Below are 71439 nucleotides of genomic sequence, written 5' to 3' on the forward strand. Positions count from 1 at the left end.
GGGCAGGAAGAGATAACGTGACCAGCCTCACCACAGTAAAGGCAAGATAGAGCATTAATGGGGTGATAGAATGCAAAACCGATTTTACCCTGTCATAGTTGAAAAACAACAGTTTTGAGGGTAAATAGGACATACATAGAAGCTCAAAATCCCACTGACACATCTTTCCTCTGCAAATCTCACAATTTGTAACTGCCTCTGAAAACGGGCAAATCTCAACGAGCCACCGAGTTGACGTCAACTCGGGCTCCTCCTTATTTGGCTCTAGTCTCTACCTTTGTCACGCCCCAACATTTACATCAGTGGCTACACCACTGACCTGAGGTCAGCTTAGTCTTCTGAATCTAGGTCACGCAGATCTCAGAAATGTTATACATTGTTCGTACGCTTTTTAAATAATAAATTCACTTCTGAGACTTTTTAATGCTTGAAATCAACTATGTAGAGGTCAAATATGGGCTGTTTTATGAAAATTGATGGCTAATTACAAATTTTGTCCGACTGTGTGTCACAGTTGAGCAGGAGCTCAGCAGGCTAACGTGCCTCACCGACCGGCGTGTCCTCCTTCACAGACCCCGGCTTGCTGTGAGTTAGATGGATCTCCGTCACGACCGGAAGCCCGTGGCGCTCCATACCCGCGCAAAGTCACCGTTTCTGGGTTACTGGACTACCAAATGCCGAGGCCCTGACGGAGCTCCAGGACCTGCAGCTAGCCACGATCTTTACCCATAGGATTGAATGGACAGTAGCAGCTAACGAAACCCCTCATATTCACAAAAATGCATTAAATTGAAATCAGACACAAGCGTTAGCTTTGTAAGACCTTATGGGTAGCTGTAATATAAGTGGCGTGACGAAATTCAAACTGTAAATATACTATAGTTATGCCGGCAGCCGGCCAGCTCTGCGGAGCCCCGAGCCCTGTTGTCCAGTAACCCAGTAACAGTGACTTTCTCCTGGGTATGGAGCGCAGCGGGACTGCCGCTGTCTTGTCAGACTGTGTGGACCTCCTGAAGTCCGACACGTCTTACCAAATTTGCAGTTAACCATCAATCTTCATAAACTACCCATAGTTGAGCTTTGTATAGTAGATTTCTTGCATAAAAAAGTCTCAGAAGTGAATTTAGTAATGAAACATTGCAGTGTCTGAAATATGAGACCTGCTGCCTCGTCTCCAATGTATGCGTATGTCAACCAATCAGCGCAGCATACCATATTTGGAAGAAAAGCTCTAGTTCCAAATAGAGCCAAAACACCGGGATGCATAAGGGCCCATAAAATAGCAACCAGGCAATTTTCAGCCCAATCAATGTTACATGCCCTATTAGGAGACCTTAAGGAACAGTGTGAAATACCTTATATAATCATTCTATCACCCCTTTAATGCAGCGTGCACGCTCCTCAGAGGACAATCGTGCGCGGCCCGCGGCCCACGTCCATGGCTTCGGGTTCGGCGCTCCTCGAAGGGACTCGGGGAGTCTCGGCCACTTCCGGAGCGAAACGGCGGGGAGGAGTTGATAGGTGACAGACAGGTAACCTGGGGCTGGCCGTCTTCTCACGGTGGTGCTCCCGAATAGGGTTATCCAACCTGATGGCTAGAGAAATCAGTTTATCCCGCGTAGCAGATTCATCATGTGACACCAGTTCATCCTTCAAAGTCTCAGACAAAGAGTTAATAAACACTCCTTGCAACGCCTCATCATTCCAGGCACTCACTGCTGCCAGAGTCTGGAACTCCACCGCCATCTCCGCAATGCTGCGTGATCCCTGCCAAAGAGACAACAAACGCTTAGCAGCCTCCTTACCCCGTACTGGGTGATCGAAAACCTTCCTCATCTCTGTGGTGAAGGCCAAATAGGAATCACACACAGCCAACTGACTCGCCCATATCGCAGATCCCCAGGAACGGGCAGAACCAATGGTAGAGTTAATCAGGTAAGTGATACGGGATCTATCAGTGGCATAGGAGAGTGGCTGTTGCTCAAAAACTAAAGAACACTGTGTAAGGAAATCGCCACAGGTTCCCATGTTACCACCGTAACACTCGGGAGTAGGAACAAAAGGCTCTCTAATTTGCACTGGTGGAGCAAGCAAAGCAGATGGACCGGAGGGAGGGGCGGCTTGCATGCCATGAACGGGGGGTGTAGCATTGACTTCGAGTGGTTAGGGCAGATACTTGATTCGTGAGGAGTTGGACCTGATTGAGCAACATCTGACTGTTATCGGAGATAGTCTTGAATAGTGTATCGTGTATTGTGATTTCAGGGCTGGGCGGTACGTCTGGGTCTGCTGCGTTCAATTTGAGGTTTGAATTTGGTAGGTTTGAATGAAACAGAACCCAAATGCAGACAGATGCAGAGCCAGGAGTGGGAATTTAACAGGTTTTATTCAAAGTACTCAAGTGTCAAGTCCAGGTTTCCGGAGGGGGGAAAGGCAAGTCCAGGTTTCCAGGGTGTAGAACAGGTCAGGTGAATTCCGGGAAAGAGCGGGTCCGTCAGAGAGAGACAGTGAGCTGGCTAGCGGGGGGTCCAGTGGTGGTGGTTCTGTTAGCAGGAGTCAGGTTCCAATAGTAGCTGAGGCACAAGAGAAGGGATCAGGACAGGCAAACATAGAAGTAGAATAAACAGATAGGCAAAGGTTTGTCAGGAGCGAGACTACCTGTCTTGACTATGATCTGACGCAGAGTGGAGGAATGACCCGGTATATGAAGTAGAGGTTGTTTGTGATAGATGAGAAGCAGCTGGAAGCCTGATTCCCACATACTAGACTCCACTCCTGTAATTAGGACGGACAGAGAGGGAGGGACAGAGGAGAGAACAGAGAAGCTACCTACGGGCAGCGGGCTTAACAGGACGGGACGGGTAAAATATTGCACATGATGTATGATTATTGCAATATTATTGCACTTGTGATAATAAAGGTAAGTTAATGGTTTGTATGTTTGTTGAGTGTTCTGATGGCTCATGAAAAGAAACTGCTTTTCAATCAGTTTGTTCTTCCAGAGGGAAGCAGACTGAGCCGGTGATGTCCAGGGTGGAGGTGGTCCTGAATAACCAAAAGCTTAATAACTATTCCTCGACATGAACTCCACTCCCCCTCTTAAAAGCCCTGTGTTTTACTTTTAACATGCCTATATTTCAAATCATTTGTTTTGTTTACAAAGAAAATGCAAGTTATTTATTTTCTACTTTTTAAGGAAACTTGCTTTTTACATTAAAACTAAAATGTGACTTTTTCTTAAGACTTTCTTTTCAAACAACGTGTGCTGTGATTTCAATTGTTGGAAATATTCAATAAATAACCAAAAACATGTTCATCTGTGTTTCCTCTAAGTATTTTAACATCACAAAGTTAAGATATGCACTCTTTCATTAGAAATAAAATCATTCCTCTAATAGTTGAGCATGTTTACAGTACAAATCTCGTCAGTGAAAAAAATAAAATAAAATAAATCTTTCATTAATCATCTTCAGGGTCAAATGTTCAATTAATCGTGACTTTATGTAACGTTTTCCAGCTCTATAGGCCTGTTCTACATTCTTTTACCAAAAGCAAGACTTCTACATGTGTTACGGATTTTGGACATTTTTAGTCCGTACATCACAGGATTGAAGAGCAGCTGGCATGTAAGCCAGTACAATGACAGAAAAATGCGTAACATGATGGGTAAACTGTTCATATTAAATCTGCCTTGCACTATTTCAAAGAAAGCCCCAAAAGAAAAGTTGAGCAGGGAAAAAAGGTGAGGTGTGCAGGTACTGACAGCTTTCTGTCTGGTCTGTTTAGAACCAGAAAAACAAACTTTAAGAATCCTCATGTAGGAGTAAAGAATGAGAATTATTAGACCAAATAATACTGTAAACATGTACACAAGTGCATATATGTTATTGACAGTTGTGTCGAAGCATGCCAGTTTAACGATTGAGTAGTTGTCACAGTACACTTTTTGAATGGTGTTCCCACACAGCTGTAAGGTGACACTCAGAGACATCATGACAACAATGCGAAGTACACTGTATAACCATACGGACGCAATAAGCACAGCAACCTTGTTATATGTCATACGAGTGTTATATTGCAGAGGATAACAGATAGCAAGGTATCTGTCATAAGACATGACTCCTAAGGTAAAAAATTCTACATGTCCATAGAAATGTACAGAAAAAATCTGCAGGAAACAAAGAGAAGCAGAAACAGTGTGAATGTCAGAGAGGATCTGAACCAGAAGGAATGGAAACAAACCTGTACTACCAAACAGTTCATTTACAAACAGACTGCACAGAAAAAGGTACATAGGTTCATGTAAGCTTCTGTTCATACAGGTAACCACAATCAGCAAAAGATTGGTACAAATTATTACAATATATAAAGACATAACAATCATGAAATATAAATACTTGAAAACCCCGGTGTCAAAGTAGCCACCAAGTTTGAAATATGAAACCTGTGTAGAGTTGATCATGATTATTCTTTTGGTTGGTAAAGCGATTGTTAACAGTATTTAGTGGCTAAATCTATAACAGAAATTATGCAACTTTTTCTGGCAGCTTTTTAAATGCTTTTTTTGTGAAAGAAAAAACATCAATAATATAAAAATATAGCTCAGTGTAACACAGGTTGAGACACTGCAATTGTCTCACAGTGACCCCCTCCCAACTGAGCAAAGACTCCTTCTTTTATTCTTTTCAAGTCAGAAGAGAGCAGAGAGAGCGGTCCGACATCATCATCCAATCGCACCCTGATTGTTTGTATTAATTGAAACTATTAAAAAACTATTACAGTTATTATTCTAGGGGCACCTGGGTAGCTCGCCTGGTTGAGTGTGTGCCCCATGTACAGAGGCTCAGTCCTTGCCACAGCAGCTGCGGGTTCAATTCTGACCTGCGGTCTTTTGCTGTATGCCATTTCCCCCTTTACTGTCTTTAGCTGTCCTATGCAATAAAGGCGTAAAATGGCTCCAAACTTCACACGTTCACAACGTTCTTACATTTTTTCTTGTAGGGGCGATCTCTAGCTGACCAAGTGGAGCGTGGGTCCTTTCCAGGGTCCCAGTGTTGAGTCCGACCTACCAACCTGATCTCACAGAATTCCGTGAAATGAACACGGCCCCTTAACTCAAAATCTGTGGCAGTTTCACGGAATCGCTAAACATTCCGTGATGGGCCCACGGAAGAATTCTGTGAAATGAACTCGGCCCCTTAAGTAACGGAAAAGGTCATGGGTGGACTTACGGTTCCGTGACACGCAGGAAAAACGTGACGGTTGGGTTCAGGAAAAGGTCGTGGGTGGGCTTACGGTTCCGTTACACACGAGAAGAACGGGACGCTTGGGTTTAGGAAAAGAAGAAAGCGACTTTAGGAAACGTGACATGCAGGACATGAAGCCCGGTCTCCTGGGTGAAAGTCCTGTGTTTGACCCATCCACCACCCCAGCCAACCTCCTTACGCGGATTTTCGGCCTTACATACTACTCGCTACCGTAGTTGCTGTTAATGCTACGTCATCTTTTCATTGACTTTACATTGGCATTGTTTTCCGTGGTGGCCACACACAATTTTCATACATTCCGTGCCACCACCACATAATGAGCTGTTAACAGTGCGTGATCATTTCACGGAATTCTGTGAGACCAGGCTGGACCTACTGCACATTTCTGCATGTCATCCCTTCTTTCTCTCTCTCTCTCTCTCTCTCCCCTTTCTGGTCCATATGAAATGAAATAAAAATTAATTCTTCTGTAACAATCATAAATAAATGTTTTGTGTCTTTAATGTTACAGTTTACTCCTTTTGGTGTGACTTGGATGTTACACGACAGTACAGCAACTTTTGACGTCAGAGTTTTGCTTTACGCTCTTGTCCGTGAAGTGTGCGCAAGCTCTGGCGCAAATCAGTCAGTTGAAAACAAATGTCTCGTGCGGTGCTAACAAGCTAAAGTTAGCTGAGTCGATGAGCTAACTTAGCTTGTTAGTGTCTCTCAGGTCTACTGACTTATTTATTTTGCAGATCTTTTGTCTCCGTTACGAATTGAATGACATTACGGAAGAAATCAAGGAAAAAGTTGGCCCCAAAAAGTTTCCTCCAGGGCGGAGGGTGAGGCACATTTGCATTCCCCGCATAAAGAAGAACTCTGATGCACAGAAGGTTAAGCTTAAGTCTTAAATAGAGTAAGACTTATATGGTACGAAAGGAACATTATGAACCAGACAGTTGGGTAAACAAACAGGAAATGTGTCTAAGAAAAGGAAGCTATGCAACACAGATGGCCTGAACCCTGGCATGTGTTGTGAAAGATGACAGCCTGCCTAGAGACAAGAAGACACCGCCCTGCAGGAAGACAATAAAAGATTAGGGTAAGGAGAAGACGGTGCTCACTTCGGACGAGATCTTGGTGGACCGATCCCTGACTTTATGTCTGTCGCTAGGGAAACTTAGTCTCTGTTCTGTGAACCCACAGCTGTGTTGTAACTCTTATGCTGGACTCAGTAAACTTGGTTGACTGAACTCATCGTCTCTGATTGATCCTTGTGTAGAGTGAACGTAAGTCCATAAAAGAAGACGCGGGAATTAATTAATAGGAGTCAGATTTGACCGGTCTCAGGGTCTTATTTTGGACATTCCCAACAGCTGGTGATTTTCTTTCTTCGTTTTTTTACCATTATCCCCATTTATCAGCATTTCCGTCCTTAGCCACCCATCCCATCTATCCGTGGGACAAAAAGAATATTGTAGAACACTTGGGAAGGACTTTTGGGAGGACTTCTACAGTTAAGATCAGGACACTTTGAGGATTAAGTACCCCATTAAAAACAGTGAATTTGCATCTATTCACGTCTTTGCATTGAAGCTCATTCCACAATCAACCTGCTCTGTGATAAACCCCGGCTCCACAACTAATCTGGTAAACTACGCTACGGCTCGATTCAGTGAGATAGCTCTTCCCAGCAACTTTTGATAGGTTGTCTAAGTTTTTTATGTCTTCTCCTCACTAGATTGCCGCCCTTGTGAGGACGCCGCCAGTCCGCCCGTGTGGCGTTCAGAGGTACTCGTCCACCTGTCTGACCGCTCTCCACCGCAGACCTGCAGCTCATCATTTTTGCATGGTTCCTTATGGTAAATAAACCTTCCTTAGTTGAGTTACCTCTTAGCTGTATCCACTTTTGAATCCTTGTGTAAAACATAACAGTTTGTGAAATTAACAGACAGGATATTGAGAAATAGTAGTGGTGGGGAGGGGTTGCAGTTCAGTGGGCTGGGGATCTCATTGCTGCTTTTTGCAGATGATGTGGTCCTGATAGCATCATTGGCCCGTGACCTTCAGCACTCACTGGATCGGTTCGCAGCGGTGTGCGAAGCAGCTGGGATGAGGATCAGCACCTCTAAAAATGAGGCCATAGTTCTCAGCAGGAAACTGATGGAGTACCTACTCCGAGTAGGGAATGAGTCCTTACCCTAAGTGAAGGAATTCAAGTACCAAGGGGTCTCGTTCAGAAGTGAGGGGACAATGGAGCAGGGGATTGGCTGGAGAATCGGAGCAGCGTGGGTGGTATTGCGTTCACTTTACCGCACCATTTCGACAAAAAGAGAGCTGGGTCTGAAGGTAAAGCTCTCGATCTACCAGTCAATTTTCATTTCTACCCTCACCTATGGTCATGAAGGCTGGGTCATAACCGAAAGAACGAGATCATGGGGATCCACCGGCTAAAATGTTTTTTCTAAATAGGGTGGCTGGCGTCTCCCTTAGAGCTAGGGTGAGAAGCTCAGTCTCGTGAGGAACTCGAGTAGAGCCACTGCTCCTTTGCATTGAAAGAAGCCAGTTGAGGTTCTGGAATGCCTCAGGATCCCCCAGTCAGAGCTGGTTAATGTGGCTCGGGAAAGAGAAGTTTGGGGTCACTTGCTGGAGCTGCTGCCCCTGCGACCTGACCCCGGATAAGAGGAGGAAGATGGATGGATGGATGGTTTGCGTCTTGCTTGTACGATTAACAGCATAAATTCTCTAAGAATCTCTTATACCCAAGCAAACCTAATTGATATTGTATCGGAAATATAATTGACCTTGTTAATCGGAATCGAAAAGGCAAATCATTGGCGATAGCCAGCCATACTGGGACTAACATTAAAGTATCATTTAGTGGCCGCTGCATCCATGCACACTGACATCTTAGTATTATTATTACCTGGCCCTATGTAGGTACTGTATGTAAATAACTATCAAAGTTCCTAGGAAAGTCTACTTCTTCACAATCAGAGTGTTCTGTAATAATGACGTAAGTCTGCTGCTGTGGGCGTTCGCTGTCTTTAAAAGGTTAAAAGAAGCAGGAGCAGAGTTTCAGCTCAGTTCAGACGGACTCAGTCTGACTGAGCAGAGCAGCAGATGAAGTCACTGAATGTTGTCAACTCTGTTCTGTCATTTCTAACCTAAACATTATATTGACTTTAAATAAGAAAGATGGTAAGTTTGGAGAATCTGTTTGCTTTCGTAAGAATTGATGTCTTTACTGTTTGCAGGTGGAATACTGCTTGTGTGTTAATGCAGTGAGTCCAGGATAAGCGTACATTTGACATTTAAACTATGATTTCTGCATATCTCCTACAAAATGTAACATTGTCAACTGTTCGTCCTGTGCAAACTTATAAAAGGTTGTGTTGTGAACAAAACGGATGATCATGATAAACTCTACACAGGTTTCATATTTCACTTTTGGTGCATACTTTGATATTGGGCTCTTTAAATACTTACTTTTCACGATTATTATGTGTTTTTATACTGTGATTGTTTGTGCCAATCTCTTGCTGATTGTGGTTACCTGTATGAACCGAAACTTACATGAACCTATGTACCTTTTTCTGTGCAGCCTGTTTGTAAATGAACTGTTTGGTAGTACAGGGTTGTTTCCATTCCTTCTGGTTCAGATCCTCTCTGACATTCACACTGTTTCTGCTTCTCTTTGTTTCCTGCAGATTTTCTGTTTGTATACATATGTAAATGTACAGTTTTATGTTCTAGCTGCCATGTCTTATGACAGATATCTTGCTATCTGTTATCCTCTGCAGTATAACACACATATGACATCCACCAAGGTTACCATGCTTATTGCCCTAACATGGTTATTCCCTCTTCTTGCAGTTGTTGTTTTGATATCATTGAGTTCCTCTTTACAGCTGTGTGGTAACCGTATTGACAGATTGTTCTGTGACAACTACTCTATTGTGAAACTGGCCTGCTCTGACACCACAGTCAATAACATATATGGACTCATTTACACTTTCATTGTTGTGCTTGGTCTTGCAATACCAATCATTTACACCTATATAAGGATTCTTAAAGTTTGTTTTTCTGGTTCTAAACAGACCAGGCAGAAAGCTGTCAGTACCTGCACACCTCACCTCGCTTCCCTGATCAACTTTTCTTTTGGTTGTTTTTTTGAAGTAATACAGAGCAGGTTTAATATGAGCAGTGCACCCATTATGTTGCGCATTTTTTTATCTTCATACTTCCTCACCTGCCAACCGCTCTTCAATCCTTTAATATATGGACTAAATTTGACAAAAATCAGCATCATGTGTAAAAGTTTCATCTTTGGTAAAGAGTAAGATACAAATTTTGAAAGCCATGTACTTTATTTCCTCAGTTTCAATATGTATTTATTGTTTGTTTATTTCATATTAATGTTTAATATGTTTATGTATGCACTAACAACCACCTTTTTACACATGGCTGCAAATTAAAAAAGTATAAATTACATAAGAAAAGTAAAGTGAAGTGAGCATCATTAAGGGTCAGTTTGCCTGGTGATTCACATTATACTAAAGTCAAATGAAGTCATGTAAAGTTTAGCAAATTAAATTGGCCATCTTTAGGAGACAGAGTTTAGCTGGGGTCCAAAGTAAAGTGAAGTGGGCATCTTGAAGGGTCAGTTTACCTGGTGATTCACAATATAGTTAAAGCAGCCATATTATGCTCATTTTCAGGTTCATAATTGTATTTTAAGGTTGTACCAGAATAGGTTTACATGGTTTAATTTTCAAAAAACACCATATTTTTGTTGTATTGCAGCGCTCTCTCTCACTGCTGCAGCTCCTCTTTTCAGCTGGTCTCTGTTTTAGCTACAGAGTGAGACCTCTTTTCTTCTTCTTCTGCACTATCTTTGATTGCACTGCACATGCCCAGTAGCTCAGATGTAGATCATGTCAGCTAGCTAGCTCCATAGACAGTAAAAGAAAGGCTGTTTCTACAACTTTGGTCAGTTACAAGGCAGGATTAGCTGGGAGACTTCTAAATGAGGGCGCACATGGAAGTAGTTCTTTTGGAGATTATGGTGAACTTGTGTGTGTTGTAGCAGTGCTTTGCTATTGAGAACGAGGTAACATGCTAGCGTTAGCATGCTAGCGTTAGCATGCTAGCGTTAGCATGCTAGCGTTAGCCATAGTGTTAGCATGCTAACGCTACGAGCTAATGGTTGCGGTTAGCCTGCTCGTTTCGACTTTTTTCAAAGTTTGTATGTGTGTGGAAGCACCAGAGACACAAAAGAACACCCCAAATCCCAGAAAAAGTGATTTTTTCATAATATGGGCACTTTAAGTAAAAGTCAAAGTGTACCTGGAGGTCCAAAGTAAAGTACAGTGAAGTGAGCATCTTTAGGAGTCAGAGTTTACCTGGGGGTCCAAAGTAGAGTGATGTGAAGGGAAGTGAAGTGAAGAAAAGTGAAACAGCAGACAGGTACCAGAAGGTCAGATAGGATTGAGCCTTGGTAGTTGCCGCAGCCATAACCCAGGTATTGGAGGAGTTTGGGGAGGTAATGGAAAGGGCCTCTTGGCTGACCTCAAGAAAATTCTGGCAAACCATCAGATGATGCTTGGGTCAGGCTGTGTCAAGTGGAATTGCTGACCCTGATTGGTGATATTGTCAGGCAGTGAGAAGAGCACTTTGAGGATGTCCTAAACCCGACCAACACCTGCCCCAAGTGAAGGAGTTAAAATATCTTGATGATACATCTGGACTACCTTCTTCAGCCTGCCCCCACCACAACCCCACCTACTGTGGTTTTAACAACAACTCATCCAAAACATGCAACCACATATGTTGTTTGCTCCTACTCTTTAATACAACCGACAGGAGTATTTTCCATCATTTAAACTTGTCGTTATCGGTTGCAGTTTACTTACTTACTTACTTACTTACTTACTAGGAACAAAAACTACCTAGTTAAGTTTATAACAACATTGTAGAATTTCATTCCGGGTTTGGCTACTGGCACCCCTGGGCTTAGTCAGCTAACTTAATAGGAGAGCTGCATAGCTAACCGACCTAATTAGCTAACGGCAGCTAATGGCAGTTAGCAGTTATTTTAGCAACAAGTAACCTAAAGCTAACTTTATCCGTCCAAAACTTAATAAATCACTTTGGTACTGTAAGATACACATTTTGTGTTGTTTTGAAAGCCATGTACTGTAGTTAATTTCCTCAGCTTTAATATCATGAACAAATCTGGAAAAACTGAGGCTTTGACAAATGCATGTAATGTGGGTAGTAAATTATATAAACTTAGCACAAAAAGTAAAGAAATTTGTGTTTGGTAGATAATTTCACTGTGGTAACAATGCTTTTTGGCAATAAATCTTATACCGTTGGAAAGTCTGTTTAGTTCCCTTACAAATGATACCTCATTGGTAAGGAACATGCATTTGTGGGATGAGCAGCAGGGCTGAGTATGTGGGTTGCGCCCATGAAAAATTTGCCAAATCTTCTCTGCCAATGCCAAACAGCTTATTCTGCTAATGACTCGTTTGGTGTTTGGTGGATTGGATTATTTATGTTTGAAGAAACAATACATATTGGCAATTTAACAATTTATTCATTTCACAAAAAGGAGCCTGAGTAGCGTGTGGAAGAACCATACACAGCCACAACAGCCTGGCACCTCCTCCTCATGCTGGTCACCAGCCTGGTCACACACTGCTGTGGGATGGCATCCCATTCTTCAACCAGCATTTGTCGCAAGTCAGCTAACGTGGTTGTGTTGGTCACTCTGGCACAAACAGAATGCCCAAGCTGATCCCACAAGTGTTCAATGGGGTTGAGGTCAGGATTGCTGGCAAGCCATTCCATCCTCTCCACTCCCACATTCTGGAGGTAGTCTCTGATAAACCCCGCACTGTGGGGGCGAGCGTTGTCATCTTGGAGGATAGAGTTCGTCCCAGACTGTGGAGATATGGGATTGCCACTGGTTGCAGAATTTCATCTCTAAATCAGGCACCTGATTGACAGCACCTGGGGGTAACAGAAGCTCAAAACAAGCGTCAATAGCAAAAGCAAAATAAGCTGTTTGGCAATGGCAGAGAAGATTTGGCAAATTTTTCATGGGCGTAACTGCTCATCCTACAAATGCATGTTCCTTACAAATGGGGCACCAGGGAACTAAACAGGCTTTCCAACGGTATAAGATTTATTGCCAAAAAGCATTGTTACCACAGAGAAATTATCTACCAAACACAAATTTCCTTACTTTTTGTGCTAAGTTTATTATACGTTTTAGGAATAAATATCTAAACAAATACATTTAAAGGTTTAATTCTACGGTAACAATTGTCAAGTTCGTATGAAAAATGCAAGCGCATTATATTTATTTACAAAATGAACTTTTTAAACTAGAAAACAGGGGCAGCAAACACATTGTATTATATTATATTTTGAATTGTCACCTGCCACCCGAATTTAGTTTTTCTTCACATAGATAAAGACGTTTACAACATTTATTTTGTGCATAAAAATGAATCAGAATGAAGGAAATGATGTGTTTGACACTTCCTTGGCTAGGACCACCAGACCCCTGCTATATCTCCCCAAATGCCCATTCTGAGCCAGGAAAAATCCTGAAGATAACAAATACACATAAAAAGACAGAAGAAATAGCCCCGTTAAAACCCAGACTGTCCTCCCAAAACCTAACCCATAGATCGCTTGTACAAGCAGTAGTTATGACCCACATTTACATTTTGCAGCAGCAATCCACAGTTGCAGAATTTATCGCTATCACTTTCTTCAAAACTTATTAAAATATCATGAAATCATAGTGACACAACTGCTGAGCTGAGCTAGAGGGAAAACTGTAGTTGGCACGCACATTATATGACAGCCATCAGGAGTGTATACATCCTTGTTAGGACAGGGATAGACAAATAGATTTTAATCTATTTTAAAATTAAGATCAAAATAGATCTTAATTTGAATGACACGATAATCATCATCATCATCATCATCATCATCATCATCATCATCATCATCATCATCTTCGTCCGCTTATCCGGTATCGGGTCGCGGGGGTAGCAGCTCCAGCAGGGGACCCCAAACTTCCCTTTCCCGAGCCACATTAACCAGCTCCGACTGGGGGATCCCGAGGCGTTCCCATCCCAGGTTGGAGATATAATCCCTCCACCTAGTCCTGGGTCTTCCCCGAGGCCTCCTCCCAGCTGGACGTGCCTGGAACACCTCCCTAGGGAGGCGCCCAGGGGGCATCCTTACCAGATGCCCAAACCACCTCAACTGGCTCCTTTCGACGCGAAGGAGCAGCGGCTCTACTCCGAGCTCCTCACGGATGACTGAGCTTCTCACCCTATCTCTAAGGGAGACGCCAGCCACCCTCCTGAGGAAACTCATTTCGGCCGCTTGTACCCTGGATCTTGTTCTTTCGGTCATGACCCAGCCTTCATGACCATAGGTGAGGGTAGGAACGAAAACTGACCGGTAGATTGAGAGCTGCGCCGATTCTCCGACCAATCTCCCGCTCCATTGTCCCAATGACACGATAATGATTCATAAAATTCCAAGATCGATCTTTCAAGAGGCTCTGTTTTAAAGCTAGAGTGGAGATATTGGTATCATATCAAGCTAGACAATCTAAGGAATCCATGTTTACTCTTTATTGTTTTGACTGCTGTTGTGTGTTCATGTTGAATAAAAAGTACATTAATGTAACTGCTTTGGGGTCATTTCTTAACATAAACATTATTTTTAATAATGCACCAGGTTAGAGTAGCCTGGTTGACCCCAGACCCTTCACAGTTGTAAGTGAGAAGGGTCTGGGGAAGGTTCATTCACAGCCAAATTTCCAAAGGGGCGTCACCAACGGACGCCGCTCAAATGCCTCTGGGCACAATTGGATAGTCAATCAACCAATCAGACCAACGATCCGGGTGACGTAGCAGCGACAGCGGCATCAATGGGTTGCTGCGCTTCGGTGGCCGTCATGTTGAATGTAAACAAAAAGTTGCTCGCCTTCACTGCGCTATTGTCATTGTGTAAAGCCTGCCTCAACTGATTGGTGCCTTGGTTTGGAAAAATTGAAAATGGGCTTGAATGGGCTCTTGGCCAGACTGACTTGCAGAGCAAATCTCAGGGTTTTCCCAGGCTAGGTTAGAGGGTTCCTTGTAGAACTTACAGCATTATTTTTTCTGAGAAAAAAAATATTTTTTTTTTTACAGTTTTTCAAACTTCAAATTATGTGCCCAAAGAAAAAACCTTTGTCGACATCTGTTTTATCTAAAAAGATAAAATTCTCTGTCTGTTCATCTCATTTCACTTTTATTGGTGCAAAATGGGATTGTTAAGCAGACAAACTGACAAAAAATAAATGTCAAATGTTGTAAAAAAGATACAGGTGCAATTGATAGAATAATAGATCAATACTTGCCGTCCGTGTATGGCTACAGTATTGCCACAGAAAATATCGTCATACTATGGTGTATGAATATTTTCCCCCATCCCTAGTGTTAACAGTAATAATACATTTTATTTATATAGCGCTTTTCAAGTTACTCAAAGACAATTTACAACAAAGCACATTAAACATTTCTCCACCGGTTCTTACAACATAACTCAGTTTCTCACAGATGGCCGTTATTTCTAGTTCCTACATCATTTTCCTATAAAAATGTATTCACTCTTTAACATGAGTTTACATTTAACCAAAGATAAGACTTTTACATAAGCTACATATTTTAGACATTTGCAGTCCATACATTAAAGGGTTAAAGATTGGTTGGCAGGTCAGAAAGTATAATGACAAAGAAATGCGCAACATCATGGGTACACTGCTCATATCAAACCTGCTCTGTACTATTTCAAAGAAAGAACCAAAGAAAAAGTTGATCAGAGAAGCGAGGTGAGGTGTGCAGGTACTGACAGCTTTCTGCCTGGTCTGTTTAGAACCAGAAAAACAAACTTTAAGGATCTTCGTGTACGTGTAAAGGATTACACTGAGAGGACCACAGACTACAAGACATAGGTTAATGAGTCCATAAATGTTGTGCATTCTGGTGTCAGAGCAGGCCAGTTTGACAACACAGTAGTTGTTACAGTAAACTGTGTTAATGATGTTCCCACACAGCTGTAAAGAGGAACTTAAAAATATTGGGACAGCAATGGCAAAAAATGGAAATAACCACGTTAGAGCAATAAGCATGGCAACCTTGTTAGATGTCATATGAGTGTGATATTGTAGAGGATAACAGATAGCAAGATATCTGTCATAAGACATGACGGCTAAGTTATAAAACTCTACACTGCCATATGTATACAGACAGAAAATCTGCAGGAAACAGAAGGGAGCATAAATAGTGTGAATGTCAGAGAGGATCTGAACCAGAAGGAATGGAAACAACCCTGTACTACCATACAGTTCATTTACAAACAGGCTGCACAGAAAAAGGTACATAGGTTCATGTAAGCTTCTGTTCTTACAGATAACCACAATCAGCAAAAGATTGGTACAAACTATTAAAGCATAAAAACACATAATAAACAGGAAAATTAAGTATTTAAAGAGCCCAATATTAAAATACGCACCAAAAGTGAAATATGAAACCTGTGTAGAGTTTATCATGATCATTCGTTTGGTTCACAACACAACCTTTCAAGTTTGCACAGGATGAACAGTTTGAGATTTGTAGAAATCAAACTAGTTTAAATGTCAAATGTACGCTTTTCCTGGACTCACTGCATTAACACACAAGCAGTATTCAGTCTGCAAGCAATAAAGACAAATTCTTTCAAAAACACAGATTCTCCAAATTTACCATTTCACCTATTTAAAGGCAATAATATGTTAAGGTTAGAAATGACAGAACACAGGTAATCACATTGCATGTATCCTTACTTTCATCACCCGTCTTGCTGCAGTCATGCTGTGACTGCTTTGCAGCTGAACTGCACCGAAACTCTGTGTCCGCTTCTTTTAAACTCTTCAAGTCAGATGATGTGCACATCAGCAGTCTGACCTCATTACCACATGACACATCTAACTGACATCTGAACATCTACTCTGACCATATTAAAAAACAACAACAAAAATTGATTGGAAACTATTTTTGATAACCAAGTTATTATTTGTCAATATTAATAAATCATTAATAAATTTGGCCTAATTTATATGTAGAAACTTTTATACAAAAGGCTGAAATATAGTGTGATTCACAAACAATGACAAATACACGTAAAAGGACAGATGAAGAAATAGGACCCTTAAAACCGAGACTGTCCTTCACAAGCAGTATTTATGACCCATATTTATGTTTATTGGTAGGCAGCGCCACCTTCTAGTGTCATGGTAGTTATGGTGAGAGCAAAGCAAGAACTCATGTAACTCGGTATTAAAGGCCCTGTCACAACAAGGCGCCCGTCTTGCACTGTTGCCACACGTCGCGAACAGCCAATTCATCCGATTGTCTGTTCAGCTTGAAAACGGTATTGAGGAAAGCAAACAAACGATTGAGAGCTCACACAGAAGGCTCTTCTCATTTTTTCAACTTGTCTGATCAATCCAATACGCATAAGAGCTGTCAAAACTGGCCAAACATGACGTTCAAATGTTCATTCTAAAATAACATATAGGTTTGAACGATTGAAATAACAATTTTTCCACATTATGTCCATAATATTGCAAACGTACGAGATATACATAACTACTTGTGTTGGTATATTTATTTCAACAATAAAATGTCTTTTAAAATATCTACATATCTAAACATTACAAAATAAACTAACGTTAATAAACTAATATCCTATACCGTGAAATGAAATATAAAGACCGTAATAGACCTCCCTTTCTCTGCACCGTCTGCACCGTTAATTACCATTGTAGTATGAAGGCATGTGTGGTGGGTGGAATTAGCAAACTAACGTTAGCTAACTAGCCTGCAGCCGGCCGTTAGGGTTTGGTCCTTCCACTCCGCTCCCCCCGTAGGGAGAATTCTTTGCCGAGAGAACAGATGACAGCCTGGGAGATCTTGCACCCGGCGCAGCGCAAAGCCCGATGCAAGTGTCTTTGCTAGTTTAAGCCGACCAACGCAGTTGTCAATTGCCCGTCCAGCGCCCACGTCGTTTAAATAGATGCGCCTGCGCCCATCTGTGCGCCCATGGCCGTGCTGGTCTTACAGGGAGGTGTGTTCAGGTGCATTCTGGGAGTATTGCTATCTTGAGGCAGCGGGAAGTGATCGCGCCATTGACCAACAAAAACCTTGTCTAAAGTCAATAACGCAGAATTTCATTGTTATTTTAACAGAGCATTAGTAAAATGCTCCTGGTCTTGTGCACAGCGCGCGTACACTATGCTTTTTACACACACAGAGACGCACAGCAGCAGCACACACACATGCAGAAGATTACAAATAAATATATTACTGTGCAAATCATCCATCATAATAGCAATGTGCCAAGGTCCAAATGGGCCTGGCTTTTAAGGGAATGGGAGATGACACTCTGATTGATTTATTGCATGTTACACCCAAAACACACCACACATGAATTAATGAAGACACTAAGTACAACCCTTTTGAACCATGTGTCCCTATTTTCCGCCATCAAACTAGCAAAAGTGGATTTGGACATGCCCTAAACACACCTGTGCCATGCGCTTTACGGCGTGTGCTTAGATAATTAAAATAGGGCCCACAAAGTCTGTTTAGCCATCTCCTGGTGTCCGCTGTCTTCCCGGCGGGGAGTGAAGCAGTAGGTTCTGTTCGGTTCTGCCCTTGCTGAATAGTTTGTTGTGGATATCGTAGCAGCGTTTGTAGCCGGTTTCCATTTTTGAATGATGAATAGATTACCGCCGCCTGCTGGTATGGAGAGTTATTTTCTTGCATGCATGCGCAGATCGCTGGCTGTAGTCCCTGTGGTATGTTCCAGTGCTAATTTTTGGACAAGGCAAAGGCCACGTTGACCGTCGGGAGGCGATGCCACAGTCGGCCTTCATCGCCACGATTTCCTGGCCGTCGGCATTGTGCGTCAGGGCCTTTAGACCAAACAGCAACTTACGTGCCTAGAAGTAATGCCAATGCATAACTGCCTTAAAACAGCATTCTATTTAATTTCCAGCAGGGGGCAACTCCACCGGCTCCAAAAAGAAGTCTGTTTCTATAGTCTATAGTATATAAGTCTATGAGAAAATAAGCCTACTCACTTGATTTGTTAGCCTATCTCAGAAAACTTTTTCATATTGAGTTTATGGTCTTGATCGTTAGCGTTGTTTGCATTTCTTTAAACCAATCTGAATCATCTTGGGCCGCACTAAGCTCCGGACACAGTAGCGATCAGTGGGCGATCAGTGTTGAGCTCTATTCAGGCTTAGCGCGAAAAAACAAGTGAGGTAATTTCCCAGTGCGCTGATGACCCACAAAAATGGGCATAAAAGGTTTGTTTATGGCTCCCCAAATGACAGGCAAGGGCAGAGGCCTTTGCATGTTTAGCTGGAGGTAAAGAAGAATGTTGAAAATATCAACTAAATATACAATAGTTGGGCACACCTGTATGCACAGGGCCGTATCTGGAACCAAACAACTAGATAGGGCCTTGAGTCACACAGAGTCAGAGATGCCTGGCTAGTGCAGGTATTCTCTCAAGGACCTAGATGACAACTGCTGTGTTGGATTTTTTCCCAGAGAACAAGTTGGTCAACTCTTTGCCCCTGCACATCACTGAAAGGAAAGTGAATGAAACTGTGGTGCTTTGCTGTAGACCTCTGTGTAAGTCACATTGTCCATAAGGAAGGAAGAAAATGAAGGAAGGAATCGTATTCGAGCATAGGGCAATTAATAAAGAGATCATATTTCTCCTGTATTAGCTTCTCTGCATTGGCTTCCTGTAAAATTCAGGATTAAATTTAAAATCCTTCTCCTGACCTACAAAGCTCTTAATGGTCAAGCAGCATCATATCTTGAAGAGCTCATGGTACCTTATTGTCCCACCAGAGCACTGCATTCCCAGAATCCAGAGTTACCTGTGGTTCCTAGAGTCTCTAAAAGTAGAATGGGAGCCAGAGCCTTCAGGTATCAGGCTCCTCTCCTGTGGAACCAGCTCCCAGTCTGGGTTAAGGAGGCAGACACCGTCACCACATTTAAGAGTAAACTTAAAACTCTCCTCTTTGATAAAGCTTATAGTTAGGGAGTGAGGAGTTGCAGCGTTTGCCTAGACCAGCAGGGGAGGGTGTATTGCTACAGACACAGCACCCCTTCTCTTTTCTGATTCTCTTCACAGTGGTCAGATTCATCTAGCAACCTTTATATAACTGGCTCAGGTTTGCTTTGCACCAGCTCTTAATTATGCTGTTATAGTTTTATCCTGCTGGGGGACTTCCTTTGACACACTAAGCTTCTCTCTCCTTTCTCTTTACATCTCTATGCATCCATGTCTCAGAAATGCTTGGTACTAACTTAGCTCTGGGGAGCTTATTCCCTGGAGTCCTCATGTTTTTTCACCCAGCAGTTTTCCTTGGATTAGGGTGGCACCTAAATCATGGTTGCAGCTGTCGCTGTGGTCCTGCTCCGCGCCCTGCTATGCCCTGCTACACCTTGCTACACCTTGCTACACCCTGTAGTGCCTTGATATGCCCTGTAACACCCTGCAGTGCCCTTCTACGCCATGAACTACTACAACTACTATTTCTAGTCATAGTTCCATTATCTTTATTGTGACTCTTATTGCCACTGTTCATCACACCCCCAATCTGCACCGTCAGACACCACCTACCAAGAGCCTGGTCTGTCCCAGGTTTCTCACTAAAAGAAAGTTTTCCTCACCACCCAAGATTTCTCCCTAAAAGAGAGTTTTTCCTCGCCACTGTCGCACTAAATGCTTGCTCTTGGGGGAATTACTGGAATTGTTGGGTCTTTGTAAATTATAGAGTGTGGTCTAGACCTACTCTATCTGTAAAGTGTCTTGAGATAACTCTTGTTATGATTTGATACTATAAATAAAATGTAATTGAATTGATAAGGGTAGTTGGTACCTGGACATTTTATGGCCCAAGATCAATGTCCAACTCTAGAAATCCTATCTTCAAATCACTGACCCGGTAAATCTAAATGTGTAGCAAGGGGTGAACTGGAAAAGATTTTAACAGAATGACAAAATTATTTATTACAAAACAAAAGGAACACTACATTCTCTGGTCTCATTCTCAAGAGAGACCTGCATGGTGGCTACAGGGAGCCAACTACTGGGGATATATGGTGGCCACAGAGTAACTTTTTGTGGCCACAGGCTATCGTTCCATGCTTAATGTCGAACCCTATCAAATGCTGAGGGCTGTATAACTAAGTGTTGGTATTTGATGTCCTGGGAAGGAGAACGGCCTGTGATCAACCTTTACAGGTGTTGGGCCAAGTAACTCCTTAAAGTCAACAGTGAATCCTGCTAAATAATATTTTTAATATGAATGTAGACTTGTTCAACAGTGACAACATCATGATATAATTAAACCTTTTTGAGAATGTTTTATTTGCTTCATCATGTTTTTAAAGATAACTTTTTGGTACTTTTCCCTTTATTATAGTGACAGTGGATAGACATGAAAGGGGGAGAGAGATGGGGGATGTCATGCAGCAAAGGTTCAGCAGGCAGGATTTGAACCTGTGCCGCTGCCAACATGGGGCGAACACTGTTACTGGGTGAGCTAGAGGTCATTTGTCATGTTTTTAAAGTTATTTTAGCAGTCATGAAATCAAGTACAATTTAAGAATATTTAAAAAAAATACCACTGAATCATTTCTTGTTTGCCATATTGATGATCACATTACTAGCTTTTTATTTTAGTACACTACATTGCATAATTATCTAGTGACAGTGCAACCCAGTCTCACGGCAGTTCATGAAATGTTCACGTAATTTAATCTACGTATATCTCATTTTTTTTTCGTATTTCATGTATTTCAATTGGAACATCTTTCGTGAGCTGATCGGCTTCAGCAGAGAAGCTGTATACAGCTTTGCTATTATTGGTATTTTAGCCCTATAACCGCTGTTTGAATCAACATTTATTCACGAGATATTATCATGTTTTTGTTTTAATGTTATTATTTTGGTCTCATTGCCAGGGAAGCTGAATTGCTTTGTTGTTTATTGATATTTTTAAAACTATAATGATACATCTATCAACATTTATTTAGATGTTATCATAGTACTAATTGCTTTATTTTAATAATAATAATAATAATAATAATAATAATAATAATAATAATAATAATAATATTTACTTATGACCTCATAAGGAGCAAGATTCCAGATCGGCCCATCTGAACTTTCATTTTCTCAAAGGCAGAGCAGGATACCCAGAGCTCGGTTTACACCTATCACCATTTCTAGCCACTGGGGGACCATAGGCAGGTTGGGGGAACTCATATTAATGTTAACAAACCTCATAAAGTGACATTTTCATGTCATGGGACCTTTAACTGTTAAATTAATTGCCAACGATTTTGACAATCGATCAATAGTTTTAAGTAATTTTATATGGAAAAAGGTCAAGATTCCCTATGTTAAATGTGAATATTTTGTAGCTTCTTCACTCCTTTGTGACAGTAAATTCAATATCTTTGACAAAACAAGACATTTGGGGACATCATCTTGAGCTTTTGGGCAACACTGATTGACATTGTTCACCTTTTTATGACTTTTAATAGACAAAACATCTAATTGGTTAATTAAGAAAATAATCAACAGATGAATCCAGGATAAAAATATTTTTTAGTTGGGCGCCTGGTTAGCTCACCTGGTAGAGCACCGCCCATATGCAGAGGCTTAGTCCTCGACACAGCAGCCGTGGGTATGATTTCGACCAGCAGCACTTTGCTGCATGTCATTTCCCCTCTCTCTCCCCTTTCGTGTCTAAGCTGTCCTCTCACAAATAAAGGCCTAAAATGTCAAAATATTCTTGAAAAAATTGTTACTTGCGGCCTAGATCTGACGTCTCTGCTGTCCTTATTTTCTGTACTGTGTTGCTTTGCTAGCATCTATGATAAATCAAATTTAGCGTTAGGAACAGCAACATTTCAGCACTGGTTAGACTGACTAGGCTAGTTCGGGTGGTGTCATTTTCTTTAGTCTGTGGCCAACAGGTAAATTAGGTCTCCAAGCTAATGTTAGCCAAAGTGTTGACACATGAAAGCTTCAAATATGCATTTTAGATGAAGGAGATGAGAGTATATCCAGCTATTCCTTGCCCCCTTTTGCTCGGCACCCAATTTTTTTGTAACCTTTATTTATTCAGGGAAGGTTAACTGAGAGGCAGCTGCTCTTTTGCAGGAACACCCTGATCACATTCACACAGTAACACATTCATACCTGGAAGCTGCCCAGTACAACCACAGTCTGATGTGCTGGCCACTGAGCAGCTCCACTGGAGCAGTTGGAGGCTAAGGGACTGAAATTACAGTCATTACAGAAGAAAGTTTTACGTGCCATATCATGGTCAAGGTAAATGCTCCCACTGATCCTCTTCTCCACAGCTACAGTGTTCTGAAGCTTGCTGAACGTAACATCTCTTACAATGCCTATATAATGTATAATGTTAAAGCTTTAACTAGCTTACCAGGATGTCCCATTTCACATATTTGCATTATGTCTTATGATTGTACTTCTCTTTTACTTTAGTGAATAGATTGAACCTTGAACCTTGAACCTTCACCCAAGGGTCCATAACATGCAGCCTCAGATCAGAAGATACAATTACTGAAATCGATCATCGCCTTTCGGCCTAGGGTGCTCTGGTACTAGGTACACTTATGAGCATTATGTTCGAACATGGTGTTCGTTATAGACAATCCATGACTAGCACAGGAATCTAACAACAAACGACTGCTCGGGTTCAGAGCCTATTAGAACTACGGAGTCCCCTACTGGAGTCCCATGCAGATCTTCATTCAGTCTCCAAGAAAGCTGAATACTCTGAGCTGCTGTTTGGTGCATATGCACAAACAACCCGTAGGCATAGCGAGGCGACCCACTTGTCTCCCGGAGTAAACTCCAATGTAGCTCCGCTCTGCATGGGGCCTGTGAGTATCCTCATACCCAGCAGTAGTCTAACACCCTTTACAACTCCAGAGAATAATAGAGTCCAACCCCTATACAGGATACAGGTTCCAGAACCGAGACTGTGCCTAGAGGTAAGCCTCACTAGATCTAACCGTTGCACTCCACCTCAAGCACGCGTGTGGCAGCGCACCCGACCCCAGTGGTTCCTCCAACAGGTTTAATATATGTCTATTTTTAATTTGTCTCTGTCTATTATGTGTCTTGTCCTTTTTTTGGCAACATAACATGATCTTATATTTATTGCTGACCAAACCAACCTTCATATTGACAGTTTCTTTTATGAAATATATAGCAATATACACTTGCTGGACAGGTACTGCACCTATTTCTCTACACAGATTGTTTTCTCTACATGATTGTTGCAGTCTATAATATGGAGCTTTAAAATTCTGACAAACTAAAGTGATGCTTCTTAATAAAACTAACTTTACTTTGATCTGTAAGTGATGTAACCTCTCAAAGGTGTTAGGAGAAGTTACATCAACTGCAGCTCACTGATGAAGTCCCTCAGGTCAAAGGTCATTTCAGCCTGTCAACATGTTTGTCCCTGAGGTCTCTTCACATAGCCACAGTTTCCACTAATTCCCTCTGAAGCAAATTACAATCAGAGCTGTTGATCAGTGAGACCAATCAGCTCGGTCCTCAGAGACTGGCGGGTAATGACCTCCCATCAGACCGCTCTGTCACAACTTCAGGATAGACAGACACATATAATTTTACAGATTCTGATTATAAAAAACTAAATATAATCAAGAAAATTATGTATTATTATAAAATACTACCCAGCAGTCAATTATATAAATAAATCACTGTGTATTGTCTTGTCAGTTCATACACACACAGACACACCAACAGGTTCTCACACTCATCTCGTAAAATATGGACGCTTGGTCAGGTGCCTTTGTCATTCTTATTGACGCTAAAAGTCTCCTTTAGTGCTTTAAGTAAAACCGCTTGCCTTCTATTGCCTTCCCTTTTGAAGCAGTTATGTTAAGGAAAAGGTCGTGGGTGGGCTTACGGTTCCGTGACGCGCGGGAAGAACGGGATGGTTGGGTTTAGGAAAGGGTCGTGGGTGGGCGTACGGTTCTGTGACACGCGGGAGGAAAGAAAAAAGCGACTATAGCAAACGTGACAAGCGGGACGTGAACCCCCCTCTCCTGGGTGAAAGTCCTGTGTTTGACCCATCCACCCCCCAACCAACCTCCTTACATACTACTCTCTAAATCCTCTCTAACTGCTGCTCTCCCCGGGGCGTTACACAAACACGCTGAAAGACGCCTTTTTCGTTGCATCAGACGCGGACAGCCACTGTCCAAACGTCCTTATTTTACAAGTTCGGAATGAGAACGGGTTGGACAGACACACACACACACACACACACACACACACACTAGAGCTGAAGATCATCGGGTTTCGGTCTTATTTTCTATCATTTTACACAGGCTCGGGCCGGGCTCGGGCTTGCGCTCCAGGTTGCGCGGTAAATGAACGGTCAGGTGATGCGTTTCGATTAGCACGAAAATGGATGCTGAGGAGGTGAAACGGAGGCTGGCCACTGGAGGACTTATTTTATTTCTTTGTTCTAACTTCCAAGTGGCCTATACCCTCCGTTAGTCATGAATAAATTATGTTAAAAAAATTATAAATGACTCATTCTTGACAAAAGGCAAAAGAGCTGTGTGCGTGTGCACATTTGAATAATGTCAGGCTGTAAACGGGTTCAGGCTTTTAAAAAGCTGTCAATCAAAATGTACTTGTCGGGCTCGGGCCGAATTCTGTTGGGTTCGGGCCTTGTCGGGCATAACTTTTAAGGCCCGATTACAGCTCTAAACACACACACACACACACAAACACACACACACACACACACACACACACACACACACACACACACACACACTTACTTTAGCCATCATACAATGGCAATGAGTAACAATGAGCTCTGACAGTTTTTAATCTCTAAACTGTTTTTTTTATTTTCTGGTTTTATAAATTTTGGGATTCATTGTTAAGTTTTATTGTTATGAGCCGTTTTAGCATTTATTATTAAATAAAGGGCTTAACCTTTGCCATATTCAAAAGTACATTGCTGGCATTTTATTTCAATACACTACAATTCATAATTATCTAGTGACACAGTGTCAGGAATGCTTACATTTTGCAGTTTTTTTCTAAAATTAGCAAACATTTCAATACTAGATATTATAATAACTATACTTTTTACATCTCTTCACTGGGACAAGTCAACATTTTACAACAGAAAATATTTTTACACGCATTTTGTATTTTGGAAATCTGCGATCCATATATGATAGGATTCAGTGGTTGCATTATCAGAAAATACTGTGACAAAATAATGCAAAGCATGCTTGGTACACAGGTCACATCAAATCTTTGTGACATCTACTTAGTATCTCTGCAACAGGCAAACAACTTATACCAGAGGACATGTTTACATGTATTCCGTATTTTGGACATTTGCAATCCATACATGACAGGATTCAAAAGTGGCTGTATGATGAAAAAATAGAGTGAAAAAATGATGCGAAACACACTGGGTACACTGGTCATATCAAATCTACTCTGAAGTATTTCAAAGCAGCAGCCAAAAGAAAAGTTTAGGAGGGAAGTGAGTTGAGATGTGCAGGTACTGACAGCTTTCTGTCTCGTCTGTTTAGATCCAGAAAAACAAACTTTAAGAATCTTCATGTAAGAGAAAAGGATTAAAATCAAAGGGACCAATATGGAGAAAGAAATAGAAAAAAGACCATAAATGTTATTCACTTTGACGTCGGAACAGGCCAACTTCGCAACAAGGTAGTTATGACAATATAGACTGTTTATAGTGTTTCCACAGAGAGTCAAATGGATGGTAAGGGATGAAGTAATTAAAATGTTTACAAAAGAGTACAACCATGTCACAATAATTAAGATAACTGCCTTGTTAGATGTCATACGAGTGTTATATTGTAGAGGATAACAGATAGCAAGATATCTGTCATAAGACATGATGGCTAAGTTAGTAAACTCTACACTGCCATAAGTATACAAACAGAAAATCTGCAGGAAACAGAAGGGAGCAGAAACAGTGTGAATGTCAGAGAGGATCTGAACCAGAAGGAATGGAAACAACCCTGTACTACCAAACAGTTCATTTACAAACAGGCTGCACAGAAAAAGGTACATAGGTTCATGTAAGCTTCTGTTCATACAGATAACCACAATCAGAGATGTGTTGGTAATAATAATAACAATGTATAACATGGCAGTTAACATGAAATACAAGTATTTCAAACTCCCTACATCCACATAAGCTCCAAGAATTAAATATGATAAAGTTGAAAAACTTGAATTTAACATTCTTCTACGTGAAAAAATGAATTGAGCATTAGCGACGAAAATCTCACACACGGCCTTAAACATCTACTCCCCTCCCTCAGACGTTTTAAAAGACATTTCAATCTGTAAATGACACATGAACACATCACACACAGTTCAGTGTTTGTTACCTGTTGTGCTGCAGAGTGCTACAGCTGCTTTATAGCTTTTCAGAACAGTAGAAACCAACAGGCCAGTCCTACTTTATCATCAGGGCCCATACCATCCTATCGATGGACACATTTAGAGACCCCTCCAAGAGTCATCAACCAACAGGGGCCTGGTTCGCTGGATCACAAGTGAACTATTCTGATAATCGATTAATCTGTTTGAGTCATTTTTAATGGACAATAAGGTTAAGATTCCCTATTCCCTGCTTGTTAAATGTGAATATTTTCAAGTTTCTCCACACCTCTGTGACACTAAACTCAATATATTCGAGTTGTGGACAAAACAAGACATTTGACTATGACAGACTGTAACATGTTGGGTGGTGTCATGTTCAATAATAACAATAGTCTGTGGCCCAACAGGAAGATTAGCTCTCCAAGCTAATGTTAGTCAGTGTTGACATATGAAAGCATCAAACATTCATTTTAGATGGAGAGAGAGTATATCCAGTTGTTCTTCATCTCTGTTAGCGCCGTTACAGTGCATGTGTGTAATTCTTGACCTGCAGTCAGCAGCTCTTTACTGATGAAGACAATTTTGCGCGATCACAGAAGGCTTTTATTATGTGGACGCGCCGACAGTGTTGTTGTCATTACTTAGAATTGCTCATAGGGGCAACAGAAACTAAGCACTATAGCTTTAATGCTACAAGTCTAATATATTATGTTACTCACATGCTGCTGTTGTTTTAGCAGCTTTCTGTTTCCAGAACAGACATTCACCATTTTGGTAATCATTTAAATGATCAACACAGCCGACAGGAAACCGCTGTTCTGTTCCTTGATTTTAGCTTTTAATACCATTATCCCTGTCAGGCTGTACAACTCTCTCCTAGCCATAGTTAAACTGTTAACATTTGCAGATGATAACATTGAAGTAGGTCTTATCTCTGATGGTGATGAATCTGTTTACCGGGGTGAAGTAGGACAGCTGGTGAGGTGGTGTGAGGACAATAACCTAATCCTCAATACATCTAAAACCAAAGAGCTCATACTTGACTTTAGAAAGAAGGCAGCCCAGCACCTTCCCCTCTTCATCAATGGCCAGGTTGTTGAGAGACTCCCCTCCTTCCGCTTCTTAGGCACCACCACACACCAGTCTCTCTTATGGGACCTGAACATCAGTCTTATTGTAAGTAAAGCCCATCAGAGGATCTACTTCCTCTGTCAGCTGAGGAAATTTGGGGTTAACCAGAATGGCATGACTCATTTCTACCGAGCCGTCTTGGAAAGCACACTGACCTCTATCCTGTCCTGGTACGACAACGCAACCAAGCAACAGCTAGAGAAAGTAGTGCACAGAGCCTCCACGATTATTGGCTGTAGTCTGCCTACCATAGCCTCACACTATGACATCAGAATCATAGGGAAGGCTAGAAACATCTCCACTGACCCCTACCACCCAGCACATCACCTGTTCACCATTTTGCCATCAGGGAATTCAGAGATAGCACCTACCTTCAAGCCATACAACACTTAAACATGACTTAACGTTTTAACGTTTTTCCCTGCGGTATTATGTACTTGGGGACTGTCCTCTCTGCACTATGGCTGACCCCCCCCCTCCTCCCCCACTAGGGACATTCCCATTCGTCATTGCACTATGAGCACTATAGCAAAAGTTAAAAGATTAAATATAGATTATGATTCAAAATGTCTTCGGTACCTCAGTTTATTGTATATTTAGACAAAGTTGCTTATGAGGTTCATCTAGAGCTGATGACTGCTGCTATATATATATATATATATATAAAAAATTATATATATATATATATATATTTTTTTTTTACTATTCTTACCTACACTGTGCAGGTTTTATAGACCTTATGTCTATTGATTTGTTTTCTTTAGTGATTAATAGGAAAACATTAAACAATGAAAACGCTAAAATAATAGCAAAAATCCAAAAGAAGAAAACTGAATGAATCTACGGTTGGTGATTTAAAGAAAACCTTTTGCTGAATTATTCAAAGCAACCTTGTCATCTGTGTTTTATTAAAACACACAGTTACAGGTTGTCACATTATATAGTTAGATGAAAAAAGTACTGACAAAGGTAACTCATTTAATAAATGTATTTATTTTTATTTATAACAAGCAAAGCTCTTAGTTGTCAGATAACATTTGTAGTTACATTTCCCCCCCAAAGAGCAGACGTCTACATATAATGCGTATTTTGGACATTTTCAGTCCGTACAGTAAAGGGTTGATGAGTGGTTGGAATGTAAGCCAGTACAATGACAGAAAAATGTGCAACATATTGGGTAAATAGTTCATATTAAACCTGCTCTGTACTATTTCAAAGGAACCCCCAAAAGAAAAATTCTCTTCCTTTTCATCTGTGTTTTATTAAATCACGCAGTTACAGGTTGTCACATTTTATAGTTAGATGAATAACATTAGATTAGATTAGATTCAACTTTATTGTCATTGTGCAGAGTACAAGTACACAGACAACGAAATGCAGTTTGCGTCCAACCAGAAGTGGAAAAAAAGCAGAAAAGTGCAATGTTATATACAAGTATAGACAGGTGGTGCATAGACAGGACAAGAAATATATTGCAGTGTTGAATAAATATGGCTATGTAATATGAACAATGTATGAACATATACAGATATGTGCAATGTAGTAGCAGTGAGATTATACTAGCAATAAGAATAATGATATAGATATATGCAGTGTATTAACAGAATATATAATAAGAAAAACAGAATAACATATAACATATACATTACATTTAATACATGTATTTATTTTTATTTATATTTAGTTGTCATAACATTTTTAGTTACCTTTCCCCCCCAAAGAGCAGACGTTTACATACAATGTGTATTTTGGACATTTTCAGTCCGTACAGTAAAGGGTTAATGAGTGGTTGGCATGTAAGCCAGTACAATGACAGAAAAATGCGCAACATATTGGGTAAATAGTTCATATTAAACCTGCTCTGTACTATTTCAAAGAAACCCCCACAAGAAAAATTCAGCAGGGAAAAAAGGTGAGGTGTGCAGGTACTGACAGCTTTCTGTCTGGTCTGTTTGGAACCAGAAAAACACACTTTAAGAATTCTCATATAAGAGAAAAGAATTAAGATGATAAGACTAATGTTTACTGTAAATATGTCAACAAGTCCAAAAATGTTATTGGCTCTGGTGTCAGAGCAGGCCAGTTTGACAACAGAATAGTTGTCACAGTACACTTTGTTAATAATGTTTCCACAGAGCTGTAAAGGAGCAGTCAGACCAAACACTACCAAAGCATTGGCAAGAGAAGGGTACAACCATGTTAGAGCAATAAGCATGGCAATCTTTTTAGATGTCATACGAGTGTGATATTGTAGAGGATAACAGATAGCAAGATATCTGTCATAAGACATGATGGCTAAAGTCCAAAATTCTCTGCCTCCATAAGAGAACAAACAGAAAATCTGCAGGAAACAGAAGGGAGCAGAAACAGTGTGAATGTCAGAGAGGATCTGAACCAGAAGGAATGGAAACAACCCTGTACTACCATACAGTTCATTTACAAACAGGCTGCACAGAAAAAGGTACATAGGTTCATGTAAGCTTCTGTTCATACAGATAACCACAATCAGCAAAAGATTGGTACAAATTATTACAATATATAAACATATGACAATAATAAAATATAAATATTTGAAAACCCCGGTGTCAAAATAGGCACTTAGTGTGAAAAATGAAACCTGTGTAGCGTTTACCATGATCCTCCTGACTCTGAAAAACAAAAATAACATTTTACAAGATAACTTTGTGTTACATTTTGTTAAAGGATTTCTGAAAGTTTAGTTAAACCTTTAAAGCTTTCTTCAGACTGTGTACAGATAAAGCATGGATCACAAACAGTATTCAATCAACAAACAGGAGAGAAATTAATTCCTCATACTTACCATTCCTCAAGTGTGTGTTGTTATACTAAAGGTAAGACATTACACAACAGTTTATGACATTGCCCGAATCCTAACAATCATCTGCTTCTGTCGGACTGTGAGTCCGTCCTAACTGAGCTGAAACTATGGTTCTACGTCTTTTAACCTTTTCAAGTGAGGAGACGCCCACAGCAGCAGTCTGACCTCATTATCAGAGCACCTGCTCGTTGTGGCAACAAGTAGGTGCTTGTTTCTAAGTGATGCTTGTAAAAAATAACACATTGCACATTTAGCGAAAGCTTTTCAGAAAATCTTAAAACATTCTACTTTTGCTTTATACATCTTTGGTAATATTGCACACGCAAGCGTTGCACAGCCTGAATGGCATGGTGGTGAACTGCCACAGGCACCGCCCCATGGTAAAGGCGGTCTTTGCTTTGTCTTCTGGAGCCATGACCACCTGCCAATATCCACTCCAGAGGTCCAATGAGGAAAACCAGGGTGAGTCGGCCACATAGTCGAGCGACTCATCTATCTGCAGCAGTGGATAAGAGTCTTTCACTGTTTTGTCATTTAAGGGTCGGAAGTCAACACCAAACCTCCACTTCCCATCCTTCCTAGGATCCATAACAACCAATGACACCCATGGACTTTTGGAAGGCTCAATAATGCCCGCATCTTTCATTTCTTGTAGCATCTGGTTTGCAGCAGCTTGGCAGGCATAGGGGAGGCGCCTAGGCTGCTGGTGGATTGGCTGTGCATCCCCAGTATTGATGGAGTGCTGAACCAAGTGAACTGTGTCAATACTCATGCAGGAGGTTCCAGAGCTTATTATGCTGCTCCAAGTTCAAACCTTCACCATTTTTGGCAGTTGCACTGGCTGCTGGCTCTTTCTCGGACACGGGGGCTACATTTGCGGTCTGGGTAACTGCAGGTAAGTGTGGCTGGTTGTCCAATGGAACTGGGGCTGTGGGGTTGTCAGCGGGTAGTGGACAAAGGCTTCCTGCAAAAGGGACTTACCCCTGAGAAGAGTCGGGAGAATGGATTGGTTCTCCTTGTGCATCATCGTCCTCAACTACATTACTAGTCATTTTGGGGATGAGGGGGTCACTCATGAAGGGAATAGATACGTAATTGTCTGTGTGTGGAAGTCCAGTACAGTCCTTTCTTCACACAGAAAGTCCAGTCTAAGTATACAACTCTCTGTTACTTCAGCGACCCAGACCAGTTGGCAGGCTGAATAAGCCCCCACTTGGATCTGTGTTTCACACCTCCCCAGCATGGGAATTTTTCCCCAGTGACTGTCGTGAGCGGGGCATTGGTGGCTTGGGGTTGAGTTCCAGCTGGCAGGAGATCAGGGTGAAGGAGAGTGGCAGTTGAGCCTGAGTCAAGCAGGGTGTTGGTCAATTGGCCATTGACCAATACAGGTACTTGGCAGCTGTCATTGTTTGAGGTCTTTTGGGAGCAAAGGGCGTGAGTGACAGGGAGGCAGAGTGCTTTTACCGCAGACTGATTATCACAACCTCTGGGGAGCGAAGGTTGGCTCGGGTTGCTCCCCTCTACACCGAGCCTTGTGAGTTTCCCGATGCCGGCGCTCCCAAAGCAGAATCGGGGACAGGACAGAAACGCCATGTATGACGCCCCTGGTTGCACCTCCAGTAGATTTGCCTCTGTCGATCTTCTGGTGAAGGGGAAGGATATCCGGGGCCCGTCAGCAAAGAGGTAGGTCCATTAGGCAGCGGAGCTTTTCTCCAGGTGCCCGCACTCTTTCGTTAAACCTCTGCCACGTCACAAATGCGGGGGCGGTGGTCCCAAAGCATCTCTCTAGCACCCAGGATATAGCTTGTGGGTTCTCCAGGTCTGCTGCAGTCACATCAAGCAGTACTTTACTAGCTTCACCTTCCAATGCTGAGATCAAATGGACAGCTCTCTCGGATGGGGACCAGCCATTTGCGGTTGCTAGAAGACCAAACTGGGCCCAGTATGTTTCCCAGTAAGTGAGTCCATCATAGCGCCCAACCTTTAAGCGGCCATCTCTGGGGGCTGGGGCTGGTTGTTGCACCCTCACTAGGGCCGTGGTTAGTGCAGCAGTCAAAGCAGGTACCAGGTCACCTGGATGGTTAGCGGCTGCATGTGAACTAGCTGGGGCAGCAGTAAGGGAGCAACACTTTTCAAGTCTCTCCACAGGGTGAGAATCTGAACTGGCACCCTCATCTGAATCCTTGGAATTGGGTGGCACCTACACCGGGGTCCTGGGTGGAGCTGACGCTATGGACTTACTACACCCTGCTACGCTCTGCGATTCCCCGCAGTGTCCGACTGCGTCCTGCCGCGTCCAACCGCGTCCACCCAGGCTGCTGTGCCACACTACACCCTGTAACGCCCTGCTGTACCCTACTATGACATGAACTACTACGACTACCATTGTGATCACTGTTTCACTTTGTTTCATCTTTATTATGACTATTATTGCCACCATTCACCACTCCCCCAACTGGTGCCGTCAGACACCGCCTACCAAGAGTCTGGGTCTGTCCGAGGTTTCTTCCTAACAAAAAAGGGAGTTTTTCCTTGCCACTGTCGCAATAGCTAATGCTAATGCTTGCTCTTGAGGCAACCACTGTAATAGTTGGGGCTTCGTAAACTACAGAGTTTGGTCTAGACCTACTCTATCTGTAAAGTGTCTCGAGATAACTCTTGTTATAATTTAATACTATAAATAAAATTGAATTGAATTGAATTGAATGGTGGGTGGGTTGTGAATACAAGACATCCACAGGAACATTAGCATCATGGACATCAGCAACTGCAGCACGCTTATTTTCGGATGTGGCCGTTTTAGCATGGGCATTGTTGGTGCCCGCATTCTCCTGATAAGCGTTAGCATAAGCCTCTGACTCACGAGGTTTAGTCACAGAGCTTTTCAGGAAAAGTCCAAAAGCATGCTCCATTGCAAGGCTCATTCTCTGCATAAAGCCATCCTCTATTCTAGCTGTAATGTCTTTCTCTAACTCTGTGATAGAACTTGGCCATCCATTTTACCTTTGGGATCTGCAAGCGTAGTGACATCATTGATAACTGGTTGGCTGATGCAAGGTATACGTGTGACCGGATTGTTTACATTTAATCCTCCGGGGCATGGTCTGGCCGGTGCGGCAACTTGAAACAGACTTTTCGTCATAGCTTCGGAAATGTCCGTCAGCAATGTAGCTAGTGGTGAGTGAGTTATTTTTCCCACCTTTCTCCGTACAACTTGGTCGTCCTCTGTCGGCTTCCTCTTTGGTGTTTCAGGGGGAGTATATAGGGCATAGCGATTCCACTTTCCGTTACGTTCAGTCATCTCGTTTCCTCGGTGGTGGCTAGAAGTGGTAGCTAGCTAGCTATCATGCGGGGAATGGAAACGTGGTTGATCCCACTTCTGACACCAGTGTAGTGCTCGCGGCTCCGCCACATGGCTGGCCAGCTAGCTGAATGACGAGGAGACGTGGCTGAAGTTTAACCGGATAGAAGAGGTTTTATTACCCTAGAATACAGGCTAATAACAGGGTTGGAAGAGTGCCCAAAACAACAAAAAAGGCTGGTGGCCGTAACTAGCTAGTTAGCTTCCTCTCGTAACATAAGCACCTCTCCCCTTTCCCGCTTCTCCTCCTTCCCTCTCCTCCCTTTTTCCTGCTCCTTTCTGAACCTGACCAATCAGCTGAACTAGGGCAACATCTTCCCCCAATGAACACCCTAATCTCTCCTATACTAGTCCTGCAGGGTCGCTACAATATCGAGTTTGACAAAATATTACCACAAACTATTTTATGATTCCATACATTTTTGTTTGTATGTTCACAAATATAAAATATCTATACATGCCATAACTTTTTTTAAGGATGATTAGCTCTCCAAGCTAATGCTAGTCAGTTTTGACATAGTGTCACAGAACCGTACGCCCACCCACGACCCTTTCCTAAACCCAACCATCCCGTTCTTCCCGCATGTCATGGAACCGTAACCCCACCCACGACCTGTTCCTTAACATAACTGCGTCAAAAGGGACGGCAATAGTCCCGACCAAGCGCGTTTACTTAAAGCGCTAAAGGGACGACAATAGTCCCGACCAAGCGCGTTTACTTAAAGTGCTAAGGGATGGCAATAGTCCCAACCAAGCGCGTTTACTTATAGCGCTAAAGGGACGGCAATAGTCCCGACCAAGCGTGTTTACTTAAAGTGCTAAGGGATGGCAATAGTCCCAACCAAGCGCGTTTACTTATAGCGCTAAAGGGGACGGCAATAGTCCCGACCAAGCGCGTTTACTTAAAACGCTAAAGGGACGGCAATAGTCCCGACCAAGCGTGTTTACTTACAGCGCTAAAGGGACGGCAATAGTCCCGACCAAGCGCGTTTACTTAAAACGCTAAAGGGACGGCAATAGTCCCGACCAAGCGTGTTTACTTACAGCGCTAAGGAGACTTTTAGCGTCAAGTAAGAACGACAAAGGCACCTGACCAAGCGTCCATATTTTACGAGATGAGTGTGAGAACCTGTTGGCCCAGCACCTTCCCCTCTCCATAAATGGCCAGATTGTTGAGAGACTCCCGTCCTTCTGCTTCTTAGGCACCACCACACACCAGTCTCTCTCATGGGAACTGAACATCAGTCTTATTGTAACCAAAGCCCATCAGAGGCTCTACTTCCTCCGTCAGCTGAGGAAATTTGGGGTTAGCCAAAATAGCATGACGGTAATGCGACCAAGCAAAAGCTAGAGAAAGTGATGCGCAGAGCCTCCAAGATTATTGGCTGTAGTCTGCCTACCATAGCCTCACACTATGATACCAGAATCATCAAGAAGGCTAGAAACATCTCCACTGACCCCTACCACCCAGCAAATCACCTGTTCACCCTTTTGCCATCAGGGAATAGGTATAGAGCGTCACCAGGAGAACATCACGCTTCAGAGATAGCACCTACCTCCAAGCCATACAACACTTAAACATGGCTTAACGTTTTAACATTTTTCCCTGCGGTATTATGTACTTTTGTACTGTCCTCTCTGCACTATGGCTGCCCCCCCCCCTGCACTAGGGACATTCCCATTTGCCATTGAGTTTGTGCTTATGCTTCCTGCACCAATCACTTTATGGACTGGTTCACAACCTGTTTACACAAGTAGTTTACACACTGTTTGCATTTGATGTCAATATGTGAGGTATACGTGTACAATGTGTTGTTACGTCGGTGCATTGTTGTCAATTAGGTGGTATATGTGGGCACACCAAGACCAATTCCTATCAACTGCATTGTTAAAATGGCTAATGAACTTAAACTTGAAACTTGAACTTGATAACAGATCCTAAACCTTTGTATTGTATTGTCAAGCTCTATCTCAACAGTGCTGGAGAGTTAGGTCAGGCTACGCCATAGATGCATTCTGGGAGAAAAAACACTCTGGGTTGGTTGCATTTCTTTAAACCAATCACAATGGTCTTGGACGGCGCTAAGCTAAGCTCCGGACGCAGCGGCGGTGGCTCTGCTAAATACTGTAGTCTCAGGAAGGAACTTGTTTTGGTGGAACTCTTGACACAATACAGTAATGTGAGCTATTTAAATTAGCTTAATACATGGTTAAACCTCATTGGCTCTTACTAGTGTGTTGCTGCACTGTAAACCCCATTGCTCAAATATATTAATTGGTATGATTACTGTAAACCTAAAACAAAACTGAGTGTTTAGACTTAAAATTATTCAATTTCATATTTTTAGTTGGATTTACTGATAATATTTGAGTTTGGCTTAATCAGTAGCCTACTTTAATTTAACTGTAATCTAAAAATACAAGTACATATTTAAGCTCTAATAACCTCAGACTGTTGAGTTTATAAACTCAAAACAATTGTGGCAACTGAATTCAATTTTTTTGATTTCTGCTTACACACTCGGGTTTACAGTGCACATGTACTTGGTCCACAGCAATCCCACCAATCGGTCCCAAAACGTCCCAGTTAAAGATGAAATGCTGTAAACATATTCTTTGTAAATCTTTACAAGTTTTACCCAACAATAACTTGTATAGAATATTTTTGATTTATGTGTGTTAATGTTGTGTTAAAAGTAAGAATAAAGTGCCGCACACTGGCTTTTCTTTTTTTTCTGACATGTCGGCCCTCAGGCCTTCTTCAAATCAACAATCAAAGACAGACACATGCACTAAAGGAACATAGGCCTCACACTTAACACACACCTGATGATGGTTAGGTAATCATGTAGCTCCATTGGGGTAAGAAACACCATCACCAGTTTTGTTAACCATGGTATAGTTGTTTCATGGTCCCTCTCCTCTCTGGCTATAGTCAACAGTTGTCTTGTTTTTTTGTTGATGACTGCTGTAGTTTGTCAATGACTGTCAATTTAGTACTGGGAAGTAAAAACTACTTTAAACAAACTTTTTGGGGGTGGGGGGGGGGGGTCGGTTGATATTTTAAACATTAACCTGGTGCATTATCAAAAATATTTGAGGGTTGCATTTTGAATTAATTTCAATTAATTTACAGCATAAGTTCTCTGCGAATCTAAACTGGTATTTTATCTAAAATGTAGTTGAATCGGGTGTATCAGGAAAACATTGGTGATACCCAGCTTTATTGTAATGCAAATTCAAGAAAGAAAGGGCAGAGCTGGCTGTACTTCCTGAGGAGGCTGCAGTTCTTTAATGTCTGCTGCAAGCTCCTCTGGATGTTTTACTAGTCTGTTGTTGCCAGCGTCCTCTTCTATGCTGTGGTATGCTGGGGAGGAAGCACTAAGAAGAGGGATGCTGGGCGACTGGACAGGCTGGTAAGGAAAGCTGGCTCTGCTGTGGGCGCTGAACTGGAGTGCATCACTTCATTGTCAGATAAAAAGACCCTGAAGAAACTGCTCAACATTTTGGACAACGACTGTCATCCACTCTACAGCACTATCACAAAGCACAAGAGCATGATCAGCTCAAGACTAAGCACACTGCCATGCACAACTGACAGACTGAGAAAGACATTTGTCCCCAGGGCCATACAACTATTCAATGCTTCACAAAAAGGAAGAGGAGAGAGACTTCTCTGCATAGTCTGTCTGCAAACCTTCCATTTTTAAGTAAAATCATTGAAAAAGCGTTTTTTCAACAACTCCTTTTCTTGTCACTGAACAACAGTTTTGATGCCTTCCAGTCAGGTTTTCGACAACACCACAGCACTGAGACAGCTCTTGTTAAATGCTTTTATCTTCAGTAGACTTGACTCTAACAGTGTCTTTACAGGTCTCCCTAAAAAATCAATCAGACAGCTGCAGCTCATTCAGAACACTGCTGCTCGAGTCCTCACTAATACCAGGAAAGTGGATCACATCACTCCAGTTCTGAAGTCTTTACACTGGCTTCCAGTGCCTCAAAGAATTGATTTCAAAATACTTTTTCTGGTTTATAAATCACTAAACGGTTTAGGGCCAAAATACATTTCTGATCTGCTAGTACACTGTGAACCACCCAGACCTCTCAGGTGGTCTGGGACAGGTCTGCTTGTTGTCCCCAGAGTCAGAACTAAACAGGGGGAAGCAGCGTTCAGTTTTAATGCTCCACATATCTGGAACAAACTACCAGAAAACTGCAGGTCTGCAGCAACTCTCTTCCCCCAGCCTGGACTAAGGTCTAACTTAATACTTAAACAATGGCTCTAACACTATTACTTCAAACCTCTAATATTGACTGATTTGTGTCTATCCTACTGTCTACTTTATTCCCTTATAATGCCCATATTTAATACTGTCTCTTTTTAACTTCATCCTTGCACTGCTATATAGTTTTTACATTACTATGTGTACATCATTCTCTTATATTGTCCATATGTAATGCTGGTCTCTAGACTTTATCCTTGCACTTATTTGTACTACCATCATGACGCACACTCTCATAGAGCACCTTACCATGCAGACTGAATCACAGGGTCAGTCCCTGCCCAGTCACTGCAAGCCTCTCATACATCCCTTAGTACATTCATGTAGATTTTTTATTTAGTATCTTTTCTTTTATTGTCCATACTATTCATGTGGATTTGTTATTTTATCATCCTGTTTATGATGTATTTGTATGTTGTGTGCAATGTCTTTAAGCTACTGGGACCTTGGATTTCCCCTTGGGGATCAATAAAGTATCTATCTATCTATATCTAAATTAATTGTGTCAAGAAAAAAATACTAATAGGTTAATAGCAAAAGTTGAATATAGAAAATGAAATATAGATTATGATTTGAAATGTCTACGGTACCTCAGTTTATTAGATATTTAGACAAAGTTGCTTATGAGGTTCATCTAGAGCTGATGACTGCTGCTATATATATACAGTATGTTTTTACTATTCTTACCTACACTGTACAGGTTTTAAACACCTTAAGTCTATTGATTTTTGTTTTCTTTAGTGTTGAAACGAATGTAAACGCTAAAATAATTACAAAAATCCAAAAGAAGAACACGGCATGACTCTACTGTTGGTGATTTAAAGAAAACCTTTTGCTGAATTATTCAAAGCAACCTTGTCATCTGTGTTTTATTAAAACACACAGTTACAGGTTGTCACATTATATAGTTAGATGAAAAAAGTACTGACAAAGGTAACTCATTTAATAAATGTATTTATTTTTATTTATAACAAGCAAAGCTCTTAGTTGTCAGATAACATTTGTAGTTACATTTCCCCCCCAAAGAGCAGACGTCTACATATAATGCGTATTTTGGACATTTTCAGTCCGTACAGTAAAGGGTTGATGAGTGGTTGGAATGTAAGCCAGTACAATGACAGAAAAATGTGCAACATATTGGGTAAATAGTTCATATTAAACCTGCTCTGTACTATTTCAAAGGAACCCCCAAAAGAAAAATTCAGCAGAGAAGCGAGGTGAGGTGTGCAGGTACTGACAGCTTTCTGTCTGGTCTGTTTAGAACCAGAAAAACACACTTTAAGAATTCTCATGTAAGAGAAAAGAATTAAGATTATAAGACTAACGTTTACTGTAAATAGGTGAACAAGTCCATAAATGTTATTGGCTGTTGTGTCAGAGCAGGCCAGTTTGACAACAGAATAGTTGTCACAGTAAACATTGTTAATAATGTTTCCACAGAGCTGTAAAGGAGCAGTCAGACCAAACACTACCAAAGCATTGGCAAGAGAAGGGTACAACCATGTTAGAGCAATAAGCATGGCAATCTTTTTAGATGTCATACGAGTGTGATATTGTAGAGGATAACAGATAGCAAGATATCTGTCATAAGACATGATGGCTAAAGTCCAAAATTCTCTGCCTCCATAAGAGAACAAACAGAAAATCTGCAGGAAACAGAAGGGAGCATAAACAGTGTGAATGTCAGAGAGGATCTGAACCAGAAGGAATGGAAACAACCCTGTACTACCATACAGTTCATTTACAAACAGGCTGCACAGAAAAAGGTACATAGGTTCATGTAAGCTTCTGTTCATACAGATAACCACAATCAGCAAAAGATTGGTACAAATTATTACAATATATAAAGATATGATAATAATAAAATATAAATATTTGAAAACCCCGGTGTCAAAATAGGCACTTAGTGTGAAAAATGAAACCTTCGTAGCGTTTACCATGATCCTCCTGACTCTGAAAAACAAAAATTATAACATTTTACAAGATAACTTTGTGTTACATTTTGTTAAAGGATTTCTGAAAGTTTAGTTAAACCTTTAAAGCTTTCTTCAGACTGTGTACAGATAAAGCATTGATCACAAACAGTATTCAATCAACAAACAGGAGAGAATTTAATTCCTCATACTTACCATTCCTCAAGTGTGTGTTGTTATACTAAAGGTAAAACATTACACAACAGTTTGACATTGCCCAAATCTTAACAATCATCTGCTTCTGTCGGACTGTGAGTCCGTCCTAACTGAGCTGAAACTATGGTTCTACGTCTTTTAACCTTTTCAAGTGAGGAGACGCCCACAGCAGCAGTCTGACCTCATTATCAGAGCACCTGATCGTTGTGGCAACCATTTCATTAGGGTTCCAAGCTTGAGGGGTGTGGCAAAATATTTGAAATATAAAAAGTCAGAATAATCATGTAATATATAAATATTTAAATACCCCAGAGTCAAAGTAGGCAGCAAATGTGAAATATGAAACCTGTGTAGAGTTTATCATTATATCTTTTTGGTTCTTAAAGCAATTATTAACACTGTTTAGTGGAAGAACATTACAGAAATTATACAACATTTTCTCACAGCCCTTGGAAAATTTATCACGTTTAAATGCATGATTTTGAAAGAAGGCATCTACAATATATAAACACACCACAGTGTAACACAGGTTGAGACATTGGATAAATCTAACATTGATCCGCTCACTTTCTAAGGTCACACTGTGACCCCTTCCCAACTGAGTGGAGACACTGATTTTCCTTCTTTTATTCTTTTTAAGTCAGGGAGACGCATGCCTTCTTTTTACACATTTAAGCCAGCTATTCAGTGTAGCGAAATCTTTTCAGAAACTATTAAAATATTCTATTTTTGGTCCATCTTTGGTAATATTCAACATTTCAGTGAAATTCATACAAATTGAAACCATTTCCCCTATTCTAATTATTCTCACAACTTTACCTTTATCTTATGCATTTAAGCTAGAAATCAATATTAGCTTTAGCTTTCAGTATTCACACACATTATCTAGTTATTCTTCCATAATTTTTGTGGTAGCTTACTACGTATGCATACATTCAGCTACATAAACCATTCAAATATCAATATGTTCAGCTCTTCAAGGATATGTGAGCTTATATTAAACTTATTTCTACCATTTACATTTAATTAAATATTAAGCCTTTGTCTAAATGACATTTAAATTGAAAGTCAATGGAGCAATCTTCAAATCATCATTAGGCTTTTTCCACTTTGAAATGCTAGTACTTCTGCATACTACAGCTACAGACATCATTCAAACTTTAAACTGTTCACACATTTTTCAGCTATTACACTTGTTTTCTATCCTGACAAGCCAGATCCACATTAAGATGTTGGGTCTGGGAACTCACCATTGGCAGGGCTCAATCCGAGGGGCGGGATAAACGGTTGTCTTTCAAATTCCCTCTGCACGCAATAGCCAACCAGAGCAATGCTAGTTGAAAGATTAAACTTTTGTTGTATCCGGTCGGCAAAACTCTGAACACATTTTCAGATTTCATTTTTAAGAATGACTTCAGTGCTTAACTCCAAGTCTTCCAGAGTCACGCCCAAGACCGCTGTTCGCCAGCAGCAACAGCCATCTTCTTTGTTTTCAAGTAGCAGTGAACCGTCGCAACTCTGCCGTCCTTATGTTAAGCTCGTCCACCGACTCTATAAAAAAAATTACATTTGCTGCCGCTAGGGTGCGTCCAGATTTCTAGGCTACTTGTTTTCAGCTTTTTTTGTAAAACTGAGTGGGGACACTGATTCTTCTTTTATTATTTTGAAGTCAGGGGACGCTAGTCTTTATCCCCTACGTTCCATTTCCAGGATTGCTCCGGTGCCACAGGAAGTTCCGCCGGATACATGTATTTTCACTGATGTCCATCCCCTTCCTCTTTCTTTGTGTTGGCGTTCTAAACTCCGGTGGAGTTATGAGGACTATGCTGATTTACCCTGCTCCTCAGATCTCTGCAGGGTAAATCCATACAGCTAGCTAGACTATCTGTCCAATCTGATTAGAGGGTGATAGGAATTGTCTAATTTTGGAAATGGTTCTGAGTTGAAGGAACTGGACCTGACAATGGAATTTACCTGGCGGGTAAAACTAAGATCTCCATCAAATATAAAACCGAGGTTCTTAGCATGTGGTCTGGTGTAGGCAGAAAGGTAATTACCATTCTAACAGTTGTATGGTGTGGTAGGGAAAGAGTAGTATCTCTGTTGTTTTTGTCCCCATATAGCTGCAGAAAAACTATGAGTCAACTAATCTGTGATGTCTTGGAGACAGTTTTTATGTTAACGGCTTGATTATTGGAATTGAGAGGTAAATCTGAGTATTGTCTGTGTAGCAGTTAAAAGAAAGTTAATGTTTTTAAATGATTATTTCCAATAGGAGCATGTAAAGACAGAAGATAAGTGGAACTAAAATCGAACCTTGTGGATCCCCACATTAAATATTTGTATTGTGTCCATTTGAAATGTTAGATTTAAAACAATCGAGGGCAGACCCAGAAATGCTGACGCAGCTTGACAAGCAACCCAGCAGAGAAAGAGTGGTTGACAATATCACAAGCTGCACTGAGATCTAAAATAATTAATATAAAGCATGTACCAGAATCTCCTGCACAGAGGAGGTCATTTGTCACTAAGTCTTGTAGAAGAGCCTCAGTGCTCTGGTGTTCCCAGAATAAGAATAAGGTCTTAAATCTAACTGATTTATCTAACTCATGTCAGGAGGCAGGCTGGATATAGAGAAGACAAAAACGTTAACATTATATGTAAGTTATAATATTTAAAGCAGCCATATTATGCTCATTTTCAGGTTCATAATTGTATTTTAAGGTTGTACCAGAATAGGTTTACATGGTTTAATTTTCAAAAAACACCATATTTTTGTCGTACTGCAGTGCTCTCTCTCACTGCTGCAGATCCTCTTTTCAGCTGGTCTCTGTTTTAGCTACAGAGTGAGACCTCTTTTCTTCTTCTTCTTCTGTACTATCTTTGATTGCACTGCACATGTGCAGTAGCTCAGATGTAGATCATGTCAGCTAGCTAGCTCCATAGACAGTAAAAGAAAGGCTGTTTCTACAACTTCGGTCAGTTACAAGGCAGGATTAGCTGGGAGACTTCTAAATGAGGGCGCACATGGAAGTAGTTCTTTTGTAGATTATGGTGAACTTGTGTGTGTTGTAGCAGTGCTTTGCTATTGAGAACGAGGTAGCATGCTAGCGTTAGCATGCTAGCGTTAGCATGCTAGCGTTAGCGTTAGCATGCTAACGCTTACGCTACGAGCTAATGGTTGCGGTTAGCCTGCTCGTTTCGGCTTGTGACGTCACAAGCCGTGCCGATTTTGAACAGCTCACCCAGAGACTGAAGGCAGGACACATTCAGAAACTGTATCTCACTCTAAACAGCATGGATGGATTTTTTTCAAAGTTTGTATGTGTGTGGAAGCACCAGAGACACAACAGAACACCCCAAATCCCAGAAAAAGTGATTTTTTCATAATATGGGCACTTTAAGTTGGACAAGTTAAAATGAGATTCTCAGAGAACTTTGAAAAAGCAAGAAGCAACCCTTAAATAATTATTTTTATAATGCACCAGGTTAGTGTTTACATTAAGAACTGACCCCAAAAAAGTTTTTGTTGGGTTGTATATCCATAGTGAAAAGCCAGATATTAAAAGATCAATTTCAGGATTTTATTAATCGATATCAGATCACTCAAACATATCGAGTTTGACAAAATATATCTACAGACGATTGTATGATTCCATAACTTTTTGTTTGCATTTTTACAAATAAGTTTCTATACAGCCTTAACTTTTTATCATCAATTAGATGAATGAGGTCAGACTGGTGCTGTGGGCGTCCTTTGACTTGAAAAGGTTAAAAGACGGAGAAGCAGTAGTTTCCGCTCAGTAGGAGGATGGACTCCATCTGACTCAGCAGATATGTGAGGATTCACACAATGTCACAAACTGTTTTCTACATTGCCTTATGTTAGTGTAGACTTTAGACTTTATATAAGAAAATATGTACGTACGTTTGTAAAAATTGTTTACTTGAATATGAACTTTTTACTTTGTGTCGGGTGAATACTGTGTGTTTAAAATTTTGACTGCACATAGGCCGAAACAAGTGTAGATTGTATGCAGTTGTACAAAAACACAATGTAACTCTTAGGGAAATTAGTTTGTCATATAAACAGTGTTATGATTGCTTAATAAGGTAAAAGGAGATCATGATCAACTCTACTCAGGTTTCATATTTCACACTTGGTGGCTACTTTGATACCGGGCTTTTTAAATACTTCTATTTCCTGATTGTTATGTCTTTATATATGTTAATAGTTTGTGCCAATCTCTTGCTGATTGTGGTTATCTGTATGAACAGAAGCTTACATGAACCTATGTACCTTTTTCTGTGCAGCCTGTTTGTAAATGAACTGTATGGTAGTACAGGGTTGTTTCCATTCCTTCTGGTTCAGATCCTCTCTGACAGTCACACTGTTTCTGCTTCAGTATGTTTCCTACAGAATTTCCTTTTATTCTCTTACGGAGGTGTAGAATATTTAAACTTAGCCGTCATGGCTTATGACAGATACCTTGCTATCTGTTGCCCTCTGCAATATAACACCCAAATGTCATTTAACAAAATTGCAATGCTTATTGGTGCAACGTGGTTTTACCCTTTACTGATGTGTGTCGTGATGACATCCTTAAGTCATTCTTTACAGCTGTGTGGAAACATTATTAACAAAGTTTACTGCGACAACTACTCTGTTGTCAAATTGGCCTGCTATGACACCAGAGTTAATAACATTTATGGACTCTTTGTTACTTCACTCTCAATCATTTGTCCTCTTATTCTAATCTTTTACACTTACATGAAGATCCTTAAAGTTTGTTTTTCTGGTTCTAAACAGACCAGACAGAAAGCTGTCAGTACCTGCACACCTCACCTCGCTTCTCTGATCAACTTTTCCTTTGGTTCTTTCTTTGAAATAGTACAGAGCAGGTTTGATATGAGCAGTGTACCCAATATTTTGAGAATCTTTTTATCATTATACTGGCTTACATGCCAACCGGTTTTTAACCCTTTACTTTATGGTCTAAACATGTCAAAAATTCGCATCATATGTAACAGTCTTACCTTTGCTAAAGTGTAGGCCACTTACATTGGGGCCACCCAACAGACTTTCATGTTTCTAAGAAACTAAATTGCATTTATGTAGTGCTGCAAATCCTGATTATTTTCACTGTCGATTAGTGTGTGATTATTTTCTGGATAAATGGATTAGTTGTTTGGTCTATATAATGTCAAATGGTGAAAAATGTCGATCGGTGTTTCCCGAAGATCAAGATGACGTCCTCAAATGTCTTGTTTTGTCCACAATTCAAATATATATTTAGTTTACAGAGGAGAAACTTAGAAAATAATCACATGTAATAAGCTGACATCACAAAAGTTTTATTTTTACTTCATAAAAAATGACTCAAACTGATTAATCGATTATCTAAATAATTGGCGATTAATTTAATAGTTGACAGCTGATGAGTCTTTGCAGCTCTACATTTATGGTTGTTTAAGATCTAAAGTATGACACTTGAAAAGTAGCTGCACAACTGCTGTGTTAACAAGCACCTGATTAGATGTATTAGTTTCCCATGATGATTTTAAGTTAATGAACATTTTCCTATACTGTTATGAAATGTTTTTTCACAAAATCTATGAAATAAAGTGATAAAAAATACATGAAATGTGTTTTTATTTAAAGCAAGGTTTAGTTAGTTTTAAGGCATTTGACAAAATTTTCCTATAATTATTTTGTATTTACTCATCACAGCCTTCGCCTGAACATTTGAGTCTTCTGGCAATGTTTGCCCTGTGAATGTAGATTCTGTAAATCCAAAGATCTGATGATTCAGAAAACATTTAAATAACGTTTTATAAATTATATTTACTCACAAATAAAAAAAATAAGCTTGCCCATGATAGATATAATTAGAGCCTAGAACAGTGGTTCCCAACCTTTTTGGTCTGAGTTTCCCCACACAGTCCTGTCAGATGAACTCATGTACCCCTTCATCAATTCACAATGTATTTTCCAAACGTATAACACTATTCATTATACAAAAGGACATATTTTTAATTACTTAATACAGTTGAACTGTCAATATTAAGTTTGGTTTGGTCAACAATCATACTACTACCAACCTTGTAGGCTTCTTCTACTTAAAGTAACGGCAAACCGTTTATCCATTAGCGTTTCTTTAAGCCATTACCGTTAGCTAACTATTTTAACCATTAGCTATTTTACCCGTTTCTCTATTACTTTAGCTAATCATTCAAACTGTTTATTTTAGCTAAACTTCTGTGCTAACTTGTTAACTAGTTTTCACACACTCTTACATAACTGCAACATGTACTGTTCAGGTGTTACAGTTGACTTCATGTTAATATGTGGATATGTTCTTCCCACCACCAAATTTTGATAGGGCAAGAGGAGTCCTGAAGAATCTCAATTTGATTTTCTATTCACATTCCTACCAGACAGGACTATTTGTTATTTCAGGTCCCTCTCTACGTGATGATTCCCAGTTTGTAGCTGAGATAATGGTGTTCATCTCAAATTCCCATTGTTCCTTAAAGTGCCCATATTATGAAAAAATAACTTTTTCTGGGATTTGGGGTGTTATGTTGTGTCTCTGGTGCTTCCACACACATACAAACTTTGAAATAAATCCATCCATGCTGTTTAGGGTGAGATACAGTTTCTGAATGTGTCCTGCCTTCAGTCTCTGGGTGAGCTGTTCAAAATCGGCACGGCTTGTGACATCACAAGTCGAAACGAGCAGGCTAACAGCAACCATTAGCTCGTAGCGTTAGCATGCTAACGCTAATGCTAACGCTAGCATGCTAACGCTAGCATGCTACCTCGTTCTCAGTAGCAAAGCACTGCTACAACACACACAAGTTCACCATAATCTACAAAAGAACTACTTCCATGTGCGCCCTCATTTAGAAGTCTCCCAGCTAATCCTGCCTTGTAACTGACTGAAGTTGTAGAAACAGCCTTTCTTTTACTGTCTATGGAGCTAGCTAGCTGACATGATCTACATCTGAGCTACTGGGCATGTGCAGTGCAATCAAAGATAGTACAGAAGAAGAAGAAGAAAAGAGGTCTCACTCTGTAGCTAAAACAGAGACCAGCTGAAAAGAGGATCTGCAGCAGTGAGAGAGAGCACTGCAGTACAACACAAATATGGTGTTTTTTGAATATTAAACCATGTAAACCTATTCTGGTACAACCTTAAAATACAATTATGAACCTGAAAATGAGCATAATATGGCTGCTTTAATATCAAAACTGTTATCAGTTGATTATGATACATTTTTCTTTCTGATAGTCCCTTTAATTGTCAACATAAAGAAATGTTCTATATTGGATGGTGATGTATATAGATTATCCCATTCTTTGTGTTTCAGCTTAGTAAGTTCTAAGCTGTAGGTATTTAAAAAGGTCATGGACTGGAAGGTCATATTCATGTTAAAGTTGTTTGAAGGACATTAGGTATCGTTCTTCAAATAACAGACCCAGCATGATAAAAACCTTTTTCTACCCACGTTTTAAACCCTGCACCTAATTTGGTTGAAATAATGTCAGAGTTATGTGCAGTCTTCATTGCCCTGGATATTGTCATTCTTCCTAACCATAAATTCTATTTTTTAAATTCAACCCATTGATTACTACTTTGATTTATTCTCCAGGCAGCTTGATGCACTTCTGGGCAGTCTGTCTGCTTCATCCCAACCCATATAAATCTAGGCCCCCCATTTTATTTTGGGCATACCATTCTTCAATTCTTCAGTCCTTGTTCTGCAAACATTGAACTGTAATTTATATTTTAAATGTTTTTATATGCAGGTCATTGCTTAATGTTTAGTTTATCTGAGGCCAAAGGCTAGCTGGTTGACACTCCCGAGACTAGCCGTTTGGAAGACGTTTTAACTTCAAATTAAAAAATTTTAAAAATGTCATGACTCATGTACCTCTTTAGTATTGACTTTAACTTCCCATGCACAGTTACTTACATCTAAAATATCTTTAACAAAGGAATGTTTTTTGTTGTGCATTATTAGTTTGCTCTTAGTTGCTTGCATCGAGCTCTCGTTCCATTCAAGACAAAAACATCTAGACCAGTGTTTCTCAAACTTATTTAGACTAAGGACCAATAAAAAAACAACAACTCACGGATCATCTAACTGCCAAAATATTCCCTAAAACAATAGGCCTCATACATCAACATTATATTATAAATCACAGCCAGATTAAAGTAGCTATATGTTACTTTTAGTTTGTGTTGATTCTAGCGACCGCTTTGGACAAAGTGTTTTTACCACACCTGCTGTCGTAAAGGTCTTTTCTTTACTGTGCTGTATTACTCCCTGTAGACTACTAAATTAATGTTACTGGGAGGTCATTTAGTCGCGATGAATGTTTTGCTCAGAGAGAAAATCATTCATTTACAATAAGAGAATTCAAGTGTAGCATACAGTAACTTGGCATACTTTGGATGTCTCGTGAGCTAAACTAGGTATCACTGTCACTGTGTCACAAGCCAAAGCATTAAAAGATTGTTGAACCACCAAACGTAATCATATTTAGATTAATTTAGCGCATGTCATGAAAGCCACGGACGCTTTACCCAGGTAGGCTACAGGGGGACAAGGGAAAAGAAAATAGTAGGCCAACACAAACAGGGACTAAAAGGAATAAAACGTCTGTGCTAAATGGAAGGGGGACATAAATTAATGTTGGTTACTGACGTACAACCACATTGCGCATTGTAAAGTTATTTTATGAATGAAATAGACATATTTCATACCTGGGGGCCAATCCAGAGTGGGTTTTGAAAATCTGGTAAAAGCCCAATCGAGTATAACTCACGTTATTGCTGTTGTCTTTCACTTTCCATTTTATCTTTTAGTTGTTCTTCATTTACTTTCCTTCTTTCTTGTGATGGCCTCTGTCCCAGTATCAGCCACAACTACAACAGATAACTTCTAAAATAACATACAACTAGGCCTTTATAAAGAAATCTCCTGCTTCCTTTTACCTGGCTCAGCTGGCTGGATACTAACACAGGCTTGTCTGGTGTTACAAAGAAATCTGTGACCCATCAGAATGTGTGACTGTAGCACCGTCTTCCTGCTGCAAATCATTATGTGACTTTGCTGGGAAAATCGGACCCGGGCAGAGGCATTCATAAAAACTATATAAAAATAGCGTTCTTTTCACTGTTAGTCTGTTACAGGTCTTTTTAGATCAATGTATGAAAAATGACAGAGCTTCAGAAACATTAAAAAGTTCTACAAAACAGCTGACTCACTTATTGTTTCAATGGGAAGAATGGTGCTGCTTATGCTGAGAATGCAGTTACCGTAAACTTCTCCTCACTGTTAGGCTTTGGGTCGCTGGCAGACAGTTTGAGAAACACTGTTTTGAATTTTAAATTACAAACGTGATATTTCACCTTTCTTTTAGTAGTACTGATCTAGACTATGTCTCTCAGATCAAGTGAAAAACTTAACAAAGCAAAAATAAAAAAATAAATACATTTGTGCATGACATCTTTTAAAGAGCAATAACAACCTTAACCCATCTTGTAGAACTACACAAACACACAAACATTACACTAGAGACATCGTTAGTGCTGATACAGTCAGGGGAGGCATTTATTATTGCTGTTTCCTGTATGGAAAACTGAACTAATCTTACACTTTACCACACACCAGACGTTTACAGATCATGTAGATTTTAGACATTTTCAGCCCGTACAGCACTGGGGTAAAGAGCGGCTGGCATGTTAGAAAGTATAATGATAATAAAATGCTCAACATGTTGGGTACACTGCTCATATTAAACCTGCTTTGTATTATTTGGAAAGAACCACCAAAAGAAAAGTTAAGCAGGGAAGCGAGGTGAGGTGTGCAGGTACTGACAGCTTTCTGTCTGGTCTGTTTGGAACCAGAAAAACACACTTTAAAGATTTTCATGTAAGTGTAAAGGATTAAAAATAGAGGAATGATGATGGAGATGACAGTGTAACAGAGTCCATAAATGTTGTTCACTCTGGTGTCAGCGCAGGCCAGCTTAACAATGGAGTAGTTTCCACAGTAAACTTTGTCAATGATGTTTCCACACAGCTTTAGAGGTGCACTCAGAGATATCAAAACAGCAATTGCAAGAAAAGGGAATAACCATGTTAGAGCCATAAGCATGGCAATCTTGTTAGATGTCATAAGTGCGTTATATTGCAGAGGATAACAGATAGCAAGATATCTGTCATAAGACATGACGGCTAAGTTGAAAAACTCTACACTGCCATAAGTATACACACAGAAAATCTGCAGGAAACAGAACGGAGCAGAAACAGTGTGAATGTCAGAGAGGATCTGAACCAGAAGGAATGGAAACAACCCTGTACTACCAAACAGTTCATTTACAAACAGGCTGCACAGAAAAAGGTACATAGGTTCATGTAAGCTTCTGTTCATACAGATAACCACAATCAGCAAAAGATTGGTACAAATTATTACAATATATACTGATATGATTATGAGAAAATATAAATATTTGAAAACCCCGGTGTCAAAATAGGCACTTAGTGTGAAAAATGAAACCTGTGTAGCGTTTACCATGATCCTCCTGATTCTGAAAAACAAAAATTATAACATTTTACAAGATAACTTCGTGTTACATTTTCTTAAAGGATTTCTGAAAGTTTAGTGAAACCTTTAAAGCTTTCTTCAGACTGTGTATAGATAAAGCATTGGTCACAAACAGAATTCAATCAACAAACAGGAGAGAAATTAATTCCTCATACTTACCATTCCTCAAGTGTGTGTTGTTATACTAAAGGTAAGACATTACACAACAGTTTATGACATTGCCCGAATCTTAACAATCATCTGCTTCTGTCGGACTGTGAGTCCGTCCTAACTGAGCTGAAACTATGGTTCTGCATCTTTTAACCCTTTCAAGTGAGGAGACGCCCACAGCAGCAGTCTGACCTCATTATCAGAGCACCTGATCGTTGTGGCAACGAGAAGGTGCTTGTTTCTAAGTGATGCTTAAAAAAAATAACACATTTCTGTTTTGCACAGCGCTATGAAACCATAAACATCACTGGCTTTACCTGGTTTGCTGCTTCCTGTTTGGTGCTGGACGGAGCATTGGTTGTTGACAACGTTCACATGATTTAACTTTACTAGCAAGACTTCAAACTTCGGATAATATAAAACAGGTTTGATTTTGTCAGAACTTCTAGATGGGAGAAAGACAGACAGGAGTGAGTTTTATGAACCCCTTACACCAAACTATTGACACGACGGGAGCTCCCCGACTCTAGCAACACACTTGTCTGCGACAGAGGAATTGCTTGGAAAGTCATTTGGTGGAAGGTTGGCATTAGGTGCAGAGGAGGCTGGAGTGACAGCATCAGGATCATGCAACAAACTTCCACCGAAAGAAATCCTATTCTTAAGCAAACTCAGGATGAGATGACAGCATCCGACCTCATGAAGTCTGGCTCTTCTCCAAGAGAAACTTCCTTAGTCACCCCAAGTCATGCCAAGAAAATGGGTGGGTGCGAGGCACCAGTGGTGGGATGAATTAACAAATATGTGTAAACTATTACATGTATTTGTTGATAATGACATCCGCATAAAGACTACAGATTTGCCTCAAGAAAAAGAAACCATTTCATTAGGGTTCCAAGCTTGAGGGGGTTGGCAACCCAGTACCAGCATGCATGGTGGGGTGGTGCAATTTTCAGGACTGGCTAAGTCCTCTACAGGGATCTCTGGATGGGATTCTGCCAGCAAAGGGGGCCATAACAAAAAACATATTTATATTATATTCATATAACGTATTTGTCCCTATAACTCCTAAACCTTACATCGTAAATGTAAAAACCTTATAGACACGCTATCAGGCTCACAGATGTATGGACCCACAAATGCACGACTCAGGTACGTAGGAATGCCAAAAGTTTATTTAAAAAGACAGAATAAACTTACTGGCAACAGTGTCCAAAAACGACAGGCAAAAGGGAGAATCCAAAATACAGTCAGTGGTCAAAATCCAAGGGAAACAATCAGGTATATAATTCAGGACACAAGGAAAAACGCTCGAAGGCTGTACACGGGGGAAGCAGACAATCTCGCACTGGGGTAAGAGGAAGACTGAACTTAAATACACCAAACAGAGAAGACAATGAGACACAGGTGCAAAACATTAGGGCGGGGACAGGTAATCACTAACGGTGGGAAAAGGAAACAACAGGAAGTAAAACAAAGACAACACAAGGAAAACAGGGAATTAAAAAATAAAACAGAAAATGTGAAAACAACCCGAAAAAATAAGAATCTACAACAAAACAATAACTTGACATAGGAGCGGAACGTGACAGTACCCCCCCCTCAAAGGCCGACACCAGACGGCCCAGGAATCTCCGGATGCAACCGGAAAAAGTCATGAATGAGATCAGGGTCCAGTATGTTACTGGCTGACACCCAAGACCTCTCCTCAGGGCCATACCCCTCCCAGTCCACGAGAAACTGACGACCCCTGCCACGTTTCCTGACAGCCAGAAGCCTCTTGACGGTGTAAACAGGGCCACCATCAATCATGCGCGGAGGAGGGGGAGCGGGGGTCGCAGGCACCAGTGGACTTTCCAGAACCGGCTTCACACGACTAACGTGGAACGTGGGATGCACTCTCATGGATCTTGGAAGCTTCAATCTCAAAGCAACAGGATTAATAATTTTCTTGACAGGGAATGGACCAACAAAATGGGGTGCCAACTTACGGCTCGCCACCCGAAGAGGAAGGTTCCGGGTACTCAGCCAAACGCTCTGGCCCTCCGCGTAGACAGGAGCTCTGGATCGACGACGATCAGCAGACTTCTTGTACATAGATGACTTATGGAGCAGAACCTGTCGCGCCCTGGTCCACGTCCTCCGACAGCGGCGAACCAAGGCCTGGGCAGATGGAACTCCAACCTCACATTCCAGATCAGCAAAAAGTGGAGGCTGGTATCCATAGACACACTGGAACGGAGAAAGGCCGGTCGAGGAGCAGGGCAAAGTGTTGTGGGCGTATTCCACCCAAATCAGCTGTTTGCTCCAGCTAGCAGGATTCCTGGAGGACAAACATTGTAGCCCCACCTCCAACTCCTGATTAAGACGCTCCGACTGGCCATTAGATTGGGGGTGATATCCCGAGGACAAACTCACAGTAGCCCCCAGGAGATTGCAGAACGCCCTCCAGAAGCAAGAGATGAACTGGGGTCCTCGATCCGACACCACGTCCCTGGGAAGACCATGAAGCTTGAAAACATTGGAAAGCATAACCTCCGCCAATTCTTTAGCGGAGGGTAACTTGGGCAGCGGAACAAAATGAACCATCTTGGAAAATCTGTCAACAATGGTGAGGATAGTAGTATTCCCCTCAGAAAGGGGCAAACCTGTGACAAAATCCAGAGATATGTCCGACCACGGTCGAGAGGGCACCGGAAGAGGGTGAAGTAATCCAGCAGGGGGTTGGTGCGAAGACTTGTGTTGGGCACACACAGGACAGGCCGCCACATACTCCTTAACAGAGTCCACGATCCCGGGCCACCAGAACCGTTGTCGCACCACAAAAACAGTCCTTTTCACTCCTGGGTGACACGACAACATACTGGAGTGGGCCCAATGGACAACTTGAGATCTGAGCTCAGAAGGGACAAACAATCGGTTCGGTGGACAGCCGACCGGGACAGGTAAGTCAATGGTAGCACGTTTGACCCTTTCTTCCACCTCCCACGACACAGCACCAACGACACATGAGCCTGGAAGAATGGTCTCGACTGACTTAGGGAGAGAATCAGTGTCAAACAGTCGGGATAAGGCATCGGGTTTGGTATTCTTGGAACCGGGACGATATGACAGTGAAAAGTTGAAACGATTAAAAAACAAAGCCCACCTGGCTTGACGAGAGTTTAGGCGCTTCGCAGATCGTAGATACTCCAGATTCTTGTGGTCGGTCCACACCAAGAAAGGATGCTCTGCCCCCTCCAGCCAGTGTCTCCACTCCTCCAACGCCACCTTAACTGCCAGCAACTCCCGATTGCCAACATCATAGTTCCTTTCAGCAGGTGACAATTTCCGAGAGAGAAAAGCACAGGGGTGAAGCTTACCATCCGTGGAAAGGCGTTGAGACAGAATGGCACCCAGCCCAACATTTGAGGCATCCACCTCTACCACAAACTGTCGGCAGGGGTCAGGCATGGTAAGAACAGGAGCCGTCACAAAACGTTCCTTCAGAACCTGGAAGGCAGAGTCCGCTTGAGGAGACCACACAAACCTGGACTTGGAAGAGGTTAGTTTATGTAATGGTGCAGCCACAGAACTGAAATTTCTGATAAACTTCCGATAGAAATTAGCAAACCCCAGAAACCGTTGAACCTCCTTGCGGTTAGTGGGGGTGGGCCACTCCTTGACAGCTTTGACTTTCTCTGGATCCATGCTCATCTCCCCCTCGGCCACAACATAGCCCAAAAAGGAAACCTTGGGAACATGAAATTCACATTTCTCTGCTTTGACAAACAGATCATTGTTCAGAAGTCTCTGTAAAACAGCACGGACATGGTTAATATGCTCATCAAGGTTACAGGAGAAAATCAGTATGTCATCAAGATACACAAACACAAAGACATTTAGCATATCTCTGAGCACATCATTGACCAAAGCTTGAAAAACAGCAGGGGCATTGGTCAAACCAAAAGGCATAACCAAATATTCATAATGTCCACTAGGAGTGTTAAAGGCAGTCTTCCATTCATCCCCCTCCCTAATCCTCACCAAATGATAGGCGTTCCTCAAATCAAGTTTGGAAAAAACAGTAGCACCTTGCAACAGTTCAAAAGCGGAGGAAAGTAACGGGAGGGGGTACCTGTTCTTCACGGTAATGTCATTGAGTCCACGATAGTCAATGCAGGGTCGCAATGACCCGTCCTTCTTCCCCACGAAGAAAAACCCGGCTCCAGCCGGTGAAGACGAGGGTCGAATGATTCCAGCCTCCAGAGCCGAATCGATATAATCCTTCATCGCTACAGTCTCGGGTGAGGATAGGGAATACAAACGTCCCTTGGGAGGTGCAGACCCAGGCAACAGATCAATAGGACAGTCATACGTCCGGTGAGGAGGTAAGGCAGTGGCTCTGGACTTGTTGAACACCTCCCCTAAATCCTTGTAACAGGACGGAACAGATGACAGGTCAGGTAAGTTCTCCTCCACCGTGATCTCCAGATTAACAGTGGGAAGAACGGAATGTTCAGAATCAATTTGAGTAGGAACAGGAGCCATAGTCACCCTGCCCAGAGCGGGTTCCGAAATGACCCCCTCTGATCCCCCTGCCGGTCTGGATTGGAAGCATTTGCCGGAACAATCCTCTCCCCACCCCGTGACAACCCCCAAGGTCCAGTCGATGTGAGGGTTGTGTTCACTGAGCCAGGGAAATCCAAGAATAACTGGAGGTAGAGAAGAATTAACCAGCAAAAATGAAAGAGTCTCTGAATGATGGTCAGGAAAACTCAGAATGACTGGAGAGGTTTGATGAGTTACCTGCCATAGAAACCGACCATCCAACGCAGTAGCTCTCAGCGGTACAGGAAGAGGAATAGAACACAGTCCCAATTCTCTAGCCAGAGAAATATCCATGAGACTGACATCAGCCCCAGAATCCACCATAACCTCCAGAGGTCTGGAGATCCCCTTAGAGGCAACAGTCACAGAAAACAAGGGACGAGAGGAACAGTTAGTAACAGAAGTATGGCTCACCAGGATCCTCTCTTTTACTGGCGAGCCTCTTCTTTTACTGGACACCGTCCAATGAAATGGCCCCGCTGTCCACAGTAGATGCAAACGCCGTCCTTGATCCTCCTCCATCTCTCCTCAGGAGAGAGACGAGCTCTGCCCAGCTGCATAGGCTCCTCCCACCTAGTAGCCTGCGACGGAGAATCCACAGGTTGAGGTGGCGGCGAGGACACGCCCCCGCTGCCAGGAAAGGACCGTCTGTAGTAATCCCGTGAAGAACTCTTGACGTCACCTCTCTCCCTCTCACGTTCAAACAGCCGTTTGTCGATCTTTATGGCCAGCGCGATGAGAGTGTCGAGGTCCTCTGGAAGATCTAATGCAGCCAGGTGATCCTTTAGTGCGCTGGACAGGCCACACAGAAAAGCATCCATTAGAGCAGTCTGGTTCCAACTGCTCTCTGCTGCCACCGTGCGGAACTCGATGGCGTAGTCAGCCACTCTCCGCCTGCCCTGCCGAAGATTCACCAGCATCCGGGCCGCCTCTCTACCCGGAGTGACATGCTGAAAAATCTGAGTGAATGTCTGAGAAAAGTGAGCAAAAGAGTCACATAGAGGCGAATTCCTAGCCCACTCCGCCGTAGCCCATGCCTCAGCCCGTCCAGACAAATGAGAAATCAAGTAAGCAATCTTGGTTCTGTCTGTAGGATAATGGACTGACTGGAGTTCAAAGTGTAAACCACACTGCGTCAGAAATGCTCGACAGTCACCAGACTCACCGGAGAAACGCTCAGGACGAGACAGATGAGGCATAGCAGAGAAACTGGCAGACGACGGAACGGGTGGAGCGGCGGAATCCACACCTCCCGAGGGCTCAGAGGTAGAAGCCGGGCCCAAGGAGTCTTGAGAGACGGGTGGCGTGGAAGCAGACTGGATAGCTTGAAACTGTGTAGTCAGACGGGAAACTTGATCGCCAACAGCCTGCTGGAATCCCTGCTGACGCTCCGCCATCCCACTCAACTCCCGCTGAATGGCAGACAGTACCTCCTCAAACTGATGAAGTCGCTGTCCTTGAGCTCGTAGCGCGTTCTGTACCTTGTCGGAGCCGGCGGAGTCCATATTGTGGCGAGATTGTACTATCAGGCTCACAGATGTATGGACCCACAAATGCACGACTCAGGTACGTAGGAATGCCAAGAGTTTATTTAAAAAGACAGAATAAACTTACTGGCAACAGTGTCCAAAAACGACAGGCAAAAGGGAGAATCCCAAAGTCAGTGGTCAAAATCCAAGGGAAACAATCAGGTATATAATTCAGGACACAAGGAAAAACGCTCGAAGGCTGTACACGGGGGAAGCAGACAATCTCGCACTGGGGTAAGAGGAAGACTGAACTTAAATACACCAAACAGAGAAGACAATGAGACACAGGTGCAAAACATTAGGGCGGGGACAGGTAATCACTAACGGTGGGAAAAGGAAACAACAGGAAGTAAAACAAAGACAACACAAGGAAAACAGGGAATTAAAAAATAAAACAGGAAATGTGAAAACAACCCGAAAAAATAAGAATCTACAACAAAACAATAACTTGACATAGGAGCGGAACGTGACACACGCATTTCCTGAATGGAAGGCTGTTCGTCCAATCTGCCTGAGATATAGCATCTACAGACAAAAAGTTATGAAAATAATTTAGCTTGGTTCAAAAATACAAGAATAACATTTCTGTAGCTAGCGAACAAAACGCAAACTTTTGCATATCTCTTCCAAAATAAATGTTATTGACGCAAAACTTTCAACATGCCACTCTGATGCTCTGGACCAAATTTGGCAAAGATTGGCCATTTGGGGGCGCTACAAATTTGAAAAGGTTTATGGGCCCTATCTTGCACCCAGCGCAATTGACTTTGTACACCGACGCATGTATCATTCCTATTTTGTACCCAACGTACAGCGGACTTTTCCCTCCACAGACTCACGTCGGTAAATTAGGGAATGAATTTGCGCTCCTGGGGGCGGTTCAGCAAAAAGAGGAGGCGTGTTCCGGCGCAAACGTTCCCTAGTGCTATTTTGCAGTTTCAGAAAACAATTCCGCCACAGACCAGGAAAAATCTAGACTAAAGTCAGTGGCGCGTTATAACGCGCATACACTTTGCTTCTCTCATCTCACGGACCCAGCAGTTCCCATTTTTGCAAACCATACATAAATACAAGGAAAAATATGACCTTGTTTTACACAACATTTCCATGAATCATGGATGTGTTGCTGACATAAATAAGGAAATATTAGAGGACTTAAGGAGATGTGATGTTGAACTGCATGTGCTGATGCCACTTAACCCAAATGCCCCAGCAGCAGCACGGGAGAGGAGAGACAGAAGAGCTGCATCGTCTATAGTGAGGTAATCTTGGTCTAATGTTAGACCACATTGCAAAAATATCACCATGCATTCATAACCTCGTGATTCAGTGAGCCCAAAACATCGGAAAGTATGTTTTTGTGACATTTATTTATTTACATTTTGTCAAAAAGAAAAATCAATAATTTAATTCAATTCAATTCAATTTTATTTACAGTATCAAATCATAACAAGAGTTATCTCAGGACACTTTACAGATAGAGTAGGTCTAGACCACACTCTATGAAGACCCAACAATTTCAGTAATTCCCCCAAGCAAACGTCGGTCTCCTCGGCTGTGAACCACTCCTGACGTGCGCCCATGGATGCATTAAGAGCGTGTGCCTAGCAAATCCGCCATTTTAATAGCAATCCGCCATGGAACAAGCGCACCTGCTTTTAAAGGGAATGTGAGATAACGCTCTGATTGGTTTATTGCACGTTACGCCCAAACCACACCTATGAGTAATGTAGCTACTTCAGACCAACCCATTTTAGATTTGCGTCGGGTGCAAGAGTCATTTATCCCACCGGTATAATAGCAACAGCGCCAGAGATCAGCCCACAAAGCTACTTGCGTTTGATACTTGCGTTTCGGATTGTTAAAATAGGGCCCTAAATCTCATGAAGGGCTCATGTGATTTTTACTAAATAGGGAGGGTACGATCTGGTGCGACTCCTGAGGCCACACCTACAATGGTGTACTGAAAAAATGCATTCATGCTTTTTAAATGCATGTATAAAATGAGAAGAAAATGGGAGTTTCGCAATTTGCAGACAGTGCAGCTCAGAATTTGCGATCTTTCTTGACATTTGTATGTTATATTGCAGAGGATAACAGCAAGATATCTGTCATAAGACAGAATGGATAAATTATGAAATTGTATATGATCATTCGTTTGGTTCACAACACAACCTTTCAAGTTTGCACAGGATAAACAGTTGACAATGTTACATTTTGTAGGAGATTCGCAGAAATCAAATTAGTTTAAATGTCGAATTTGCGCTTATTCTGGACTCACTGTATTAACACACAAGCAGTATTCAGCCTGCAAACAGTTAAGACATAAATTCTTACAACAACACATGTTCAAAAGCAATATGTTTAGGTTAGTTTTCTAGATGTAGAAGCTATTATACAAAAAGCTGCAATTCAATGTGAATCACAAAACATTACAAATACATGTAAAAAGACAGATTAAGAAATAGGATCATTAAAACCGACTGTCCTCCAAAAAATGACCACATAGGTCATTTGTACAAGCACATATTACGACCCATACTTCCGTTTATTGGTTGGCAGCACCGCCCTCTAGTGCCACAGTAGTGCACCAGGCACCACAAGGGGGCAAATGTTTTCACCCCCCTTGTTTTAACATCTTACATCCGTTAAACTGACAAACACAACAACACAATTACGATTAGGCTACAAGGTCTCCCTGGTGTTTTTATCACAACTACTAACAATCCCATCTGTGGCGATATTGGACACAGAGAGTGAGCGCTCCAGCCGTCCTCTTACTTCATTAACCCCACCGCGGCGCTTAGAGACATTTTGAGCATCTGTCCGATAACGGAGGACCGTCCAACCTTGACACCCAGAGGTTTTCTCTTTACTGTCAGTTATAGCTTACTGTGCTAGCTAAACTAATTATACTTATTTATATTCCTTAGTGTAGGCTCAACTATTACGGGACGTGTCTACTACTGAGAGCACGCACTGGGAAAGCGCAGTCACAGCCTTTGTGTGTGTTTGATTTGTAGTGAAAGAGCCTACAGCTTATAAACTGACTCTTAAAGGTGCTGTAGGTAGGATTGCGAAGATCCAGGACTTAGCCAAATAATTTGAACATCTACAACTTCTCAGTCCCTCCCCCCTTTCTGCTAAAGTGCAATACAGTCTCCTAATCCCCCCTCTCCCACCAGGGAGAATGAATGCGTGTGCATGAGCAGTGATTGACACACAGTTAGACACACCCCCCTCTCCCGGCCCTGATTGGTGCATCTGAACAGGGAGCTGTGGATTTTTGAAAATCGCACTACAGGCTGTAGGTGGAGCCAGAGGAGCCAGATTTTTTTTTAAATGACCTGCTTCATGTAGTTCTACTCAAATATAGGGTCAGGTTCACCAAATATGACAGAAAGTAAGTTTTATAAGTCTTACCTACTGCACCTTTAAATGTTACTTTGTCAAAATTAGCCAAAATGAACAAGCAATGCCACATTTGGGAGTGTTAACCCTGTTGCGGCAGCGGGTAAAGCCTTGATAAATAAATAAATTGTAGCCTACATTATGATTTCAATTGCTTGCGTTGTTTGCATTTCTTTAAACCAATTGGAATCGTTAAGCTCCAGACACAGTGACGATGGCTCTTTGAAATAGTCTCGGGAAGTGAAAAGTGGGCAGTCAGTGTTGAGCTTTATTCAGGCTCAGAAAAAACCCCCAAGTGAGGTCATTGCCCAGTGGGCTGTTGACCCACAAGAATGAGCATAAAGGTTTGGTTTATTGCTCCGCAAATGGCAGGCAAGGTCAGCAGCCTTAGTATGTTGAGCTAGAGAAGAATGTTGACCATAACAACTCAATATATAATAGTTGGGCTCATCTGTATGCACAGGGCCATTTCTGAAACCAAATTAGGGCCTTGAGTTACACAGTCAGAGATGCCTGGAAAGTGCAAGTATACAGGCCTGGATGACTGCCGTGATGTTGGATTTTCCCCACGGAGAACAAGTTGGTCACCTCTATGCCCCTGCATGTCACTGAAAGGAAACTGACTGCATCTGAAACTGTTATGCTTTTGTTTTGTGCTATTAGACCACTTTGTTAGTCATGTTGTCCATAAGGAGCACCGTATAGGAGTATATGGCAATTCAGAGGGGTAGTTGGTACATGCACATTTTATGGCCAAAGCTCAATGACCGACCCTAGAAGTCTTACCATTAAACCAGTGACCCGGTGAATATTAGTGCCAAACTCAAGCTTTAAGTATGGCAGCCCACAAACCAATGGATCACGTCACGGCTGCTACGTCCACTATTATTTCAGTCTATGTGTTGACTACAAAACTGGTTCTAAGAATATTAAATTTAAACTCTCTTAAGCTCTGGAACCAGGAGCTGGCCTTTTCCCTATTCCTATTTTCTTTAATTTCCTTGAACTTGCATTTCAGTGTACAGAAGTGTGTTGGAAAATTGCACGGCTCTCCTCTGAAAAACAACCCTTGGATCCATTTTACAAGCAGTAACATCAGCCCATTTTTAAGTTTTGTTGCAGTGGCCCACCATCGTAAAACTATTGCTGCCACTTCCCTCAAAACATTATAAAATGCTATGAAATCGTAGTGACATGACTCTGTTGAGCAGAGTTAAAGGGGACACTTTAGTTGACGTACATATTATATAACAGGCACCAATGCTTTCTTCACCTTTGTTATTAGGGCTGGGTTTAATAAATCGATTTTCCAATTAAAATCGATGTTCATTTGAATGATACGATATTTTTTCATAAAATCCCGAGATGGATCTTTTAAGAGTCTCCGTTTCAAAGTTCGTATGAAGGTATTGGTATCATATCAAACTAGACGATTTAAGGAATACATATTATGCTAAATAAAGTTCCAAAGTAAGTGGACATTAAACACATCTTTAACATTAGTTTACATTTTACCAAAGACAAGACTTTTACATAAGCCACGTATTTTTGACATTTGCAGACCATACATTAAAGGGTTAAAGATTGGTTGGCAGGTCAGAACGTATAATGACAAAAAAATGCGCAACATCATGGGTACACTGCTCATATTAAACCTGCTCTGTACTATTTCAAAGAAAGAACCAAAGAAAAAGTTGAGTACAGAAGCGAGGTGAGGTGTACAGGTACTGAGAGCTTTCTGTCTGGTCTGTTTAGAACCAGAAAAACAAACTTTAAGGATCATCATGTAGGTGTAAAGGATTAAACTGAGAGGACCAAAGATTACAAGACAAGTGTAAATGAGTCCATAAATGTTGTTCACTCTGGTGTCAGAGCAGGCCAGTTTGACAATAGAGTAGTTATCACAGTAAACTTTGTTAATGATGTTCCCACACAGCTGTAAAGAGGAACTCAAAGATATTTTGACAGCAACTTCAATCAATGGGAATAACCATGTTAGAGCAATAAGCATGGCAACCTTGTTAGATGTCATACGTATGTTATATTGCAGAGGATAACAGATAGCAAGATATCTGTCATAAGACATTACGGATAAATTAATAATTTCTATAGTTCCATATGCAAACACACAATAAATCTGAAGGAAACAAAGAGAAGCAGAAACCGTGTGAATGTCAGAGAGGATCTGAACCAGAAGGAATGGAAACATTGTTGTACTACCATACAGTTCATTTACAAACAGGCTGCACAGAAAAAGGTACATAGGTTCATGTAAACTTCTGTTCTTACAGATAACCACAATCAGCAAAAGATTAGCACAAACTATTACAGTATAAAAACACATAATAATCGTGAAAAATAAGTATTTAAAGAGCCCAATATCAAAGTATGCACCAAAAGTGAAATATGAAACCTGTGTAGAGTTTATCATGATCATCTGTTTGGGTCACAACACAACCTTTCAAATTTGCACAGGATGAACAGTTGACAATGTTACATTTGTAGGAGATTAGCAGAAATCAAACTAGTTTAAATGTTAAATGTATGCTTATCCTGGACTTATTGCATTAACACACAAGCAGTATTCAGCCTGCAGACAGTAATGACATCAATTCTCACAATAACACAGATTCTCCTAATTTACCATTTACCTTACTTAAAGACAATATAATGTTTAGGTTAGAAATGACAGAACACAGTTCATGACATTGCATGATACCTTACATTCATTTGCTGTGACTGAGATGAAACTCTGCGTCTGCTTCTTTTAAACTCTTCAAGTCAGAGGGTGTACACATCAGCAGTCAGGCCTCATTACCACGGGACACATCTAACTGATATCTGAACATCTACTCTGACCATATTAAAAAACAACAACATTGGTCGGTAAAACAAAACTAAAGTAAGCAAACATGAATTGATTATTTTTCCCCCATGACATATACTCTACTGTAGTTATTAATCAGTTAGTCAATCAACCTAAAATTGATCAGCAACTGTTTTTGATAACCAAATATCATTTGTCAATTTTAATAATAAAGTAATGTTTTTCTATGTATAGAACTTTTATACAAAAAGCGCAATTTAATGTCATTCGCAAGACATTAGAAATACATACATGTAAAAAAGACAGATGAAGAAACAGGACAGTTAACACTGAGACTGTCCTCCGAAAAACGACCCCATAGGTCATTTGTATAAGAAGAAATTACGACCCATTTACATTTATTGGAAGCCAGTGCTGCCCTCTTGTGCCGTAGTAGTTATGGCGAGAGCAAAGCAGGAAGTCATGTAACCTGGTATTAAGACCAAGTAGCAACTTCCGTGCCAAGAAGTAATGCCAATGCATAACTACCGTAAAGCTGCATTCTATCCAAACAAGTCAGTTTCCATAGAAATCTATGAAAAAAATTACCCTACTTCTCATTTGATTTATGACCTCAGTAAACATTTTCATAATGATTTTTTTGATCCTAATCGTTGGCCTTGTTTGCATTTCTTAAAACCAATCAGAATCGTTAAGGTCCAGACACAGTGATGATGCCTCTTCAAAATAGTGTCAGGAAGTGAAAAGTGGGCAATCAGTGTTGAGATCTATTCAGGCTTAGTGCAAAAAAAACAAGTGAGGTCATTTCCTGGTTAGCTGATGACCCACAAAAACGGGCATAAAGATTTGGTTTATGGCTCCCCAAATGATAGGCAAGGTCAGAGGCCTTAGCATGTTGAGCTGGAGCTAAATAACAGTGTTGACAATATCAACTAAATATACAATAGTTGGGCTCGACTGTATGCACAGGGCATTTCTTGAACCAATTTTCTGGATAGGGCCTTGAGTTACACAGAGTCAGAGATGCCTGGAAAGTGCAGGTATTCTCTCAAGGACCTGGATGACTGCCACAGTGTTGGATTTTCCCCAAAAAAACAATTGGTCACCTCTCTGCCCATGTACTTCACTGAAAAGAAAGTGAATGAATCTAAAACTGAGGGGCTTTTGCTAATACCCTCTGTGTAAGTCACATTCTCCATATGGAACACCATATTCGAGCATAGGGCAAATCATAAGGGTAGTTGGTACATGCCCATTTTATGGCCAAAGGTCAATGACCGACTCTGGAAATCTTGTGACCGATCAGAGACCCAGGATATCTAAATGTGTAGTGAGGGGGAACTGGTAATGCCTGGACGAGTGAGAGTGAGACTGTGTTGAGGCTAAAGTCAGTGGCGCATTATTCAGATGCTATTTTAAGGGCGCATACTTGGCCGTAATGTAGAGTGTGCACAACGCGCATACACTTTGCTTCTCTCATCTCACAGATCCAGCAGTTCCCATTTTTGCAAACCATACATAAATACAAGAAGAAATATGACCTTGTTTTACACATTTCCATGAATCATGGATGTGTTGATGACATAAATGAGGAAATATTAGAGGACTTAAGGAGATGTGATGTTGAACTGCATGTGCCGATGCCACTTAACCCAAATGCCCCAGCAGCAGCACGGGAGAGGAGAGACAGAAGAGCTGCATCGTCTATAGTGAGGTAATCTTGGTCTAATGTTACATTGCAAAAATATCACCATGCATTCATAACCTTGTGATTCAGTGAGAGTTTTTTGAGAAATTTTGTCAAAAAGAAAAATCAATAGCAAACGTCGGTCTCTTCGGCTGTGAACCACTCCTGGCGTGCGCCCATGGATGTATTAAGAGCGTGCACCTAGCAAATCCGTCATTATAATAGCAATCCGCCATGGAACAAGCGCACCTGCTTTTAAAGGGAATGTGAGATAACGCTCTGATTGGTTTATTGTACGTTACGCCCAAACCACACCTATGAGTAATGTAGCTATTTCAGACCAACCCATTTTAGATTTGCGTTGGACGCAAGAGTCATTTATCCCGCCGGTACAATAGCAACAGCGCCCGAGATCCACCCACAAACCTACTTGCCTTTGGCGTTTGACACTTGTGTCTCAGATCGTTAAAATAGGGCCCTAAATCTCATGAAGGGCTCATTTGATTTTTACTAAATATGGAGGGTATGATCTGGTGCCACTCCTGAGGACATGCCTTCAATGGTGTGCTGAAAAACTAAATGCATTAATGCTTTTTAAACGCATGTATAAAATGAATGTAAATGGGAATTTTGCAATTTTAATATACGACAGACAGTGCAGCTCAGACTTTGCTATCTTTCTTGACATTTGCCTAGCAGCCATCACACTTTGTGTCTGACTTTTACAGACTCCATTGGTTGTCATTTGTTGAACGAAACACCCAAAAGAAAAGTTGAGTAGAGAAGCGAGGTGAGGTGTGTAGGTACTGACAGCTTTCTGTCTGGTCTGTCTAGAACCAGAAAAACAAACTTTCAGGATCTTGATGTACGTGTAAAGGATTAAACTGAGAGGACCAAAGACTACAAGACAAGTGTAAATGAGTCCATAAATGTTATTGACTCTAGTTTCAGAGCAGGCTAGTTTGACAATAGAGTAGTTAACACAGTAAACTGTGTTAAGGATGTTAATGTTCCCACACAGCTGTAAAGGAACACTCAAAGATATTGCGACAGCAACTCCAACAAATGGGTATTACAATGATAGAACAATAAGCACGGCAACCTTGGTGGATGTCATTTGTGTGTTATATTGTAGAGGATAACAGATAGCAGGATATCTGTCATAAGACAGAATGGATAAATTATGAAATTGTATATGATCATTCGTTTGGTTCACAACACAACCTTTCAAGTTTGCACAGGAGAAACAGTTGACAATGTTACATTTTGTAGGAGATTCGCAGAAATCAAATTAGTTTAAATGTCGAATTTACGCTTATTCTGGACTCACTGTATTAACACACAAGCAGTATTCAGCCTGCAAACAGTCAAGACATAAATTCTTACAATAACACAGATTCTCCAAATTTACCAGCTACCATGTTCAAAAGCAATATGTTTAGGTTAGTTTTCTAGATGTAGAAGCTATTATACAAAAAGCTGCAATTCAATGTGAATCACAAAACATTACAAATACATGTAAAAAGACAGATTAAGAAATAGGAGCATTAAAACCGACTGTCCTCCAAAAAATGACCACATAGGTCATTTGTACAAGCACATATTACGACCCATATTTCCGTTTATTGGTTGGCAGCACCGCCCTCTAGTGCCGCAGTAGCGCACCAGGCACCACAAGGGGGCAAATGTTTTCACCCCCCTTGTTTTAACATCTTACATCCGTAAAACTGACAAACACAACACAATTACTATTGGACTACAAGGTTTCCCTGGCGTCTTTATCGCAACTACTAACAATCCCATCCATGGCGATATTGGACACAGAGAGTGAGTGCTCCAGCCGTCCTCTTACTTCATTAACCCCACCGCGGCGCTTAGAGACAATTTGAGCATCTGTCCGATAACGGAGGACCGTCCAACCTTGACACCCAGAGGTTTTCTCTTTACTGTCAGTTACAGCTTACTGTGCTAGCTAAACTAATTATACTTATTTATATTTCTTAGTGTAGGCTCAACTATTACGGGACGTGTCTACTACTGGGAGCACGCACTGGGAGAGCACAGTCACAGCCTTTGTGTGTGTATTTGATCTGTAGTGAAAGAACCTACAGCTCATAAACTGACTCTTAGATATATAGATAGATAGATAGATAGATAGATAGATAGATAGATAGATAGATAGATAGAGATACTTTATTAATCCCGAAGGAAATTTAGGTGCCGTCGGTAGGATTGCAAAGATCCAGGTCTTAGCCTAAAAATTTCAACATCGACAACTTCTCAGTCCCTCCCCCCTTTCTACTAAAGTCCAAAACAGTCTCCTAAGCCCCTCTACCCTACAAGGGAGAATGAATGTGTGTACATGAGCAGTGATTGACACAGAGTTAGACATCCCCCTTGGCCCTGATTGGTGCATCTGAACAGGGAGCTGTGGATATTTGCAAATCGCACTACAGGCTGTAGGTGGAGCCAGAGGAGCCAGATTTTTTTTTTAAATGACCTGCTTCATGTAGTTCTACTGGAACATAGGGTCAGTTTCAGCAAATATGTCAGAAAGGTAGTTTTATAAGTCTTAAATGTATGTAATGTAAATGTTACTTTGTCAAGTCATACTTATTATTTTTTTAAAATTTGCCAAAATGGACAAGCAATGCCACATTTCCGAGTGTTAACCCTGTTGCGGGAGCGGATAAAGCCTTGATAAATAAATTGTAGCCTACATTATGAAAGAAAACAAATCGTTCCCTTGCAATTTTTACGTGCCTCCTTATTCATTTTACCCTGGTGCCAGGCTTGCATAGTAATTATGCCAGGGAACAAAGCAGGAAATCATGTAACCTCGTATTAAGACCAAGCAGCAATTACCTTGCCTAAAGATAATGCCAACGCATTACTGTCTTAAACCTGCATTCTCACTACTTTCCAGCAGGGGGCGACTCCACTGGCTCCAAAATTAAGTCACTTTCTATATTAGTCTATGAAAAAAATTACTCTACTTCTCATTTGATTTATCACCTCAGTAAACGTTTTCATAATGAGTTTATGATTTCAATGGCTTGCGTTGTTTGCATTTCTTTAAACCAATTGGAATCGTTAAAGGTATAGTGGAGGATTTTCTTTTTCCGGGTGGATCATCAAAACTATTGGTCCTCCTAGTTGTCAATCATTCTGGTGATATTTTTACGTAAGGCCGTCGTGCCTGACCGCTGCCTCCCCCAATCTCACAGCCGCCTTCCCCTCGCTCTCGGCTGGTGCTGGCTCTTGCGCCCCCGCCCCGACCTCGTCCCCCTCGGCCTCTAGGCGCACCCCCCCCTCCTGGATCTTGGTCGGGATGAACAGGGCACGGGCTCGTAGTCAATATCGGATCCCACAAGACTGGACCGGTGGCGAGTCTGACATAGTGGAAAAAGTGCAAATCTTCTTTTGGAAAGTAGGCTTGTATGAGCCATGCCGACAGCAACTTGTAAACAGAGCGTGCACGAGGAGAACTAGGCTCGTGGTTGCTCTCTCGTGCACACGTTTAATAGGCGTTCCCACTCGGGAGCAGGTAGAGTGTTGCGCATGTGCATTTTTTCAAAAAGTGGAGAGGGCGGTTCTTTTCTAAAATTCGGGAAAATCCTCCACTATACCTTGAAGCTCCGGACACAGTGACGATGGTTCTTTGAAATAGTCTCGGGAAGTGAAAAATGGGCAGTCAGTGTTGAGCTCTATTCAGGCATTTAGCCCCCTGCTAAATACATGCACCTAAGTCTACCACAGGCAGTGTTGAGCTCTATTCAGGCTCAGCACAAAAAACCAAGTGAGGTCATTGCCCAGTGGGCTGTTGACCCACAAGAATGAGCATAAAGGTTTGGTTTATTGCTCCTCAAATGGCAGGCAAGGTCAGAGGCCTTAGTATGTTGAGCTAGAGCTAGAGAAGAATGTTGACCATAACAACTCAATATATAATAGTTGGGCTCATCTGTGTGCACAGGGCCATTTCTGGAACCAAATTAGGGCCTTGAGTTACACAGTCAGAGATGCCTGGAAAGTGCAAGTATACAGGCCTGGATGACTGCCGTGGTGTTGGATTTTCCCCACGGAGAACAAGTTGGTCACCTCTATGCCCCTGCATGTCACTGAAAGGAAACTGACTGCATCTGAAACTGTTATGCTTTTGTTTTGTGCTATTAGACCACTTTGTTAGTCATGTTGTCCATAAGGAGCACCGTATAGGAGTATATGGCAATTCAGAGGGGTAGTTGGTACATGCACATTTTATAATTATTATATATTTATAAAGGGGACACTTTAGTTGACATACACATTATATAACAGGCACCAAGACTTTCTTCACCTTTGTTATTAGGGCTGGGTTTAATAAATTGATTTTCCAATTAAATTCGATGTTCATTTGAATGGTACAATATTTGTTCATAAAATCCTGAGATGGCTCTCCGTTTCAAAGCTAGTATGAACATATTGGTATCATATCAAACTAGACGATTTAAGGAATACATATTATGTTAAATAAAGTTCTAAAGTAAGTGGACATTAAACACATCTTTAACATTACTTTACATTTTACCGAAGACAAGACTTTTACATAAGCTACGTATTTTAGACATTTGCAGTCCATACATTAAAGGGTTAAAGATTGGTTGGCAGGTAAGAAAGTATAATGACAAAAAAATGCGCAACATAACAGGTAAACTGCTCATATCAAACCTGCTCTGTAATATTTCAAAGAAAGAACCAAAGAAAAAGTTAATCAGAGAAGCGAGGTGAGGTGTGCAGGTACTGACAGCTTTCTGTCTGGTCTGTTTAGAACCAGAAAAACAAACTTTAAGGATCATCATGTAGGTGTGAAGGATTAAAATGAGAGGACCAAAGACTACAAGACAAGTGATAAAGAGTCCATAAATGTTGTTCACTGTGGCGACAGAGCAGGCCAGTTTGACAATAGAGTAGTTATCACAGTAAACTTTGTTAATGATGTTCCCACACAGCTGTAAAGAGGAACTCAAAGATATTGTGACAGCAACTTCAATCAATGGGAATAACCATGTTAGAGCAATAAGCACGGCAACCTTGTTAGATGTCATACTTGTGTTATATTGCAGAGGATAACAGATAGCAAGATATCTGTCATAAGACATGATGGATAAATTAATAATTTCTATAGTTCCATATGCAAACACACAATAAATCTGCAGGAAACAAAGAGAAGCAGAAACAGTGTGAATGTCAGAGAGGATCTGAACCAGAAGGAATGGTAACATCGTTGTACTACCAAACAGTTCATTTACAAACAGGCTGCACAGAAAAAGATACATAGGTTCATGTAAGCTTCTGTTCTTACAGATAACCACAATCAGCAAAAGATTAGCACAAACTATTACAGTATAAAAACACATAATAATTGTGAAAAATAAGTATTTAAAGAGCCCAATATCAAAGTATGCACCAAAAGTGAAATATGAAACCTGTGTAGAGTTTATCATGATCATCCGTTTGGGTCACAACACAACCTTTCAAGTTTGCACAGGATGAACAGTTGACAATGTTACATTTTGTAGGAGGTTAGCAGAAATCAAATTATTTTAAATGTTAAATGTATGCTTATCCTGGACTTATTGCATTAACACACAAGCAGTATTCAGCCTGCAAACAGTAAAGACATCAATTCTTACAAAAACACAGACTCTTCAAACTTACCATTTACCTTATTCAAAGGCAATATAATGTTTAGGTTAGAAATGACAGAACACAGTTCTTGACATTGCATGAATCCTTACATTCATTTGCTGTGACTGGTTGGCAACTGAGAGGAAACTCTGCGTCTGCTTCTTTTAAACTCTTCAAGTCAGAGGATGTGAACATCAGCAGTCTGGCCTCATTACCACGGGACACATCTAACTGACGTCTGAACTTCTACTCTGACCATATTAAAAAACATTGGTCAGTAAAACAAAACTTAAATAAGCAAACATGAATTGATTCTTTTTCCCCAGTGACATATACTCTACTGTAGTT

The 71439-nt window shown here is 41.2% G+C and overlaps 9 protein-coding genes and 1 long non-coding RNA gene across 10 annotated transcripts in view; 2 read left to right on the forward strand and 8 right to left on the reverse strand.

The window, feature by feature from the left end:
* The first annotated feature begins 8651 nt into the window (after nucleotides 1-8651).
* On the forward strand, nucleotides 8652-9592 carry LOC116057876 (olfactory receptor 6N1-like). Its single transcript, XM_031310461.2, has one exon. It carries the CDS (start codon nucleotides 8660-8662, stop codon nucleotides 9590-9592), a length of 933 nt encoding a protein of 310 aa, XP_031166321.1. The 5' UTR covers nucleotides 8652-8659.
* Nucleotides 9593-14958: 5366 nt separating this feature from the next.
* On the reverse strand, nucleotides 14959-15885 carry LOC116057899 (olfactory receptor 142-like). Its single transcript, XM_031310484.1, has one exon. The coding sequence runs from the start codon at nucleotides 15883-15885 to the stop codon at nucleotides 14959-14961; it is 927 nt and encodes a 308-aa protein (XP_031166344.1).
* Nucleotides 15886-25763: 9878 nt separating this feature from the next.
* Nucleotides 25764-26720, reverse strand: LOC116057877 (olfactory receptor 11A1-like). The gene has a single exon (XM_031310462.1). The coding sequence runs from the start codon at nucleotides 26718-26720 to the stop codon at nucleotides 25764-25766; it is 957 nt and encodes a 318-aa protein (XP_031166322.1).
* A 2977-nt stretch (nucleotides 26721-29697) lies between these two features.
* LOC116057878 (olfactory receptor 11A1-like) lies at nucleotides 29698-31606 on the reverse strand. Its single transcript, XM_036001109.1, has 2 exons — nucleotides 31170-31606; nucleotides 29698-30643 (listed from the first exon to the last, which is right to left on the reverse strand). The coding sequence occupies exons 1-2, from the start codon at nucleotides 31604-31606 to the stop codon at nucleotides 29698-29700; spliced, it is 1383 nt and encodes a 460-aa protein (XP_035857002.1).
* Nucleotides 31607-39473: 7867 nt separating this feature from the next.
* On the reverse strand, nucleotides 39474-40421 carry LOC116057879 (olfactory receptor 142-like). The gene has a single exon (XM_031310464.2). It carries the CDS (start codon nucleotides 40419-40421, stop codon nucleotides 39489-39491), a length of 933 nt encoding a protein of 310 aa, XP_031166324.2. The 3' UTR covers nucleotides 39474-39488.
* Nucleotides 40422-44736: 4315 nt separating this feature from the next.
* LOC116057880 (olfactory receptor 49-like) lies at nucleotides 44737-45663 on the forward strand. The gene has a single exon (XM_031310465.1). It carries the CDS (start codon nucleotides 44737-44739, stop codon nucleotides 45661-45663), a length of 927 nt encoding a protein of 308 aa, XP_031166325.1.
* Nucleotides 45664-50273: 4610 nt separating this feature from the next.
* On the reverse strand, nucleotides 50274-51200 carry LOC116057881 (olfactory receptor 11A1-like). Its single transcript, XM_031310466.1, has one exon. It carries the CDS (start codon nucleotides 51198-51200, stop codon nucleotides 50274-50276), a length of 927 nt encoding a protein of 308 aa, XP_031166326.1.
* An 11204-nt stretch (nucleotides 51201-62404) lies between these two features.
* On the reverse strand, nucleotides 62405-63347 carry LOC116057893 (olfactory receptor 11A1-like). The gene has a single exon (XM_031310478.2). The coding sequence runs from the start codon at nucleotides 63345-63347 to the stop codon at nucleotides 62415-62417; it is 933 nt and encodes a 310-aa protein (XP_031166338.1). The 3' UTR covers nucleotides 62405-62414.
* Nucleotides 63348-68992: 5645 nt separating this feature from the next.
* Nucleotides 68993-71439, reverse strand: part of LOC118495163 — a 6262-nt gene continuing 3815 nt past the window's right edge. The window contains exon 2 of the long non-coding RNA XR_004897489.1: nucleotides 68993-69060. This is a non-coding gene — a long non-coding RNA (uncharacterized LOC118495163). The remainder of the gene's footprint in view (nucleotides 69061-71439) is intronic.
* Nucleotides 69981-71099, reverse strand: LOC116057895 (olfactory receptor 11H6-like). Its single transcript, XM_031310480.2, has one exon. The coding sequence runs from the start codon at nucleotides 70911-70913 to the stop codon at nucleotides 69981-69983; it is 933 nt and encodes a 310-aa protein (XP_031166340.1). The 5' UTR covers nucleotides 70914-71099.

Source organism: Sander lucioperca, chromosome 5 (assembly GCF_008315115.2).
Source record: "Sander lucioperca isolate FBNREF2018 chromosome 5, SLUC_FBN_1.2, whole genome shotgun sequence".
Classification (NCBI taxonomy): Eukaryota; Metazoa; Chordata; class Actinopteri; order Perciformes; family Percidae; genus Sander; species Sander lucioperca.

What these genes read in the sequence shown, in the direction of transcription:
- LOC116057876 (XM_031310461.2), top strand. Translation starts at nt 8,660, where the DNA reads ATGATCATGATAAACTCTACACAGGTTTCATATTTCACTTTTGGTGCA.
- LOC116057899 (XM_031310484.1), bottom strand. Translation starts at nt 15,885, where the DNA reads ATGATCATGATAAACTCTACACAGGTTTCATATTTCACTTTTGGTGCG.
- LOC116057877 (XM_031310462.1), bottom strand. Translation starts at nt 26,720, where the DNA reads ATGTTAAATTCAAGTTTTTCAACTTTATCATATTTAATTCTTGGAGCT.
- LOC116057878 (XM_036001109.1), bottom strand. Translation starts at nt 31,606, where the DNA reads ATGAGTATTGACACAGTTCACTTGGTTCAGCACTCCATCAATACTGGG. An exon ending in ACCACCATGCCATTCAGGCT is followed by an intron (nt 30,644 to 31,169) that starts GTGCAACGCTTG and finishes TTTGTTTTTCAG; the next exon opens with AGTCAGGAGGATCATGGTAA.
- LOC116057879 (XM_031310464.2), bottom strand. Translation starts at nt 40,421, where the DNA reads ATGGTAAACGCTACGAAGGTTTCATTTTTCACACTAAGTGCCTATTTT.
- LOC116057880 (XM_031310465.1), top strand. Translation starts at nt 44,737, where the DNA reads ATGATCAACTCTACTCAGGTTTCATATTTCACACTTGGTGGCTACTTT.
- LOC116057881 (XM_031310466.1), bottom strand. Translation starts at nt 51,200, where the DNA reads ATGGTAAACGCTACACAGGTTTCATTTTTCACACTAAGTGCCTATTTT.
- LOC116057893 (XM_031310478.2), bottom strand. Translation starts at nt 63,347, where the DNA reads ATGATCATGATAAACTCTACACAGGTTTCATATTTCACTTTTGGTGCA.
- LOC116057895 (XM_031310480.2), bottom strand. Translation starts at nt 70,913, where the DNA reads ATGATCATGATAAACTCTACACAGGTTTCATATTTCACTTTTGGTGCA.